The following is a 66,135-nucleotide window of genomic DNA, read 5'->3' on the forward strand; positions in this document are numbered from 1 at the left end:
TGTTCAGTATCTTCATTAATGATCTGGAGGATGGCGTGGACTGCACCCTCAGCAAGTTTGCAGATGACACTAAACAGGGAGGAGTGGTAGATACGCTGGAGGGTAGGGATAGGATACAGAGGGACCTAGACAAATTAGAGGATTGGGCCAAAAGAAGTCTGAGGTTCAACAAGGACAAGTGCAGAGTCCTGCACTTAGGATGGAAGAATCCCATGCACTGCTACAGACTAAGGACCGAGTAGCTAGGAAGCAGTTCTGCAGAAAAGGACCTAGGGGTTACAGTGGACAAGAAGCTAGATATGAGTCAACAGTGTGCCTTTGTTGCCAAGAAGGCTAATGGCATTTTGGGCTGTATAAGTAGGGGCATTGCCAGCAGATTGAGGGATGTGATCATTTCCTTCTATTCAATATTGGTGAGGCCTCATCTGGAGTACTGTGTCCAGTTTTGGGCCCCACACTACAAGAACGATGTGGAAAAATTGGAAAGAGTCCAGCAGAGGGCAACAAATGATTAGGGGGCTGAAGCACATGACTTATGAGGAGAGGCTGAGGGAACTGGGATTGTTTAGTCTGTGGAAGAGAAGAATGAGGGGGGATTTGATAGTTGCTTTCAACTACCTGAAAGGAGGTTCCAAAGAGGATGGATCTAGACTGTTCTCAGTGGTACCAGATGACAGAACAAGGAGTAATGGTCTCAAGTTGCAGTGGGGGACGTTTAGGTTGGATATTAGGAAAAACTTTCACTAGGAGGGTGGTGAAGCACTGGAATGGGTTACCTAGGGAGGTGGTGGAATCTCCTTCCTTAGAGATTTTTAAGATCAGGCTTGACAAAGCCCTGGCTGGGATGATTTAGTTGGGGATTGGTCCTGCTTTGAGCAGAGGGTTGGACTAGATGACCTCCTGAGGTCTATGAATCTATGAAGGGGAACATTGAGGCAGGATACTACAAAGCCATGCTTGGCCAGCAGGGGGTGCCAAAAGGCATGCATGCCCTTTGACAGGGCATAAGCACCATGTTTAGATAGTAACTCACAGAAAGTTGGCATGGCTTCTCTCCACCAGGGCTCACTGTATACTGCTCAAATCTAGGAGTACATTGTGAGCAGACTGGGATTTAGCCATACAATTGTCATGAATAGGGTTTGTGCAGCTATGCCCACAAATGTCAGTAAAAATGTAGCTTGTTGGCATGTATGGCCTATATTTGAAAAATGCAACTATAATTCTCCAGGTGCACTGGAGCTCTGGGGGCAGACCCTGCCACTGGAGGGTTAGCTTTGCATTGCAGTACATTTTAGGCTGTTTTATAAGAATCTTATTTTTTAGGCCCTCAGAACTCAGACAGTGCTCAGGCTCTCCTAAAAGACCTGTTCTCCCATTAAGTCCATTCAATCCTACACTCTTTGCTCCAGGCAACTGTACCATGACTGAAATGGGAGAGAGCGCAATGAAAAGTACCAACGCACACAAACCATGGATAAATATTGTACAAATAGATATCGAACCAGTGATGGGAAAACCCCTAAAGACTTGGTGCTTATCCAAATGTATGGACTACTCATAAGACTCCCCTCCCTTACCTTTCCACCTGCCAACCATCCCTAACCTCCACCACATGTTGGTCCCCCCCAGCTTGTGTATTCTCAATGGGAGGCCCTACTGGCCTACTGCTGACCTCTGGGATGGCTGGGGGCAACTGGTAGACTCACTGTCCTTTCCCTCTGAGGCTGGAGCAAGTCTATTTTCCCTGTCCTGCGTGACTGAGAAGGAGAGTAGCACGGCACGGCTCGGGCCCGGCACAGCCCCCGCGGTGCGGCTCCAGCCCCCTGGCCCAGCCCCTGCAGCGCGGCTCGGCTTGGCTCTGGCCACCGAGCGGCTTTGGGCCGGACCCAAGCCTGGCGACCCCAGCCGGAGCGCGGCTTGATTCCTTGGGGCGGGGCTTGCAGCAAGCCCCACCCCCAGGAATCAGGCCCCGCTCTTGCTAAAGCCGGCCCTGCCAGCACCTGTCCAGCAGCAGCAGCAGAAATGCAGGTGTTTAGTGGCCAAAGTTGAGAGCAGGGAATTTAAAAAACAAACAAACCCAAGATACCCTGGACACACAGGGGACCTGGAGAGGGTGCTAAAAACTCTGGAGAGTCACCTTCAAAACAGTTGTCACAGGTTATTCAGTTCCTAATTAATACACTAATATTCAGTGTTAAAGAGCAAGCAGGTTTATAGCATGCATCTTACTAGGCTGCCTATGAGGTAAATAGCCAAGGCAACTGCCCCAGCTCTTGGGTAAAACCTATGACCGATTCATTGGGAGTTAGTTTCATTTTGGTTGCCCCAAAGCCCTGGTCAGAGAAATGCAACAAGATCATTCCAGGATATTCTACTGCCCAATAACCAACATTAATAGGATCATTTGTACTTGCTTGCGAGGCTCTCTGTAAAGTGCTTTGAGATCTACAGATGTAAGGGGATATGCCAAGTATGATTCATTTCCATGAACATCCTCCCAAAGTCTGCCAGAACGCCAATGCTCCCTTCAGCACCATCAGGGCATTTTCTGATTAGCTCGTTCCCTTTGAGTACCAGAAAATGTTGTAAAGACACTAAAGATTTTGGGTCTGACACTCCAGTGCATCTTGTTGTCATTTACACCTATGCTGAGTTCGAAGTGTGTATAAAATGCTGCCATTGCTGCTAGCATTTATCCATCACTTTGCTCAGGTAGAAATGACCTCACAAGGTGAGCTATTTGGAGCAGAGACAGACTTCCTGTCTATGCCTTGTCCAGCAACAGTCATGTTGTTAGTGCTTCACAATAAACAGAATACTGAGCCATGTCAAGACGTGAAGACTCAGGGCCAGCTGGTGTAAATCAACCTAACTCCATGACTTGAAGGGAGTGAAACCAAATTACACCAGCTGGGATCTGGCCGAATGGCCTTATGTTGTGAAACTTTCTTGTATGGCCTGACAACCCTGGAAAATCAGAACTTGTTACACTCCTGCTTCTTGAGATCAGGGAGGAGAAGCCTTAAGGATGGCTATAAAGAGTGGAGGACAGAGGTCTGAACACAACCCTGCCTACACAAATACAATCAGAAAGCTAACAAAACCAGCTCAGAGAGAGGTTTGACTGGAGCCAAGTGTGGGTGTGAGTAACTTGGATAGCTCTCACTTCCCTGTGCTGGCAGCAGCTAATGTCACCTCTTTTGTCAGATGCAACTCAGTATTTCTCCCTGGGAAAATTTGCCTGCAAAGCGGTTGTCAAATTTGGGCCCAAGAACACAAACTAAAGGAGAGAGCACATGACCAGGAGAGGGCCACAACAGGGCAAAAGATCCAAGTACTTACAAAGAAATTCCACATTAAATAAGAGAGGCAGCCCACGAAGAAGATGGAATGAGCTGTCTATCACTGAGCATGATCTAAAACAACTCTAAGTTATTTACACCAATGCCACTGAACTCAGAATTGGATCCACTCTCTGTGGCTGAGAGGGGCTTGGAGCAGAGTTGAACTGGCAGAAAAAAAAGTCTGACATACAGTAGGAATCATTCAAGCTGGGAGGTGTAGTTTAAAACAGTGAATCAGTGAGCGTACATAATATACATTCAGGATGTGATGTGTAGTCAAGGCAGCAGGGCAACCTGTCAATGCTTGTGAATTAGGAGTAGCAGGATGTAATCACAAACTGCCTCCCTTCCATTTTTGCAATCACAGGACACTCTACTTAGTTGGAGCAAGGAGAAGACAAAATATATCAATGTCTCAAAAGCAGCCGTCAGATGGAGAAACTCTAGAAGAAGTAAGTCCTTTTACCTATTTATGGAGTGAGATGTCAAGCAACAAATATCAAAAGCAGCAAACAACTTTCATAAACTTGAAAAGATTTGGAAAAATAGCATGACTGACATTGATAGAAAACCACAAATTTTTAACACCAACATTATGTCTGTCCTTTACAGAGCAGAGTCATGTACATTTACAACAGAAATTGATAAGATCAACTCATTCCAAAGTAAATGCCCGTGGAAGATTTTCAGAGTCCATTGGAGAGAGTTGCTTACAACATCAGAGCAAACCAATCTATGCCCTGGTCTACACTATGACATTAGGTCAAATTTAGCCACATTAGGTCGACTTTATAAGCAATGGGGCTACACAACCAACCCTGTTCTGTCAACCTAGAGGGCTCTTAAAATCAACTGCTGTACTCCTCCCTGATGAGGGGAGTAGCGCTAAAATCTACCTTCTTGGGTCGAATTTGGGGTAGTGCAGACTCAGCAATGTGTAATTTGATGGTATTGGCCTCCGGGAGCTATCCCAGAGTGCTCCAATGTGACCACTCTGGACAGCACTTTCAACTCCAATGCACTAGCCAGCTACACAGGAAAAGCCCCAGGAACTTTTGAATTTTATTTCCTGTTTGGTCAGTGTGGTGAGCTCAGCAGCACAGGTGACCATGCAGTCCCCCCAGAATCACAATTGAGCTCCAGCATGGAGCGAACGGGAGACACTGGATCTGATTGCTGTATGGGGAGAAGAATCTGTGCAGGCAGAATTCTGATCAAAAAGAAGAAATGCTAATATATATGCCAGAATCGCACAGGGCATGGTGGAGAGAGGCTACACCAGGGACACACAGTAGTGCCGCGTGAAAGTTAAGGAGCTCAGGCAAGCCTACCACAAGACAAAGGAGGCAAACTGTCACTCCAGGTCAAAGCCTCAGACATGCCGCTTCTATGATCAGCTACATGCCAGTCTAGGGGGTGACCCTACCAGTACCCCACCACTGTCCGTGGACACCTGCAAGGGGGGAGTCTCACACAACACGGAGGAGGATTTTATGGATGAGGAAGAGGAGGAGAATGCATAGCAGGCAAGCAGAGAATCCGTTCTCTCCGGCACCCAGGACCTTTTCATCACCCTGGAGCCAATACCCTTCCACGGTGGGTTCCCAGACCCTGAAGGCTGAGAAGGCACCTCTGGTGGGTGCACGTTTGTAACTACACTACAGGGGTTAAAAGCAATTGTGTTTAATGTTTGATTTGCCCTGAAGAATTGGGATGCATTCGTGGCCAATACAGCTACTGGAAAAGTCTGTTAATGTGTCTGGGGATGGAGCGGGAATCCTCCAGGGACATCTCCATGAAGCTCTCCTGGAGGTACTCTGAAAGCCTATGCAGAAGGTTTCTGGGCAGGGCTGCCTTATTTCATCCTCCACGGTAGGACACTTTACCACACCAAGCCAGTAGCAAGTAGTCTGGAATCATTGCAGCACAAAGTATGGCAGCGAATGGTCCTGGGTTTTGGTTGCATTCATGCAACATTCGGTCTCTATCTTTCTGTGTTCTCCTTAGGAGAGTGATATCATTCATGGTCACCTGGTTGAAAGAGGGGAATTTTAGTAAGGGAACAATAAAAGGACCCTGTTCATGCTGGGCTGTTTGCGCTTGGCTAAAAGGGATCATCCCTGAGAATAGCCACACGGTGGGAGGAGAGGTGTGCTGCACATCCAACCCAAAACCGCAGCCCCCTCCTTTTAAATGGCAAACCCAACCGGCATTGCTTGCTATGGGAAAGGAGGGCGCTGCAGTTTGAAACCCCACATGTTATGAAGGCATTAGAAGCCAACCCCGCATACCCTTTGGCTTACCATGGCTACCTGGAAACCAAATTCTGTTGCCCAGCTATTTAATGATGTGTCACCATACTGGCAGGCACTCAATATAAAAGGCAAAATGCAACCTTGTACCTAAAGCACATATGCTGTCTGCTGTGAATTGCTTGATTCACTGTGAAAGTCTCCCTTTTGTTCTTAGAAATATATTTTCTTAAATTTTACTCTCCCTTTTTATCCCCCCTGCAGGTGCAAATGTTTCTATGCTCCCTGTATTATCTCCATCTCTGAGGTTATCACAGATTAGAAGGTGGGGAAAAAAAAAACATACTCGCAATGACATGTTTTCAGAGCTCATGCAGTCCTCCTGCATGGATAGGGCACAGCTGAATGCATGGAGGCATTCAGTGGCAGAGGCCAGGAAAGCATTCAGTGAGTGTGTTCAGAACATGCAAGAGGAGATGCTGAGGCTAATGGGGAAGCAAACTGACATGATCAGGCATCTGGTAGAGCTGCAGGAAAGGCAACAAGAGCCCAGATCGCCGCTGCATCCATTGTATAACTGCCTGCCCTCCTCACCAAGTTCCATATCCTCCTCATTCAGACACCCAAGAATGAGGGGGGAGGGGGGGGGAGGCACAAGGCACCCAGCCACTCCACTCCAGAGGATGGCCCAAGCAACAGAAGGCTTTCATTCAAACAGCTTTGATTTGTAGTGTGGCTACAATAAGCAATGTGGCCTTGTCCTTCCTGCCTCCCTGACCCAACCCGGGCTACCTTGTCAGTGATCTCACTTTTTAAAAAATAAAGAATGCATTGATTCAAAACAATAGGGACTTTATTTCCTTTGCCAGCTGTGGTCGAGGGGGATTGGTTTACAGGAAAGTAAATTCAACAAAGGGGGTGGTTCTGCATCAAGGAGTGTAACAGGATTGGGACTCACCACCGTGGCACCTCCTACTGGTGGTTCTGGGAATTAGCTCAGTCCAGTGGCATGCCCCCTCCTGGTGGTGTCCCATCTGTCATCTCACCCTCAGTTGGCATGTCTGAGCCCTCATCGCTCACCAACTTGCAGCGTCCTCTTCAGGACCACTGCCCTCCGGCAGTGCCCCTCAGTGCTTCCACACACCCTTCCATGGCAGGTCAATCAGCAGTCTCTGCGCTCCAGCCACCGTGGTCAACCGCATACCCCAAAGTCTAATCCCTCCCGTCAGGGATCTGGTGTGGCCTGTAATAACCGCTCCCTACAGCTAATGACTGGTTGTACTGCATGTGGGGTAGGGGGGGACCCAGGCCCGCCCTCTACTCTGGGTCCCAACCCAGGGACCCTCTGGCAACAGCCTCGCTGTCCTCCTTCTCTCCCCTCATCTGTCCGCTTCCCTGGGCAGTTTCCCCTACGGCCCCTTGCACCTGCTAGGTCCTGGCAGGCCTCAGGCTAGAGCTCCCTTCTGCTCCCTGAGCCTGGCCAGCACTGTGCTGTCCACGGTGCTAGTCTCCCAGCTTGGCAATAGACCTTCCCCTCTCAAAGGCCTGGGACAGATTGACTGCTCTTACCCTGTGCAGTCTTTTATAGGGCTGAGCCTGGCCCTGATTGGCTGTCTACAACCTGAGCCCTGATTGACTCCCAGTAAGCCCTTCTCTCATTGGCTGTGCATCTGCGCAGGCCCCTTGGCCTGCCACAGCCCATAATCTCAGGGAGTGGGGCAGCTGCCCCACTACAAGGAGAAACACACACAACTGTCACACTGTAGCCTGGTCAGTCATGAAACTGGTTTTCAAAGCCTCTCTGATGCGCAGTGCACCTAGCTGTGCTCTTCTAATCGCCCTGGGGTCTAGCTGTTCAAAATTGGCCGCCAGACAATTTGCCTCAACCTCTCACCCCGCCAAAAACATCTCCCCCTTACTCTCACAGATATTATGGAGCACACAGCAAGCAGCAATAAAAATGGGAATATTGGTTGCACTGAAGTCTAACTTAGTCAGCAAACAGTGCTAGCGAGCTTTTGAACATCCAAAGGCACATTCTACCACCATTCTGCACTTGCTCAGCCTACAGTTGAATTCCTCCTTACTACTGTCCAGGCTGCCTGTGTATGGCTTCATGAGCCATGGGAGCAAGGGGTAGGCTGTGTCTCCAAGGATAACTATTGGCATTTCAACATCCCCAACAGTAATTTTCTGGCCTGGGAAGTAAGTCCCTTCTTGCAGCTGTTCGAACAGCCCGGAGTTCCTAAAGATGTGAGCGTCATGCACCTTTCCCGGCCATCTCACGTTGATGTCAATGAAATGTCCCTTGTGATCCACCAGTGCTTGCAGCACCATTGAGAAGTACCCCTTGCGGTTTATGTACTGGTTAGCAAGGTGGTCCGGTGCCAAGATAGGGATATGTGTCCCATCTCTCGCCCCACCACAGTTAGGGAACCCCATTGCAGCAAACTCATCCACTATGACCTGCACATTTCCCAGATTCACTACCCTTGCTAGCAGAAGATTACTGATTGCCTTGGCTACTTGGATCACAGCAGCCCCCACAGTAGATTTGCACACTCCGAATTGATTCCCGACTGACCAGTAGCAGTCAGGGGTTGCAAGCTTCCACAGGGCTATCGCCACTCACTTCTCAACTGTCAGGGCAGGTCTCATCTTGGACCCTGATCGTTTTCGCAACATTGAACACCCGGGGCTGTAGGATGGGTCTCCGCAGGAGCCAGGTGCTCTCCTTCCTTCGGGAGGGGGGGTACTCTGTGATTTTCCTGCAGGAGACCCATACGGATCCTGCCGCTGAAGCTAGTTGGCGGCTGGAGTGGGGGGACAGGGTCTACTCATCTCAACTGTCAGGGCAGGTCTCATTCCTGCACTTCAGGGTGGGAGAAAGCAACTCACACAGTTCCATGAAAGTGACCTTATGCACGTGAAAGTTTCGCAGCCACTGGGAATCATCCCATACCTGCAACACTATGCAGTCCCACCAGTCTGTGCTTGTTTGCCAGGGCCAGAATTCACTGTATCAACCTGCCCCACTACCACCATGATATCACAATTGCCACATCCTGTGCTTTCAGGAACGTTTGTGTCCATGTCCTCCTCACAATTGTCCTTGTGCTGGCGTCTCCTAGCCAGGTTCTGCATATCGCTTCGGGTGCAGGCGGGGAGAGCCCCGGGGTGGTGGAAGGTGATCTCCCTTCCATTTATGAGGAGATCGTGGCCCTGGGTCTGACCCCGGTTACCCAGAGGGAGGACGACCCTCTGCCAGCGGGCCTTGATCTGAGCGACCTCGCCTCGGCCCCCCTTTCCCCATGTTCCATCCTCTTACCCACTGCTTCTGCTCCCGCCTCCGAGGAGCCCCTGGACTCTTCCACCAACCCGGCCGCAGATGGCACCCCGCTAGCAGTCACCGAGCCTCTTGAGGCGACGGCCAGTGCCATGCAACCGGGACCCGAGTCACCAGGGGACTCCCTCGTGGCTGAGGGGCAGCCGACCTCCTTCCCGGGTGGGGGCCCCATCGTTGATTCTCCACCTACGGATGCCGTGGCCTTACCATCTGCCTTGGAGCATGAGTCCGGCATCGCCGAGGGCCCACCTCCCTCCCGGCAAATCCCTGAGCCCATTTGTGGGGTGCCACCCCCACCACCCAGTGGCCTGGCTGCTGGGGCCCCCGATCCCACTATCGCCCCTTCCCCTGTCCCTATTCCTGACTCTGACCCCGCCCCTGACACCGACCCCGTCCCCTCCCCTTCCCATGATGCTATTGCCGCCCCTGGGGCTGTCTCCTTTCATATCCCAGAGGATGACCCCCAAGGAGCGGCCTTTGTTTTTCCCTGTCCCGACCCACCAGGGGCTGCTATTTTCCCTCTGCCGCCCCCCATTGAGCCAGGGTCTGAGGCGGGCCACATGGCGCCAGCCCATTGGACGCCACGTCAAGGGCCTGCCCCCTGCTTGCCCGTCTCGGTGGGCCACGGGGCTGTGACGGGGGCCCCGCTGGGGGATAGCCATAGATCGGTAACCCCACCCCCCCATACGCTGAGAGAGGAGCTATGGGAGTTCCTTGAGGACGTCCATGGCTCCTGCAACAAGGTACAGCTTGCACTCCAGCGATGGGGGGATTTCCATCAGATCCTCCGGGCCACGAGGGCCCTCATGGGGGAGGGTAAGAGGACCGGGAGGCAGGCCGCCGCGGTCTACCAACGGGTCCGCCTCTTCCGTGACTCCTTAATTGCCTACGGGGTAGGTCACAGATTGTTGCGCGGCCCGACGGAGGCCGTGGGCGTCTCTGCCGGCGAGGATCCCCCCAGCCCTCCTCATGGCACTGATCGTTTTCGCAACATTGAACACCCGGGGCTGTAGGATGGGTCTCCGCAGGAGCCAGGTGCTCTCCTTCCTTCGGGAGGGGGGGTACTCTGTGATTTTCCTGCAGGAGACCCATACGGATCCTGCCGCTGAAGCTAGTTGGCGGCTGGAGTGGGGGGACAGGGTCTACTTTAGCCACCTCACAGTTCGTACGGCTGGAGTGGCGACCCTGTTCTCCCCCAACCTACGGCCCGAGGTACTGGGGCTCGCCGAGGCTGTGCCGGGCCATCTGCTGCACCTCTGGGTCCGCATGGAGGGGCTTGTGATTAATCTTGTCAACGTTTACACCCCGACATCGGGCCCGGAAAGGTTGCGTTTTTATCAGCAGGCGTCCACCTTCCTTGGCACCTTGGATCCTCGCGAGTGCCTGGTCCTGGGTGGGAACTTTAACGCCACCCTTGAGGAATGGGACCGCTCGGGGACCAAGCAGCACCCGGCCGCCGTGAACGTCCTCCGGGAGATGGTCGAACATCACTCCCTGGTGGACGTCTGGCGCGACCACCACCCGGATGACGTTTCAACGTTCACTTTTGTCCGGGTGGAGGTCCATCGGTCGCGCCACTCCTGGTTGGCCCGCATCTATTTGTCACGCTTCCATCTTTCACGGGCCCACTCCTCCAGCATCCGGCCGGCCCCTTTTTCAGATCATCATTTAGCCAACGTGACGGCCTCTCTATGTGCGGAGAGGCCGGGGCCGGCCTATTGGCACTTTAACAATAGCTTGCTGGAGAATGTGGGCTTCGTGGCATCCTTCCGGGAGTTCTGGCTGGTCTGGCAAGGGCAGCGGCGGGCCTTTCCCTCGGCGCGGCGATGGTGGGACCTAGGAAAGGTGCGCGCCCGGCTCTTCTGTCGTGACTACACCCAGGGCGCCAGCCGACGGAGGGATGCGGCGATAGAGCAGTTGGAACGGGAGGTCTTAGAGCTAGAGAGGCGTCTGGCCGCCAGCCTTGAGGATCCATCCCTTTGCGGAGCATGCCGGGAGAAGTGGGAGGAGCTCCGGGACTTTGACGATCATCGGGCCCAGGGTGCTTTTGTTCAATCCCGCATCCGCCTCCTTCGGGAGATGGATCGCGGCTCCCGCTTCTTCTACGCCCTGGAGAAAAGGAGGGGGGCCAAGAGGCATGTCACCTGCCTCCTGGCGGAGGATGGCACCCCCCTCACGGATCCGGTGGAGATGTGCGAGAGGGCCAGGGCCTTCTACGCACATCTTTTCTCCCCGGATCAGACCGACCCTACCGCTTGCAGAGTGCTCTGGGACGGACTCCCGACGGTCAGCGCGGTCAACCGGGACCGGCTAGAGTCGCCTCTCTCTCTGGCCGAGTTCTCGGAAGCCCTCCGCCGCATGCCCACCAATAAATCTCCGGGCATGGACGGGCTGACCGTGGAGTTCTACCGCATGTTCTGGGACGTCCTCGGCCCGGACCTAGTCACCGTCTGGGCTGAGGCCTTGCGGAGCGGGGTCCTCCCTCTTTCGTGCAGGCGAGCCGTGCTCACCTTATTGCCGAAGAAGGGGGACCTCCGCGATTTACGGAATTGGCATCCAATCTCACTCCTCAGCACGGACTATAAAGTCGTAGCAAAGACCATCTCACTGCGGCTAGGGTCCGTGCTGGTGGACGTGATCCACCCAGACCAGACCTACACCGTCCCGGGCCGCACCTTCTTCGACAACTTGTATCTGGTCCGGGACCTATTGGAACTCGGGTGTAGGGATGGTCTGTCGTTCGCCCTCCTGTCCCTGGATCAGGAGAAGGCGTTCAACAGGGTGGACCATCGGTATCTCCTGGGCACGCTGCGAGCGTTTGGCTTCGGGCCCCAGTTTGTGGGTTTTCTCCAGGTGCTGTACGCCTCCGCAGAGTGTTTGGTCAGGCTCAACTGGACCCGGACCGAACTGGTCAGCTTCGGGCGAGGAGTACGTCAAGGGTGCCCCCTCTCGGGCCAGCTGTATGCTCTGGCGATCGAGCCCTTCCTCTGTCTCCTCCGTAGGAGGTTGACAGGGTTGGTGCTGCAGGAGGCGGAGCTGCGGCTGGTCCTGTTGGTGTACGCCGACGACGTGCTCCTCGTGGTCCAGGACCTGGGTGACTTGGTGCGGGTGGAGGCTTGCCAGACCATCTATTCGGCAGCCTCCTCTGCCCGGGTCAACTGGGTCAAGAGCTCTGGCCTGGTGGTAGGGGACGGGTGGCAGGCAAGCTCCCTCCCACCTGCGCTTCAGGCCGTCCGGTGGAGCGCGGGTCCGCTGCTCTATCTCGGCGTTTACCTTTCTGCCACACATCCGTCTCCACCGGAGAACTGGCTAGGTTTAGAGGGCAGGGTGTCGGAGCAGCTCCGGAAATGGACAGGACTGCTCCGGTGTCTCTCCCTTCGAGGGAGAGCACTGGTGCTCAATCAACTGGTCCTGTCCATGCTCTGGTACCGGCTCAACACCCTGGTCCCGGCCCCGGGTTTCCTGGCCAACCTCTGGACATCGATTCTGGAGTTCTTTTGGCCAGGACTGCACTGGGTCTCTGCGGGGGTTCTCCATCTACCCCTGGAGGAGGGAGGGCAGGGCCTGAAGTGTTTGCACGCTCAGGTCCACGTCTTCCGCCTCCAGGCCCTGCAGAGGCTCCTTTATGGTGCAGGTAGTCCGGTGTGGAGCGTATTGGCGCACGCCTTCTTGTGCCGCTTCCGAGGGCTCCGATATGACCGGCAGCTCTTTTGTCTCCATCCGAGAGGTCTTCCGCGAGACCTCTCCGGGCTGCTGGTCTTCTACCAGAACCTCCTCCAGACCTGGAAACTGTTCTCAGTGACCAGGTCTGTGGCGGCCACCGTGGGGGCAGATCTCCTCATGGAGCCCCTGCTACACAATCCCCAGCTCCGTGTGCAGGTGGCGGAGTCCCCCATGGTGCGCCAGAGGTTGGTCCTGGCAGAAGTCACCAAAGTCTGAGACCTCCTGGACTACGACCGAGGAGACTGGCTGGATCCCCTGATGCTCGCTCAGCGTATGGGGCTCTCCAGACCTCGTACTCCCCGGCATGTGCTTCAGGAGGTGAGGGCCGCTTTGCCGCCCGCTGCTCAGGACTATCTCGACTGGGTCCTGCGAGAGGGCACGCCCCGCCCACCCTCCACTCTGAGCCCTCCAGACCTTTTCATCGGCCCTCCCCCCGTCCCTTCGCCATGAGCCGGCTGCATGATCTGCAGCCGGTTCTGTTCCGGACCGCGCCAAGGAAACATCTATACACGCTCGTGCTCCATGTTCTTCATGTCCTCACCCTCGCGTCCCTCCCCGATACGGGGTGAGGAGTCCCGGTGGGCCAGCCTTTATTCTACTCTGATCCCGAAGCCCACCGGGGACATAAGTTGGCGGCTCCTTCACGGAGCAGTGAGCACGGGAGTCTACTTGGCGCAGTTTACCCCTATCCCAGACACCTGCCCCTTCTGCGGCGTGAGGGAAACCCTGGCGCATGTTTACCTGGAGTGCGCCAGGCTGCAGCCCCTATTCCGGCTCCTCAAAGATATTTTGTTACGATTTTGGTTGCACTTTTCCCCTCACCTTTTTATTTATGCACTCCCTATCCGTCACCCCACAAAGTCGCAGGACCTCCTGGTCAACCTCCTCCTGGCCCTAGCAAAACTGGCCATTTATAAAACCAGGGAGAGGAGGTTGGCTGATGGAGTCTCCTGTGACTGTGGGGCCTATTTCCGGTCCTCCGTTCATTCATGTATCCGGGCAGAGTTTCTCTGGACGGCGTCCACTGGCTCCCTTGACGCCTTCGAGGAGCAGTGGGCGCTGTCCGGGGTTCTCTGCTCAGTGTCCCCATCTGGTTCCCTTCTTTTGACCTTTTGACCTCACTCCTGTCCCTGTTCTTTTATTAGTTGTCCCCTGTAATTTTTTGGTCTCCAGGCCCTGTGGACCCCCCCTTAGGCTGGGGCGATCCTTAAGCAGTGGGCGGGCTTTGCCCGCCCACATCCTGGATCCCTATAGGACCAGACTCCTGTACTGCACTGGTCTGGGTTTGTCACATATCCCTCCCCACCGCTCAACGCCAAGGGGTTGGGCAGCTTGGGACGCCAGACAGTGTACACGTGACAAGCCATCGGCGTTGCCATGACGGCTCTCTGCTCTGTGTTGCACATGGAACTGGAAAGGTTGGAGGGATAAGAACCATCTGGTCATCCTTGTGTTCTTCTCCTTGTTCCGCTGCATACATTGAAGAAGGGCATGGTCGGTCACAAGGACAAATCTGCGCCCGAGCAGGTAGTAGCGCAATGTTTCCATGGCCATTTTACAGTGAGGCATTCTCTCTCCACCACTGCATATTTTTGTTCCCGTGGAAGGAGTTTCCGACTGAGGTATAGAATTGGGTGTTCCTCCTCCCCGACCATCTGTGATAGAATGGCCCCCAATCCTACTTCCGATGCATCCGTCTGTATAGCCCCTGATTTCACCAAGGAATTTAAATAAATTCCTTGGTGAAATCAGGGGCTATCAGTACAGGGTTATTGCAGAGGGCAGTCTGTAGGTCTGTGAATACTTCCTCTGCTGCATCAGACCATCTCACCAGATCAGGTCCACGGGCTTTCACTAGGTCTGTCAGGGGGCTTGCCCTTGTGGCAAAGTGGGGGATAAATCGTTGGTAATACCCCACCACACCTAGGAACGCCCAGACTTGTTTCTTGCGACTTGGTCGGGGCCAATTTTGGATGGCCTCTAACTTGTTCACTTGGGGTTTTACCAGACCTTTTCCCACAATGTAGCCAAGATATTTGGCCTCTGTAAACCCTTCAGCGCACTTGGCAGGGTTTGCTGTAAGGCCAGCTCGCCTGAAGGTATCGAGGACTGCCTCCACCTTCTCCAGGTGGGTTTCCCAGTCTGGGGTATGAATGACCACATTGTCCAAGTAGGCAGCAGCATAACTGTTATGTGGGCGTAATAGCTTGTCCATGAGGCGCTGGAAGGTAGCAGGGGCCCCATGTAGTCCAAAAGGGAGGACAGTATATTGAAAAAGACCCTCTGGTGTAGAGAACGCAGTCTTTTCCTTTGCATCTTCTGCAAGGGGAATCTGCCAGTACCCCTTTGTCAAGTCTAGGGTAGTCAAGTATATATTGGTGGCCCCAAGCCGTCTTCTCCAGGGGTCCCACTAGGTCCATGGCTATTCGCTCAAAGGGGACCTCTATGATGGGAAGGGGTACTAAAGGTGCCCTCAAGTGGGGACGGGGATTGTGCAGCTAACACTCCGGGCAGGAGGCACAGTACCTCCGCACTTCTTCATGTACTCCGGGCCAGAAGAACCATCGTAGGACTCGTGCCAGGGTCTTCTCTACCCCCAAATGCCCCCCAAAAAGATGACTATGAGCAAGACTTAATACAGCATTCTGGTGTTTTTGAGGTACTAGGATCTGCTGTACCTTCTGCCCCTGTACTGGTGCAACCCGGTATAAGGGATCCTTCTTCATTATGAAGAAGGGTCCTGGTCCCTGGGTTTTTTCTTCCACGGGGACCCCATCTATTTCACTCACCTCCTTCCTAATGTTGTCATACCTTGGGTCTTCTGCCTGGTCCCGTCCAAAATTTCTTCTCCCGGGACTAATCTGCCCAAGATCTAGGGGCCCAGTCTCTGTTGCCTCTACTGGTTCAGAAGCATTAGAGTGGTGGTCAGACTCGGGTGCTTCTCCCTCCTGCGTGGCCTCCTTTTCAGCTGTGCAGGTCCGCCTACCAACAAGAGCAACCCTCTGGCTTTGGGTCAGTATTCGGGTTCCCAAGGCCTTAGCTGCCCTTCTTTCCCTTTTTGTCTTTCTACCTTGGCTGGGAGTGGAGAACAAATCTGGGGATATTTCAGAGAAGATTGGGGGTTGACAGTCTGCTGTGGATGCCTCATCAATTTTAGGGTCCCCATCTTTCTCCAATCCCCCTACTGGGAGTAAGTTTCCAAACCCTGGGAAGTCCCTCCCTATGAGCACTGGGTATGGGAGTTTAGGGACTACACCTGCTGCTACCTCAGTAGTGTTCCCTTGGATCTCGACTTTTACTGGGATGGTGGGGTAGTAACTAACTGTCCCATGGACACATGTTATCCCCATACGTTTAGCGTGCAGCAGCTGACTATGCTTCACGAGCTTTCCTGAGATAAGCGTGATAGCACTCCCCGAATCAACCAGTGCTGTAATCCCTACCCCATTTAGTTTCACTGGTCTGGTATACATATGTGGGGACCCCCACAAAGTGGATTAGGGAGCATGGATCTGCCCAGTTCCCCAGGTTACACTGCATAGGCTCTTCAGCACTGGGACTCTGTGCAGCTATGTGTCCCCACTCCCTGCAGGCATAACATCTGTATGGAGCCCTAGGCATTCCCCAGTCTCTTGGTTTGGGCAGTCTAACATCACAATCCTCTTCTCCCTGAGTGCTCCGACTCTTTGTGGCCTCTAATGGGCCTTCAGCCTCTCTCTTTTTCCACCTGGGCCCTCCTGGTGGTCCAGTCACCCGAACTTTAGGGCTTGGTGCTGCTAGTTTAACCCGGAATGCCTCTTCCTTAACTGGTCAGGTCAGCTCTCTTGCTGTCCTTCGCCTCTCTACCAGGGCGACAACCTCGTCATAGGTGGAGGGTTCGTTCTGGCTTTCCCAGGCACGAAGGTCTGGTGATAGTCCCCTCATGTATCGGTCGATGACCAGAACTGCTAGTATTTCTTCCGGACTCCGGGACTCTGTTTGCAACCACTTTTGTGCGAGATGGATGAGGTCATATAATTGGGACCACGGGGTTTTGTCTTCCTGGTACCTCCAACCATGATACTGCTGGGCCCGCACTGCTGTCGTTACCCCAGATCTGGCCAGGATCTCTGCTTTCAGCTGGCGGTAGTCTGACGCAGCCTTTTCAGGCAGATCATGGTAGGCCTTCTGGACCTCCCCACACAGGAATGGGGCAAGGATGCCAGACCACTGATCTCAAGGCCAGGCCTCCCGTAGGGCTGTCCTCTCAAAGGCCAGAAGGTATGCCTCTATATTATCCTCCCATGTCACTTTCTGCAGCCAATGGCTGGCCCGTATGAGCCGCGTCCCATCATGGCCGCGATTCAGCTCTGTAAGGGACTTTACCTGGTTTATCAGTTCCCGCAACATAGCTCGGTCTTGAGCAGCCTGGTCCATCAACAGGCGATTAGTCTCTTGCTGCAGCCGCACTGCCTCCTGTTGGGCAGCTGCCTGGACACGGGTAGCCTCCTGCTGGGCAGCCGTAGCTTGTATCAGTGCCCGCACTACGTCATCCATTGTGGTGGAAAAAAAATAAACCCTCTCCCTTTTTGTTTTGTTTTGTTTTTTTTTGTTTAAATCACCCTCCTTCTTCTGCCACACTGTGCACCCCAAGATCCCACACCTGACACCAGTGTGGCAAAGTTCCTCCTCTATCTTGGTGGGTCCTGCGCTTATTGGTGGATTTTCTTGCCTCAGAGATTCACCATGTGGGTTGGGGAACAGCCCAGAGACCTTCCCCTCTGGGAGAACCCACAGTCCACGTCAGTTGGGAGGTTTGGGGGGAACCCAGGCCCACCCTCTACTCCAGGTTCCAGCCCAGGGCCCTGTGGACTGCAGCTGTCTATAGTGCCTCCTGTATCAGCTGCATGACAGCTACAACTCTCTGGGCTACTTCCCCATGGCCTCCTCCAAACACCTTCCTTATTATCACCACAGGACCTTTCTCCTGGTGTCTGATAACACTTGTGCTCCTCAGTCCTCCAGCAGCACACCCTCTCAGCTCCTTGTGCCTCTTGTTCCCGGCTCCTCACACTCCCACCACAAACTGAAGTGAGCTCCTTTTAAAAACCCAGGTGCCCTGATTAGCCTGCCTTAATTGATTCTAGCAGCTTCTTCTTAATTGGCTCCAGGTGTCCTAATTATCCTGCCTGCCTTAACTGGTTCTAGCAGGTTCCTGATTACTCTAGTGCAGGCCCTGCTCTGGTCACTCAGGGAACAGAAAAGTACTCATCCAGTGACCAGTATATTTGCCCTCTACCAGACTCCTGTACTCCACTGGTCTGGGTCTGTCACACTACCCACAGTGCACCACTCTGTGAGTTGGACGCACTCCACTGACCTACTGAGCTTAGTGGGGACGTAAACAATCGACTGTATACAATCACTTTCTAAAGATTGACTTCTATAAAATCGACCTAATTTCGTAGTGCAGACATACCCTAAAGCATCAACTGTAGTAAGAAGACAATTATGGACATATTTAGGACATGCTTTAAGATATCACCAGCATGACTTCCATGTCAAACAATAATATGGACACCACCTGGGAAGAGAAACAGAGGGCAACCTAGAGAAATATTATGCAGAACAACAGAGGAAAAAAACTAAATTCATCAGAATGACACTCAGAAGCCTGAACAGACCAGCACAAGATGAAATAAATGGCAGAAACTGGCAGCTGCCCTATGCACCTGAGAGTGTGGGAGGAGAAAGAGTAAAAAGAAAAGAAAAGAAAAAAAGAAAAGGCATGTGCCATCCCTGCATGCCCCCTTGCAGTCAGGTGTGGCACTATGGGTGTGCCCCACCTTAATTTCCCCAATTGGGGCACCAATTAATTCACTTAAAAGACAAAGGGAAACAGAATACAAACTAAGAATATGTCTGTTTTCTTTAATAAGGTCTCAGGGAAGGAACAGTTTAACCACAGTTCATAAAGCCCTCATCTTAGGACCCTGGTTCAGCACTCCCAAACTTAAATTAGTCCACAAAACAAAATCTCTGACCCTGATCAGTCAAGTCTCCAGGAGCCTGAGACAGCAACCACTACAGCCTGCATGGCTTCTAGTCCCTTCTTCTCACTTAGCTTCCTATTCCTGTTTAAATAGCCCAGCCCCAGGGTGGGCAAGGGCCTCCAGGATTATACCCAGGCTGTCTTGGTTGTAGGCTCCAGCCCCGTCCTTTAATGGCGTACTATACTACACTCTTTCACAGACACACTTAATCCTGAGCTCTGGTATGGACTGCTGTTGGAGACAGGATGCTGGGCAAGATAGACCATGATCTGACCCAGTATGGCAGCTCTTAGGCTTGGTCTACACTAAACCCCCAAATCGAACTAAGGTACGCAACTTCAGCTACGTGAATAACGTAGCTGAAGTCGACATACCTTAGTTCGAACTTACCGCCCGGCAGGCAGGCTCCCCCGTCGACTCCGCGTACTCCTCGCGGCGAGCAGGATTACCGGAGTCGACGGGGAGCACTTCTGAGTTCGATTTATCGCGTCCAGACTAGACGCGATAAATCGAACCCAGAAGTTCGATTGCCTGCCGCCGAACCAGCGCGGTAAGTATAGACGAGCCCTTATATTCTTAACTTTCTCAAGCAGCCAAATAAAGCTTGATGATACTTAATGGTTAGGGCTGCTGTTTGACTGGGCTGGTAATTTTGGTTAATGCCGATGCCGATGCTTGCAGGTGATGAAGTGGTAAGTGGCTGTGCTGTTCAGCGGCAAATGATGCTTTGTGTCCCTTCTGAAAGATCTCTGCAGTGCAGGTGCTGGTTCAGTAAAGCAAAACTTCGATAATGTCCTTGCTTAAAATTAACCCCTTCAGGCAGACAGCAGCCCAAGAGTTCTCAGAGACTTGGCAACACCTCTGTCCCTCCAGTCCAATTGCATTTCAGATCAATTTGTGGAAAAATCCCTTCTATCAGTGGCATGCCTCTGTCACCCTTGATGGGAGGGATGTGAGAATTTGAGAGCCACTTCAAGTAGTTTCTGTTCAGAATTAGGGAAATGCACTTGATTGGGATGATAAACTGTACACAGAAGCCTCCAGACAAATAGGGATCTACTCTGTTACCAATAAAGCAAATAAAAACACAATGGGCCAGATTCACCTCATGGATTTGAAAGCAGTCTTGTGCTTCCAAGAGGTTATTAAATAACAAATGTACCAGTAAATCAAAGATTTAAGTAGAACTTGATGCCTTCGGACACCACTAGTTCAAATCTGTCCTACGGTGGCAGTGACCAAATATCCTTTATTGTCTGGAGGATCTTCAGTGTGTCTCTGAAATAAATTGGTGGTTCTCAGCTCTGATCCTCCTGAGCAAGTGTTGATATTACAAAAAGGATGATCAAAACTTCCCCCGCCCCCCTTGCTGTCAGTTCTAGCAGAGTGGCTATGGATTTTATGGGCCAACTAGAGCTGGTTCCTCCAGGTCAGCACTGAATCACAGTGGTAGGGCAAACTGACAAAGCTGCTGCTCATACCATACTCATCCTGGTGGATAGAGAGCTTCAGTCTTCCGGGCTGTCAATATGCTATAATGTATTGAAAAGTCCTGGAAAAGTGTAAAGCCTTCAATAGTGGAGCTTTCTGTAATTAACACCATGGAGAGTGAAGCAGAGTGACTGCTGCTTCCAAATGGGTATATATTCGGGGCTACATTCCATTCTTATAAACTAGGGCTGTCGATGAACTGCAGTTAACTCACAAAATTAACTAAAAAAAATTAATTGCGTTTAAAAAATGTAGTCGTGATTAATTGCAATTTTAATCGCATTGTTAAACAATAGAATACCAATTGAAATGTATTAAATATTTTAGATGTTTTTTACATTTTCATATATATTATATTCTGTGTTGTAATTGAAATCAAAGTGTATATTATTTTTGATTGCATATATTTGCATTGTAAAAATGATAAAAGAAATAGTATTTTTCAATTCACCTCATACAAGTACTGTAGTACAATCTCTTTGTCGTGAAAGTGCAACTTACAAATGTAGATTTTTTTTGTTACATAACTGCATTCAAAAACAAAACAATGTGAAACTTCAGAGCAAACAAGTCCACTCAGTTCTACCTCTTGTTTGGCCAATTGCTAAGACAAACAATTTTGTTTACATTTACAGGAGATAATGCTGCTCTCTTCTTATTTACAATATCACCAGAAAATGAGAACAGGCATTTGCATGGGCATTTTTGTAGCCAGCATTGCAAGGTATTTACGTGCCAGATATGCTAAACATTCGTATACCCCTTTATACTTCAGCCACTATTCCAGAGGACATGCTTCCATGCTGACGCTCTTTTAAAAAAAAATGCGTTAATTAAATTTGTGACTGAACTCCTTGGGGGGGCAGGGAATTGCATGTCCCCTGCTGTTTTACCTGCATTCTGCCATATATTTCCTGTTATAGCAGTCTCAGCTGATGACCCAGCACATGTTGTTCATTTTAAAAACACTTTCACTGCAGATTTCACAAAATGCAAAGAAGGTATCAATGTGAGATTTCTAAAGATAGCTACAGCACTCAACCAAAGGTTTAAGAATCTGAAGTGCCTTCCAAAATCTGAGAGGGACGAGGTGTGGAGCATGCTTTCAGAAGTCTTAAAAGAGCAACACTCCGATGTGGAAACTACAGGACCCGAACCACCAAAAAAGAAAATCAACCTTCTGCTGGTGGCATCTGACTCCGATAATGAAAATGAACATGCATCTGTCCACACTGTTTTGGATCTTTATCGAGCAGAACTTGTCATCAGCATGGACGCATGTCCCCTGGAATGGTGGTTGAAGCATGAAGGGACATATGAATCTTTAGCGCATCTGGCAGGTAAATATCTTGTGACACCGGCTACAACAGTGCCATGAGAACGCTTGTTCTCACTTTCAGGTGACATCGTAAACAAGAAGTGGGCAGCATTATCTCCTGCAAATGTAAAAACAAACTTGTTTGTCTGAGCGATTGGCTGAACAAGAAGTAGGACTGAGTGGACTTTGTTTTATTTGTGAATGCAGTTTTTTTGTACATAATTGTACATTGGTAAGTTCAACTTTCATGATAAAGAGATTGCACTACAGTACTTGTATTAGGTGAATTGAAAAAACGATTTCTTTGTTTTTTTTACAGTGCATATACTTATAATCAAAAATAAATATAAAGTAAGCACTGTAAACTTTGTATTCTGTGTTGTAATTGAAATCAATATATTTGAAAATGTAGAAAACATATGTATTCTATTATTGTTTAACAATGCGATTAATCGCGATTAATTTTTTAAATCGCTTGACAGCCCTATCATAAACGCAATTCCTATTATGTAACAGAGGTAGCATCATTTTGTCAAATGACCACAAAGCTAGCCTTTTTCCAAGAAGGGCCGGTGCTGTAACTTCTGGCAGCAGCAGCCTGTATATACTCAGCCAGAAATAATGATCTCAGCTTTCTCATACACGAGCACAATCTCCTTGCGCATTGATTCTCAGAGCTGGAGCCAGTGCATGGTGTGATTTATTGAAGTCCTCTGGCAAACAGAAATTCAGGAGGCCCTTATGCCTTGCCAGAAGTTAAGATGCGCTAAACTGCAATTTTCCTTTGTTTTCCAGACAGAATATTAACACTATAGCAGTGGGTACTGTTACCCGGATTTCAGCAAAGGGACCAATTTAAAGGCAGTGGTTGAAATGCCTTGACACACCCCAGTTTCTCCTATGATGTGACGCAGCCTAATAGAGACATACACTGAAGGCTGCAAATTGTCATTGATCCAACAGAAAATGCTTCTCGTGGCAGATCATTGGCAGTGTGTCATCTCCATCATGAGGGATCTATCTCCCCTTTACAACCTGTCATGAAATTAGCTGCATGAGCACTGGTCACAGTGGAGACAGTCAATCTCCTTCCTCCACTTTCATGCAGCTCCAAGACATTGTATTGTTAAACTGATTACAAGATCAGGCAGGCCCCTTGCAAAGCCCCAGAACACAGGAAGCACAGATGGTTTAACACCACCATTCCATCTTCCTCTCCATTCCTGGCCTAAGTGGAGGAATAGAATAACTGAGGGTTTATAACGTGGCATCAGCCATAAAGACACCATATATTTTCCACATGTTTGTTCTATAAATAATGACATTTGTTGCACATATAGTATACATGAAAATATATATTTAAATACTGCAGATTGGCCAGGTTTCCTATTTGGAACAGAAGCTATGAAGAGGCCTTCTAAATCTGGGACATAGAATGTATACTGTATCTTACCCTGTGGAATATTTTAAGTCCCTTTCTCATCAAAATACTCCCAATTTAAATGCATTAACACCAACTGCATGACTCTCCTCAATATTTTTTATATCTTTATGCATGTTTCAAATCTGTTTATTGAAATTACTTACATTCCTATTTTTAAACGTAATAGTACTTTACAAATATGCACACTGTTATAATGACTCAACCTATCTGTAAATTAAAACTAAACCTCAGTATGATGGCGCTTTACAAGATTTGGAAACCAAACTGACCGAGTAAGTTTGTCCCATTTTTCCCAGCCATTATACGTTTTGGTTTCAGGGCCCGATCTCCCCAAAAAGGTGTCAATGCAAGCATTTTAGTTAGAGTAGGAGTAACATTTTAATTATTCATGAAGTGTAGACTACAGCATCACATTAACAGCAGCAACCCAGTGACAAATCATTCAAACCAAATATATATGTCTGGTCTTGGTCCTGCCCTCTGGACCAAGTGATGCACTACCATCTAAGACCTAATCCAAAGCTCAGTGAAGTCAATAGGAGTGTTTCCATTGACTTCAATGGGTTTTGGATCAGATCCATGGCTTCTATTCCAAAACACATACTCCCGGGCATCTTCTTTCTGAGATATAGAATGATGAGTACTATCTAACTGGGAAGATCAAGCTTAACCTGGGAACCCCACACAACAAACAGTAGAGTTCCATGAGAGGCTAAAGATGGGATCATCTCCATCCATGATCTCTGCAGGATTTTATCTAAGAGGCAGAAAAGGTGTCTCGCAGTCCTGTTCCATTGGCCATTACACCTAGTGTTCTGGGTCACACTCACTCACAAAGATGAGTTCAGAGAAAATTCAGGAGTTCGGAGAATTTGTGTGGTAAGGCTGGGATCCCAAGCTCAGAGATAGAATTGCACAAAGATAGAAATACTATACTATACTTGCTCAGAGACACCTCTGATTCCTATTCACCTCCAATAGACATATGGGGTGGTTCATCACACTGCCTAACTGCACAACTAGGAGCTGCAGTGGAAGGATCTATCCTTCCCGAACCATTCCCAAGGGGAATAGGCCAACGTTTGGCTATCAATCAGGTAGCCATATAGATCACTGTTTGAAAACATTCCCCATTTTCTCTTAGGCAAAATTGATGAAGTCAAACTCTCTTTTCATCCTCAAGGTGACTTCCAGGGTCTCCTTTTCTGAAATGAAAGAAGCTTTGCCATTCTTGCTGTCCACAGGGTGGGGGAGATGCAGTAGCAGCTTCCTAGAAAACAGGAAATGGGATTTTTCAGCCTCAGCCCTAAGTAGACATTAGAGAAGGGAATGCAAATTACTAGCGCCATGCTAGTGTTTGCTATTCAGAAACCAGAATGTGATGGGCCATATTAATTTAGTGTGAGGTGGCAGGACAGTGTGAGGTGGTGGGACTCACTGAACTACTGGAGATCTTCCCCACTGGGCCCTTGAATAATTCCAAATCTGGTTCTCTCTCAACACGCTCTTGGCTTTGTGCTCTGACAAAGATTTCCAGTGATGGATTGTTGGGCCTCTCACAGCTCTTGCTGATGCATAGTGGTTCATTTTAGATGCAGAGTGAGAATGAGACACATCCACAATGCTGTCACAGTGGTAAAAATCTGAGTAATGCATACAGTCTGAACATGTGTTTGAAGAAAATGTAGCACAGGGAGCAGTAACCTAACTTCCCCAATGAAGGAAAAATAATAGGAGCATCCTAATTAAAGGCTTTGGCCACCCCAATGACACAAGAGACCTTGAACCCAGAGGATCTGGCTAGCCAAGGATTACTCCAAGCGTGGGGGAATCCTTGGCTGACATAGAGTCAGCATAGTTTCATGGCTGCTCTAAACTAGTCTCTCAGTCATGTTGGTTCTACATCATGCCCATCCTGGTCCTCTGCTGTAGTAGGGGTCACTGGGAGAGGGGTGTAGTCTGAATTCCCTGTGCCCTGGCTGCTGGAATGGGCCACTGGGAGCAAGGCTTAGTTCAGAGCAGCCTAAAGCAGCTTTACAGTGGAGTGACACAGAACCAGAACCAGGACCAGAGAGCTGCGCACAGTTCCTTTGTGCTCCCGCTCCTCAGCTGTGCCCAGCATTTGCAGTTAGGGAAGTGGATTGGATTGAAGAACTTGTGGATCTAAAGGCGGAGGAGGCCTGGAATTACTTCAAGTCAAAGTTTCAGAAACTAACAGAAGCCTACATCCCAAGAAAGGGAAAAAATTCATAGGCAGACCAATTGTAGACCAAGCTGGATGAGCAAGCATCTCAGAGAGGTGATTAAGAAAAAGTATAAAGCCTACAAGGAGTGGAAGATGGGAATGATCAGCAAGGAAAGCTACCTTATTGAGGTCAGAACATGTAGAGATAAAGTGAGAAAGCCCAAAAGCCATGTAGAGTTGGAGTTTGAAAAGGGAATTAAAACCAATAGTAAAAGGTTCTATAGCCATATAAATAAGAAGAAAACGAAGAAAGAAGAAGTGGGACCGCTAAACACTGAGGATGGAGTGGAGGTTAAGGATAATCTAGGCATGGCCCAATATCTAAACAAATACTTTGCCTCAGTCTTTAAGGAGGCTAATGAGGAGCTTAGGGATAATGGTAGGATGACAAATGGGAATGAGGATATGGAGGTAGATATTACCACATCCGAGGTATAAGCCAAACTTGAACAGCTTAATGGGACTAAATCGGGGGGCCCAGATAATCTTCATCCAAGAATCTTAAAGGGTTTGGCACATGAAATTGCAAGCCCATTAGCAAGAATTTTTAATGAATCTGTAAACTCAGGGGTTGTACCGTATGATTGGAGAATTGCTAACATAGTTCCTATTTTTAAGAAAGGAAAAAAAAGTGATCCGGGTAACTACAGGCCTGTTAGTTTGACATCTGTAGTATGCAAGGTCTTGAAAAAATTTCTGAAGGAGAAAGTAGTTAAGGACATTGAGGTCAGTGGTAATTGGGACAAAATATAACATGGTTTTACAAAAGGTAGATTGTGCCAAACCAACCTGATCTCCTTCTTTGAAAAGGTAACAGATTTCTTAGACAAAGAAAATGCAGTGGATCTAATTTACCTTGATTTCAGTAAGGCATTTGATACGGTTCCACATGGGGAATTATTAGCTAAATTGGAAAAGATGGGGATCAATATGAAAATTGAAAGATGGATAAGGAACTGGTTAAAGGGGAGACTACAATGGGTCATGCTGAAAGGTGAACTGTCAGGGAGGTTACTAGTGGAGTTCCTCAGGGATTGGTTTGGGACCAATCTTATTTAATCTTTTTATTACTGACCTTGGCACAAAAAGTGGGAATGTGCTAATAAAGTTTGAGGATGACACAAAGTTGGGAGGTATTGCCAATACAGAGAAGGACCGGGATATCATACAGGAAGATCTGGATGACCTTGTAAACTGGAGTAATAGTAATAAAATGAAATTTAATAGTGAAAAGTGCAAGGTCATGCATTTAGGGATTAATAACAAGAACTATTGTTATAAACTGGGGAGGCATCAGTTGGAAGTAACAGAGGAGGAGAAGGACCTCGGAGTATTGGTTGATCACAGGATGACTATGAGCTGCCAATGTGATATGGCCGTGAAAAAAGCTAATGCGGTCTTGGGATGCATCAGGTGAGATATTTCCAGTAGAGATAAGGAGGTGTTATTACCATTATACAAGGCACTGGTGAGACCTCATCTGGAATACTGTGTGCAGTTCTGGTCTCCCATGTTTAAGAAGGATAAATTCAAACTGGAACAGGTACAGAGAAGGGCTACTAGGATGGTAAACATGTCTTATGAAACCTGGCTTGTTTAGCCTAACCAAAAGGAGGCTGAGGGGAGATATGACTGGTGGTGGGAGACCCAGGTGTTTCACAACCCTGAAGCCTCTCTGAGCTGGGGGCAGTAAGCGAGCCCCAGGAAGAGGGGTGGGGCATAGAACCCTGTTACAGGCCTGTAGTGAGGTGGTTGCCCTGCTCCAACCTTGAAGGGGTTAAAACAGCTTTGGGAAAGGGCTGCCCTGGGAGCCAATCATGGGTGGGCTTGAGGCAGCCAATCAGGGTCTGGCTGGGCCAGTATAAGAAGGGCTCCTGGGGAGAAGGCAGACAGTCTTTCTCTAGCATTGGAGAGAGATGGACCTAGCTACCTGAAGGAGCAAAGGGTACCATTGACAGAGCAGTGCTGGGGAAGGGGTAGGCTGAGCTGAGGCCTGGCGACCTCCCAGGCTGTGGCCTGACAGGAAGGCCTTGAGAGGTACTGGGCTTCAGGGAAAGGTAGTAGGTCCAAACCTCTCTTGCCAATGATAAGTGGCCATTACACTGCAGTCTGCCCCAGTGAATAGGGGCTAGATGATGACTGGGAGTAGCCACTGAGGTGAGGTAGGTGTAGAGGGTTGGGGGTTCCCCTGGGAGGGGAGACCCAGAGTGTGGGGATACTGTGGAGCAGAAACCTTAGGTAAAGGGGCACTGGGGTCTGGGAGGGGCACAGGGGCCTTAAGGCAGGCAAGACACCGGCCTGCAAAGGGCGCTCTGGGCTGGACAAGAGCTAATTCCCAAGATGACCAACAAGAGGTGCTGCACCAGTGAGTCTTGCTTCGCTACAGGGCCCCAAACTCAGCCCACTATTAATCTAACAGATTAATAATGGCTGGGTTTCCAGCTATCTGTATTTTTTCTTTGCAATTAAATAATCACATCTGCATCATCACCTTTGCATGCTGCTGATCATTCCCCTGAAGCCTTTGTTAAATTCCATTAGAGAGAAAACTTGTAACAATTCTGCTTCACTTACTTTTTTGGGGTTCGAAGGTCAAGAATCTTGTCCTGGATGTCAAGTGTAATGTCTGAAGACTTTGTATCTGGCAGTTTGATTTTAATCTGAAAAGACAGATACAGATAAGACAGAAAGGTGGGAGAGGTAATGGCAGGGGGAATCCAGAGTTGCACTGGAGACTGGGATGAGCTTTGCAGTACTATGGTCTATAGAAGATCAGAGCCAGCATTTTGCAGAGGTGATTTCTATCAGAAGAAAGATGTAGTAGTAATTTCTTTCAATGGTTTCATGAAGTCTGCAGATACCCCTAACCTTTACAGAAATCCAGAGTTGAAAGCCTAAGTGAAAGATCTTTTGCAGTCACTTAAAGCCCCTACTCTGTTAAAGGCCCAGAGCACCTTGCACCAACTAGAATAAAATACACATGAATGCTGCAGATGAGGGAGGTCACTGATCGTATAATAAGGGGAGAGGCTCAGATACATGTGACTTTGAGGACTGTCACAATGTTGTAACGTTCCACTACTTCACACAGTGCTATGACCTCCAGGATTCATGGGAGCAGCCACACTCCAATCCTCCTGCTGGCAGCCTGCTAACAGAAGCTGACCTGGGCCGGATGAAGTCCAGCCCTAGTATGAGACTCTACCCCTGTGCACCGACTGGTGGAGTCCCAGAGCAGCTGATTGGCCCAGTGGCCCTATTTAAGCCAGCAGCAGGAACGGGAAGTTGTCTGAACAACTGAGTTCTATCCTGCTCCTCTGGCACCTTAACCTGGCTTGACTCTTGGCATCTGACTTGTGGTTGCTGATCTCCAGTTTGTATCCTACTTCTGACCTCCAGGTAACCTGATGCAGCTGATTCCTGTCTCGTGACTATGGCTCTGACTAATTGGTCTGCCACCCACAATCTGGCTTTGACAGTCTATTCATTAACTGCACTATCACTTCAGTGAGTTTATGCAAGTGTAAAAAAACCCCCAACCACACGGGGTCATAGGTAAGAGGGTGCAACATCCAGTTGGACCTGCATCCACTTACACCAGGTCTGAACCTGGCCCATAGAACTGAGCAGGTTGTGTATTTTCTGAATATACCCGGCTCTCAAGGAGCTGCATGATTACTCAGGCTAGTACAGGTCAGTGGCAATGGCAGATTCACTGAAATCTACTTAGCAGATCCTGCCTAGTTCCAAAGACAGTAATAGAGCTGCTGTGTAGGTATGTGCTACATTGAAGGAGACAGTGAGGAAAGGGGAAGAAGCGACTGGAGAGGTGGGTCATGCTCACCAGCATGTCCTCGCAACAGGCTGTGGAAGGGTTCTTTCTGCTCATCCCCAGGAAGATGTCCTCTGCTCCTACCTGCTGCTTGAATAAAATCTCATACCTAGCAGAGACAAAACTGGTCATCAAACCCTGTATGAATTTCCATGTTAAGGGGGGACAAGAGAAGAAGAGTATAATATTGTTTCCTTTTGGAATATAGGTCCTTTTATCTCTGCTGGCACTCTTAGGATTCCCCATTTTCCTCCATTTTAGATGCCCTTCAAAGGGACACCTGGCTTTGGACTCCATTTGTAACCATCACTGTCTCTCATCGTCGGCTGGAGGGCTCATGATGAACAATGAGTCACCCTTCACTTGTCACCAGATGCTGGGCATGCTGCCTCCACAGCACAATCAGCCTTTGCAGGACCAGGGAATAAGACACTGGGGCTGGAAATTGAACCATGTGAATGTGATATTTATTTCCTAGACCTCCTAGATAGACCTCTGGGGGAAAAATTTGAAAAGGATGCAGTCAAGTAATTATTTTACAAACAACTTCCTGTCCATCATTTCGGCTCTTGGAGCCCAAAAATAACATAGCTTTCTCTGCTAATTTTAATGATATTCCATTTTACAAACATTGATTTTTTTTCTCTCCAAATCAGTCTGTCTAATTCAGAATGCAGCAAAATCTGGAATTCTATGTTCTTTCTGTTGGTCTTTAATGAATGAGGAAACGCAACTGAAGATTGTATTGAGAACATGTAACACTATTAGTAAATTGAGCAAAATAAATAGAGCAATTTCTCCAGACTGTTGAAAGGCTGTATGGAAAAAAGCTCTTTTTTTCCATCTCCAGCGGTCATGCATGCATGTAACACAATTCTAGTCTCTCAGTCAACGTAAAATCTATCTCTAATAATAGCTCTAGATTTACCTTTCAAGGCTTTTTCCATGCATTAATTTGACGAACTATTACAAAGATTTATACTCATTTTATCTGTGCTACACAGTACATAATTGCTCAGGGCTAGAGAAAAGCTGCACCTCCTTCAGCAGAGACTGAATGGGTCCAGAGAGTTTGGTTCATATCAGCATTGGACAGATTCACCTTACCTTGATAGGACAATAAAAGTCATAGTTTTAAATAAAAATCTGCACACAAGTGTATGTGGGTGCATAAGTGGAGATTAAACAGATTAAATGTTCATTTTTAAGGTCTAATTTTAAAGGGGAAAACTCAGCCTAGTTTCTAGATCAGGCAACTGAGTGGCTACTTGTATTTATGCACAGAGAAAAGTGGAAATTCTGGGCCAGATCTTCAATCAGGTATACATTGTGTAGCTCTGTTGACTTCAATTAAACTACTCCAATTTACACCAACTGAGGATCTGGCCCTCGGGGTGCAATATTTTGTGATGATAAATGTAAAGGCTACCTTTTGGATTATCTGACCCTTTGGAGCTAGAGAATTTTCCAGATCATGGAAGAACACTTCACAACCTAATCTACATGACAGCATCCACTTAAGAATGCTTTATTTGAGGTGGGGAAGGAAGAAGTCTATTACTATTTTTAGGCTGTCCTCTTACAATCTATCTCTGACTGAATGCAATCCATTAGAAAAGTAACATTGCCTGTAAAATACTCCCCTGACAGCAGGTATTTGCCTCTAAAGCACTTAATTCCCTGAAATATAAATATAAATCCAACCCCCTCCCGCACATAGTACAGCATTATCAAAAGAATGGAACTCTCACTTACTGTCACAAAAGCAGCAGGTAAATTCAGTAATGTTGTATACAAACTTGGCATGTATGAAGGCTAATAAATTCTGGTGCTGGCCTCCTTTCCCTCCTAATCCTACTTTACACAAGCAGCTGACACTGGGAATAATCGTATAACAGGAATAACAGGCTCAAAATTTCAGTAATGAGATTAGAAGGTCTCCTCCACAGAAGAGATTAAAGTCACTTTTTAATTGTTGCTGCTTTGGAGGCAAAGCTCATCAGGATATGTCTACACTGCAACATAAGCTCAGGCTTGAGCCTGGGCCCAAACCTAACCCTCCTTGCATCTACACTGCAATTGTGCTAATCCAGGGCTCGGCCCCAGGACCCTGCAGGGCTGAAGGGTCCAAGCTTGAGTTAAACCAGGACCCAAGCCCTATTACCTGCAGTGTAGACCCAGCCCCACTTGACTTGGGTCCTGGGAGTCAGTATCCCACAATTCCATGGGACAATTTCATTAGGCCTTCGTATTCCAACAGTCTACAATCCACTCTATCGAAAATGGAAGCCACCTACACTTTGCAAACAGCAGCAGGTCAGGTTAGCATTAACCCATTCTGTTCTGATCACCGATCTGCAAGTATACTATCAGAGAGCCTCCTGGGTTTGCAATGGAGAGCAAACCGATCAAGGCTTTTGCAAAGGAAGACGCTTCCTCTAATGTGCAGGGTGGGCAGTAAAGTTTTCCCACACTGCACCACAGTTCTAGAGCTGGGGGCGTTAAGGACCCTGGTATATGGTTACTTTGACTTGGGTCTGTGCACTGCAATGTGGATGCCAGAGCCCAAGGTTCAAGCACTGCTTAGAAAAGACTTAACATAGGGTTAAAATACAATGTAGATGCTCAAAGCCCAAGGTTCCCTAACACAGGTCAGATGACTCATGTCCCACTAACCCTGGGCTTACTTTGCAGTGAAATGTACCTCTAGTGTACATCCCTTCTGCCCTTCCATGACACAAGTTTTGTTGTAACACAATATATATGCTACGTAGAACATGCTTGTATTTCAGCTACACAAAACACATGCACACAGTTTTAGCTCTGTTACACTTACTCTGGCTGTTCCCTTGGATCCCAGATATCATCAAACTCTGATCCTTCTGGCACCTCCTCTGTATTCCAGATATCTTTACGATTTCCAGACTTCACATCAGGGGTGACTAGGAGAGCGGGTGAAAGAGAGAATTTGATACTGTCAGCTTCTAGTATAGGTCTGTCTTTCTAGGGTTGCTGTGTTTAACCATGGTGTGGTTGTTTGATACAAGGTATTTCAAGTATCAGAGGGGTAGCCGTGTTAGTCTGAATCTGTAAAAAGCAACAGAGGGTCCTGTGGCACCTTTAAGACTAACAGAAGTATTGGGAACATAAGTTTTCGTGGGTAAGAACCTCACTTCTTCACTTGCTTGCATCTGGTTCTCAGACTAACACGGCTACCCCTCTGATACTTGACACCATGCAAGGCACTGCATTTAGCCGTATGGAATGGAAAGGTATTTCAAGGTATTCCTAGTCTCCCTAGGATCTACTTGGCCACAATCTAAGTGGAGATTTAGAAAAGGAGATTTTTTTATTTCCATAAACTTTACTCTCCTTTGCCCATCCTGTGTGAACAAGTCAGGGAACATTCTGCTACACGTCACAAAACATCAGACATTCCTCAAATTGGGATGGGTGAAATCTAAAGGGATTACGGGATACTGAGACTTCTCCAAATAGGATTTTAAGTGAGCAGAAATGATTTATAAAGTGATCCCCTTTCTCCTCTCATTTATAAACAGCACAATATATCACGGTCCTTTTCATAAATCATTGGGGATATGAAAAACAAAGATGATGATGTACACTGGGGAAAAGCATATAGGGAATATGGCAGGGATGGTATCTACCCCTGTTATTGGTGGGATGTGTCTTCCCTTCATCCAGTATACAGGTTGGGGTTCTTTTGGTTCCCTGATTGTTTCTGGATTCCTAAGCAGAAACAGCGTTGAAAAGTATCTTTGTTATATTTGCAACTGTTTCTTTTGGACACAGCTCTCACTGCAGTTCTCCATGTCATTGTGACCTCTGGAATGAGTCACGGCTATTGGGCCACTCTTGAAGACTATGCAAATACTACAGCTGGTGGATAATGCAGCTGCCCAACTGTCTGATAGTGTTAGCAGCAGGAAGGATACTACACCCATTCTGCAAAGACTGCACTGGCTTTCTTTCTTTTTTTTTTTTTGGGGATGCAATTCAAGGTGTTGACACAAATGCATAATGCCCTACAGGGCTTAGGTTCCAGCTGTCTCTCTCTTTACGTGTGACCACTGGAGTTGTCAGCACTTTTGCTGCAATTTCCAATTTCCCAACTGAGGACTGGAGGCAGCATGTTCTATGAGGGATGGAATTTCCTTTCCCCTTGCTCTGGCACAGTTTGAGTTTGGTGATCTTCAGGGCACATAGTAAGGCTTAGTTCTTCTCTCAAGCTTTTTTCTAAATGGGTTTGTGTGACTTTGGGGGGGGGTTGAGGAAGGTGTCTATGGTTTCATGGTGAGGTAGTAGCTTCTCCTCCTTATTGGGTGGATAAACTGAGTTCCATACAGTTTATTATGTGAAGATGAGCTCTAAAAACCAAGCTCTTGTCTGCTTTGTGTGAGCATTAAAGATTCCACAGCACTTTTTGTAAGAATAGACATTTGCCAATATTTCCCCTTGCCCCATAACAGGGCAGTGTGCTGTCTTCTGTGGCTGACACGCTCCATCTCAGAGATGCTACATTTCAGTGGCACTGTATGTATAGAGTTTATAAAGTGTTTCAACCCTTCAGGTTAAAAAATGCCATATAATGTACATGTAAAATATTATTGTTCCCCTCTCAACAAAGAGGAAAGCAACCACCTTCAGTCATAGCTGAGACGAGCTGCGTCAGAGGCAGCTGCTATTACAGCTATTTTATTATGGTAGTGTAATGGTGGATCCATGTCTTTGCTGACACCATTCGATTACAACTCAACTTACCTGTGGGCTCTGCTTTCTTTGCTGGTCCGATATTTCCGGGACCCACAGTGCTAACAGAAGAAGAATGTGACTAAAAAAAGCCAAATAAAACTGACATGAATGTTCCCATTGCCCACATCAGTAATAATTGTTAATAAACAATTAATAGCAATAATACTTTGCAATAATAGTTGGTATTTACAGAGCACTGTTCATCAGAGAATATCTACAATAGCTACCTATATTAGAATGCTTTACAAGCATTAATTACATTTTCACAACTTCCCTGTGAGTATTATTATCATCCCCATTTTAGAGATGGAGAAAATGAGGCACAGAAAAGTTAAATTATTTGTCCAAGTCAATGGCAATAACGAAAAGTCTAGAGTCACAGTCTTGTGCTCTAACCACTATGTAACACTTCCCTCCTCATTCTCACCCGTGAGACCATTGAGGTGCTGCATTTAAACAAGAACCCCATAACTACAGCTTTATAGCCACAAGTACTAGCATCCGAGGGATCTTTCCTATAGGGCACTTGGGAAAACTGCCCCACTTTGCCTGCCATGACAATGCTGTATACCAATTCTGTGTACTACATGCAGTCCCAACATAGCATTTAGAATCTTTTTAACGCCAATGGTCATGCAAGGCAATAGCATTTATTTTAAATGATGAATCACTATAATGCTAATAGGCAGTCAGTGTGCAGCATTGCTATGTATATAAAAATGTCTTGGTTTGATAAAAACATCTCACATGCTGAGGACATTAAAATAAATCAAAACAAAGATTCCAAATTACCAAGAAGATTGACAAATGGGTGACTCTCTCTCTCTCACTCATGCCCGTCACCCCAATCGGGGTATGGGCCGCCAACCACAGATCTCCAGAGTCCTCTATCCTGGGCCATTTGCTCTAGCTGGTTCCAGGTATAGCCCATTTTTATGCTATCAGCCTGAAGGTCGCGTCGCCAGGTGTTTCTTGGACGGCCTCTTTTCCGCTTGCCTTGGGGGTTCCACCGCAATGCCTGTCTAGTGATGTTGGTTGGCTGCTTCCGTAGTGTGTGTCCTATCCAGCCCCACCTTCTCCTTCTAATTTCTTCCTCTGCTGGAAGTTGACGGGTCCTCTCCAAGAGGTAGATGTTGCTGATGGTGTCTGGCCAGTGGATCTGGAGAATCCTTCTAAGGCAACTATTTATGAAGGTCTGGATCTTCCTGGTGGTTGTTTTAGTTGTCCTCCAGGTTTCAGCTCCATACAATAAGACTGATTTCATGTTGGAATTGAACAGTCTAATCTTTATTGCCAAAGACAGCTCTCTGGAGCTCCAGATGTTCTTGAGCTGTAAGAAAGCTGCTCTTGCCTTACCGATCCTTGCTTTGATGTCTGTGTCCGTGCCACCCTGTTGGTTGATGGTGCTGCCTAGGTAGGTGAAGGACTGCACTTCTTCCAGAGGGCTTCCATTCAGTGTGACTGGGTCATTACTGATGGAGTTAATCTTGAGGGTCTTGGTCTTGTCCTTGTGGATGTTGAGGCCAACCTGTGATGACGTGGCTGCCACTATGTTGGTCTTCTCTTGCATCTGCTGTTTGCTATGCGAAAGGAGTGCAAGGTCGTCGGCAAAGTCCAGGTCATCAAGCTGGGTCCACAATGTCCACTAGATTCCGTTCCTGCGCTCATAAGTGGATGTCTTCATAATCCAATCAATGACAAGGAGAAAGAGAAATGGTGACAACAAACATCCTTGTCTGACTCCGGTTCACACCTGGAAGCTGTTTGTAAGTTGCCCTCCATGGATCACTCTACAGTGTATGCCGTCATATAAGTTCTTAATCAAGTTAACCACCTTTGCTGGGATGCCATAGTGCCAAAGGAGCTTCCAGAGAGTCTCTCGATCCACACTATCGAATGCTTTCTCATAGTCAACAAAGTTGATGTACAACGAGGAGTTCCATTCCATAGACTGCTCGACTATGATGCGGAGCGTTGCTATCTGGTCCGTGCATGATCTATTTTGCCGGAAACCTGCCTGCTCATCTTGTAGCTGTGGATCGACGGCATCCTTCATTCTCTCTAAGAGAACTCAGTTGAAGACCTTCCCTGGCACCAACAGAAGTGTGATTCCTCTGTAGTTAGCACAATTGCTGAGGTCTCCTTCAATAAGGTATCCCTCTTTCCAGTCTGCCGGAATCACTTCTTCTTCCCATATCTTCTCAAAAAGGGGGTACAGCATTTCCACTGAAGCATCCAGATCTACTTTCAGGGCCTCTGTTGGAATATCGTCAGGTCCAGCCGCCTTCCTGTTCTTCATCATAGTGATGGCTTTTCTGATCTCATCTCTGGTAGGTCTATCACAATTGATTGGAAGGTCTTCATTGGCTGGGTCAATGTCTGGTGGATTTAGTGGTGCTGGTCTATTTAAGAGTTCCTCAAAGTGCTCTGCCCATCTATTCATCTGTTGTTCTATTTCAGTTATAGACTTTCCCTGCTTGTCTTTGACGGGGCATTCTGGCTTGCTGAACTTTCCAGACAGTCGCTTGGTGATGTCATACAGCTGTTTCATATTACCATTGTATGCTGCCTGTTCCGCTTCTGCTGCCAGGCCATCTACATAATCTCTCTTATCCTTCCTAATATTCCTCTTCACTACTTTATGGGCTTCAGCATACTTTTCTTGTGCTTTAGCCTTTGCTGCTCTAGTCCTGCTGTTATTAACTACTGCCTTCTTCTTCTTTCTATCTTCTATCTTAGTCAAGGTCTCTGCTGTGATCCACTCTTTCTGCTGGTATTTCTTGATTCCAAGCACTTCCTGGCATGCTGACCTAAGTGTCTCTCTCACTTTCTGCCATCTGTTGGGTACACTGTCTCCCTCTTCCTCAGACCGATCCTGTAGTACTGAAAACTTATTCTTCAGCATCAGTCCAAAATCTTCCTTGATCTTATGATCCTTCAAAAGGCTGACATTGTACTTTGCTCTTCTGATGCGTCTATCCAGTTCTTCTTCAGCTTCAGCTTCAATCTGGCCACCACTAAGTGATGGTTGGATGCTACATCTGCTCCTCTTCTAACTCTAACATCCTGCAAAGATCTTCTGAACTTCTTACTAATACAGACATGATCGATCTGGTTTTCTATCGTGCCTGCTGGCGATACCCAGGTACTCTTGTGGATCCGCTTGTGAGGAAAGATGCTACCTCCTATGACCAGGTTGTTAAATCCACAAATCTCTCTCCATTCTCACTCATCTCTCCCAGTGCGTGGGTCCCCATGACTTGTTCATATCCTGTGTTGTCAGGTACAATTTTGGCATTAAAGTCTCCCATAAAGATGGTAATGTCTTTGTCTGGGAGAGTCTCTAATATTTTCTGAAGTCTGTTGTAAAAATAGTCTTTGTCCCCTTCTTCACTGTCATTGGTTGGAGCATAGCACTGTACAACATTCATCTTAATCCTCTTCATTTTAGTTCTGAAGGATGCTGTGATGATCCTGGAACCATGTGCCTCCCAACCAATCAGTGCTCTCTGTGCCTGCTTGGACAACATGAAGCCTACTCCCTGTGTGTGGGGTGCGTCGCTCTCTTCATGTCCGGAATACAGCAACAGCTTTCCTGTCAACAATCATCTCTGTCCAGCTTGCGTCCATCTTGTCTCACTAATGCCTAGTAGGGTCAGGTTGTTGCTCCTCATCTCTGCTGCGACCTGTGCCGTCTTTCTTGACTCGTACATGGTCCTCATGTTCCATGTACCGATGGTAATCCTCCTGGTTGCAAGAAGGGTAATCGGCTTAGTGGCTTCCTCACGACTTTCACCACCCAGCGTCATGCGTCTTCGAGTTGAAGGCCCTTCTTTTTCCAGGCTAAAAGTCTCTGTTATCTCTATTGTTGGCGTTTCTGTAGCAAATTAATTTTTTTTACGGGGTGGAGTTGCTAGCCCCACGCCCAACCCTCCTCCTTTTTCCTGACTTGGAACAGGCAGAAAATGGGTGAGGGTAATAGCTGTTATTGAAGTTGGTCCAATAAAAGATATTACCTCGCCCATCTTGTCTCTCTAATATCCTGGGACCAACATGGCTACAGCTACATGGCATACAAAAAGACTGACACAGACTTTATGGGTATCACTGAGGGCAATTTTCCATTGCTGGCACAGAGGTGTTATTCATTTTATTAATAAGACATAAACAAATGATTGAGATCTCTTTTCTGACAAAATGTTAAGGCATAATAACAACTTTCAAAGGCAGATATAGAAGAACTGAGGGATGGTTAGGGAGAGTGGAGGATTCATATCCTTCCGCTACTGAAGGTGGATCTTGAGGGACTTGCATCCAACCCCAAATGCAGGCTACTACACAAGAAAGTTCTAAGGCCAGCCAATTGGCTCCTATAGTGGATGCCATGCCATGAAGGAGGACTGAGACATTTGTCATTTTTATTTATGCCACAACAGATACTATCAGACTTTTCAAAGAGTTGTGAAGACTCCTTGGAGCACTGTAGGTTGCTTAGCCTGCTGTGGCCAAAACAGGGCCAGACACGTAACTCTGCTGATACACACACTCAGAAAATACCAACAACAATGACAATAGCATAGTATGGGCACAGAGTACACTTTCCAGACGCCATGACTATCATCTAGTCCCACAATGATTTGAGATAAAAGAATGCAAAGATGTTTCTCTCCTTAATCATTGTTTCCAAATATTTCATCTTGCAATGATTACTCACCTCTCCCAATTCTATCCCCTCCAACAATATCTATTGCACTTGAATGATCAGTTATCTCTAAAATGTTTCAGAGACACACAGAATTAGTACATTCAGTCTCCTCAATTATCACAGGCTTTACTGTCAAGTTGCACTGCATCTTTGTATCCCTTCCTATGAAGCCATTTGTCTCTAGGAGTAAATGCCTTCATCTATAGCAGACTGTGGGGAAAGGAAGGGCTAAGTCTGCATTTGAGGCTATTTCAGATACATGTTTTCATTTCCTTTTGACTAGAGCATTCAATTTCTCTCCTGTTCCCAGGCCATGAGCTCTCCTATTATTTCTTCTTTTCTCTCTCTGTAGAATGCCACCCTGTAATAATTTTCCTCCTGTTTCAATCAGTCTAGCACCTGAAAAAATTTCTGAGGTTTGATTCTCTTTTTACTTGCACTGGTGAAAATTAAAATCATTCCATAGAGGTCAATGGAGTTACACCAACGTAAAACCAGCAAGAGAGAGGAGAATCAGGCCCTTGAACTTTTTACTTCCATGGGAGTTGCAGCATTTTCTACCGGACCTGCATTTGACCCCATTGGACTACAGAATTCTTTATTTCTTGTCAGGTACTCACCCCGAAGTCACTGTCATCACTGTCTTCTTCCTGAGGGTCAGCAAGCAGTTTAGCAAGAGCTTGCAGAGAAGAGAATGAGGAAACGCTGTCTAGATCCATATCTACTGCTCACCTGTGTACAGAAACAAACATAACAGCTGAAGAAAAAACAATTGCTTTTTCCTTGTTTTTTTAAATAACAATACAAAAGCACTTTGTTTGTTTTCTAGATGTGATCATTTCTGGTCAGAAATTCACACGCTGATCCCACTATTTATGAAGCAAGATACTTAGAAAACTTTCTAAGGTACTTATCTAGCCCCTATTGCCTCATTATTTATTATGATTGTGGCCCCAAGGAGCCCCACTCATGGGCCAGGACCACATTGTGCTACATGCTATACAAACAGAGAACAAAGAGACCGTCTCTACCCCAAAGAGCTTACAATCTAATTATAAGACAAGACACAGCAGATGGATACAGACAGACCAACGGGGGTAAAAGGAAAAAATCTGTACACCTCATATTCTTTAATGTAGTTATCCTAACAAAACCCTTGTGAGATAAGGAAGTGCTATCATCCCCATTTTACAGATGGGGCATTGAAACACAGAAAGACTAAGCAACTTGTCCAAGGTCACGCAGGAAGGCTGTGGTGAAACAAGGACTTGAACCTGGGTGTTCCCAGTTATAGGCTCATGCCCTAACCCCTTTCTTTCTATTGATCACAGAAGCATCTAAACACCTTACAGAATTGGGGTTAAATTTCAGCTAGCCCTATATAACAGAAGATGTCAACCTCTGTTACAGAGATGTTATGGATGTGAGAAAATTGCTAAGTTATATGGTCTTATAACTTATTGTGAATGTTGGTGAGTTTGTTTGTTCTGTTTGATGTAATCTGGTGAAGGCTTTTTGTGATAAGGAGATGATTTTGACTTCTCAGTTGTTTTTACTTATATATAATTTTTGAGATATAATCACTTGATAGTATTAATAAAGTTATATGGTTCCTAAAACCAATAAAAATAACATAAAATAATAAAGATGATCTTATGGAAGATGAAATACTTAGCATTTTCCAAACTCTCTGATTCTCTAAGCCTCCAACTCTAAACCTTATGAGTAGAGAGCCCTGCATGGATACAAAATTTATGTCCACATCTGATCCGCGATCTGAAAACATAGTCTGTGAATAGCCAAGGTTTGCAGGGCTCTACTTATGAGGTGAACGATGACTGTTTGTCCTCTTCTTCCAGAATCCCCTTGGGATCTCAGAAGGTCTTTCAAAATCTCCCATAAGTTTTTGCTTTAGTTAGCTGTGCCAGGAACCGTGGGATTGGTACTCAAAGGGCAATTCAACTACAACAATGTAGTACAGCACTAGTTGGGACACAGGGGAAAATGACACACAAAACAATACAACTATTGTTGATGCACAATACCAATGGTTCTTATGCTGGTGTTATCCCACTGCATCAACTACCTATGGTTCCATTCCCCTGTGTAGACGCAGCCGGTGAGACTCTTTCTACAGGCATCATACAGAATCATTTTGTGGTTCTTCCATCAATTGTCCTTTTCCTAGGATATAAGGCTATATCTATACTGACTGTTTTTCATAAAATGTCTAATTGTTGCTGTCATTGGCACAGCTCTCGTGCGAACCAGCCACTTTATTTTAACTATTGTGTCATCCAATCCTGTACAGAGAAGGTACAGATAACTTATGACAAGATTTTCAAAAGTGGTTAGTTGATCTGAGTGCTTTAATATTTGGGTGCCCAATTTGAGACATCTTAAAAGGGCCTGTTTTTCAGAGGGTGGATGCTCAGCACTTTATTAAAATCAGACCTCTTTAAGATATCTCAAACTGAGCACCAGAAAATTGAGGCATGCAAAATTGGCAGCTACCTTTGAAATTCTTAGCCATAGAATAAAAACGCCGGTGGCTGCCTATCTAAACTATGTTTGCACTGTTGCTACCAGTGCTGGAGCTGAAATAGTGGTAATGCTTCATGGGAAATTTGAAGCAAAATGTGAGTGTAGACAAGGCCTCTGAGTAACTTTTCTATCCCCTTGAGAGATGCTTCTTTTTATTTCAAAGGTGTCTGGCAGATTTCTCAATGTGGATGGTGGATGGTGGGGTTGGTTGGGAAAGAAACCACTTTCTTTGGCTGATTCTGGGACTATTCCATTTCTCATAGGCCTGGGCATTTGGTGTATCTCCTGTTTTTCTTAGGGACATTGTCCCCTTTTTGCTCTTGCTAGGTCCCATTTCCAATACATTTCTTTCTTTACCCTTGCTCCAGGGCGAAGGCTGAGGCACAGGCATCTGGCCACTATCCTCATCTTGCTCTTTCTACTCCCCAACCTTCAAACCATGTACTGCCAACTGTCTAAGCTATATATTTCCAGCTTTGCTACAGCACCTGGTATCAGAGCCTTCTGCCACAGACCAAAGGTTATGGACCTCACCCCTGCTCACAGCTTCGACTCCAGAGCACATAGCGGGACTCTTGGGGGGGGGCACGTTATGACCCAAATGCAGAGGATATTAGGGGAAATCCCACCCCTGGGGGAAGGGGATCCGCACATGATGCAGCAGGCAACCAGGAGCCTGAGTAATAGGGGTGGAATTGGCGATATTGCAAACATATGCTTTCAGGGTCTTCCCCAGCGACTGAGCCCAGGTGCCCTGGCAGCCACGGTCAGCGGAGGCGGTGACGGGGGCCAGGTGGTTCGATGCGGCCGATGCCCCTTGTACTACTCGGCACGTCGAGGGTTTCGCCCGACCCGATCCCGGTCTCTGTCCCACCTGACGACACCTTCGCAACGGGCTTGCCCCGGGCCTTCCTCCTCCTCTCCCCAGCTCCCGCCTCAAGCCCTCCCGTGGGTCTTGGCCCCTCCACCGTCACCCCCCGCGCTCCTGTCCCTCCCGCGAGTCCCCGTCCCCTTCCCGGGGGGACCCCCTGGCTCCCCGCGTTCCCCGTCCCAATCCCCCGAGGGTCCCCCCCACCCCCCCCCGGGGTGCAGGTCACCTGCCCTTCGCTCCCCAGGCCCGATACCTGGCGGTCTCCAACGGCTGCTGCGGTCCCCGGGGAGCCGAGCTCCAGCGCAGCGTCTGCCGTTACCATGGCAGCGGCGAGTCTTTCCCCCCTCCCGACGCGGCCCGTGATCTCGACCTCTCAGCCAACCCCGTGAGAGCACATCGGAATGGCAGCAAGTTCAGCCAGTAACATGGTAGAATCCCATAACTCTGCGGGTGATTGGCGAAAGCTGGGCCCACCACCTTCGCGTTCTGTAAGCGTCACACGCACGCACGCACAGTAGTCTCTCACAGTCAGGGCCGGCGCGCGGGATCTGTAAGGCAAAGAACGGTGGTGCGGGGCTGGGCCTTGAGTGACCAGGTGAGGAGGCGCCTGCTCCCCCCGGGCCCTGCGCGGCCCCGCCCGCCGAGCCGCTCTGCCCTGAGGGGTGGGGGCAGCGATGGCGGCGCGCGCAGGAGCACGGGCTCGGCGGTCCCTGAGGGGCGGCCCGGGCCTGGCCCTGCTCGCTAGGCTCGGGCGGGGGCGGTGACCTGACGGTCCTCGCTGACCTCCCAGCGGCACGGGGGTGAAACCTGCCCCTCCCCGGGCAGCGCGTCCCGATTCCCTCCCGCCCCCTCCCCGCATAGTGACATTTCACTAGATGAGCCCAGTGGGGTCAGGGCCTTGGGATCTAGAACATTTTCCTCTGTCCCGTCCCCGGGTGCTACGGGCCCAGCACGGAGCTTCTCGGTGCGAAGGGGTGTCTATTGTGGGGGGGTGGATGCTCTCCGTGGTGCCTGCTGCAGTAAGATCCACCCCTACGCAGGCGGTACCTGCCGTGATCTTTCCCCTAATCAATTGCTGTTGGCATCTCATGGCACAGCCTTGCAGCTCAGTTAGGGATACCTGTACCCTGCTATAGCGCATTTCCCAAGGGGTGTGGTCATGTGCCTTCTGTGTGCCTCAGGTTCGGATAAAAAGAACAGGAGTACTTGTGGCACCTTAGAGACTAACACATTTATTAGAGCATAAGCTTTCGTGGGCTACAACCCACTTCAGCCTCTGCCTTTCTCTGTAGATCATAGAACTTAAGGTCAGTTTCATTAGTGCTCATCCTTGTAGCACTAGTGACTGGCAAATTCTTATAGTTAACATATTTGTTATGTAGCCTTTGGTGACTCTGGTGAATTAGTGTTTCGCTGGTAGAAATGTTCATGGGGGAAAATGAAAGCATTCATTTGAAGGGAGAGCTCAGTAGCACATTGAAAGGGAATCACACTAACTGTATTTCATCGCCTACTCACAACGTGTGGATGCACAGAACAGCCAAATTCCCTAGCCAGTCAGAAATTAGGGTGGCACAAAGTGCAATAGGCTGTTGAGTGGTTTTTTATTTATTCTTTTTTTTTCTCAGCGTCAGAAATCATCATGAGTCAGTTTAACTTTGGATCTGCTTCTGCTGGGGGAGGGTTCAACTTTGGCACTCCAAAGACAGCAGCCACCACAGCACCGACAGGCTATTCCTTCACACCTGGCAGTGGAACAGGATTCAGTTTTGGGACACCAACTCAGACCCCAGCAAGCACCCAGTCTACAGGTCTGTTCTCCCTGGCCACCCCTGCTACATCTGCACAGGCTTCTGGATTCAGTTTCGGATCACCAGCCACATCAACTGCAGCCCCAGCAGGAAATGTATTCTCGTTGGGGTAAGAACTAACTAGAGGAAGTATCTGTTCTTATCGTTCTTGTGAGTTGCCATCATTGAGTTGTCTTTTTCTATAAATTTTTTAAAAATACATTGGGAGTGGAGAGAATCCAAGTGGAAAGCTAGCTGAAATATTGAGTCTTGTGGGGGATTCAAAAGAAGGAAGATGGGGAAGATGTTTGACATATAAAGGAAAGTGGCTGTCCCAGGCATACCAAGTGGTATGGAAAAGGTAGACTTTACTGAGAGGAGGTAATTAAGGAAGCCTCAAGGTAAGTGGAGTTAAGTCATGATGGGTTGTAATACAGTGTATAGGAACTGAGCTATCTCTTTGAGATTAAATCCATTGCTCTACAAAGAAATCTGGTAAATAGCTGACCTTCCTGAAACTCTGCTTATCTAAAATGTTAAAGATAAGCTATAAAAAACTGCCCTTCAGCAGCTTGCTGGACTATATTATAAACATGGCAGTTCATCTTGCTATTCTTTTTCTGTCTAGGGCAAGTGTACCAAAGTTAAACTTGGGCAGCAGTGGCACCCCTCAGACTACAGGAATCACTGGGGGGTTTGGACTTGCTAATAGTACCGCCCTTACCAGCTCTATACCAAGCAGTGTGTCTTCAAGTCAAGTAGCAGCTCCTTCTGGCTTTGTTTTTGGCCCCACTACCACCACCACTGCTCAGGCTGGGACAACTGGAGGGTTCAACTTTGCCAGCAGCGGAACAGCTCAGACTGGAACCCCGAACTTTAATATCAGCTCTGTGGGAAATACAACTCAGCAAGTAGCACCTACAGGGTTAACCTTTGGAGCAGCCCCAGCTGCTGCCACCATTGCACCAACTACTGCACAACCAGCCACTGCCTTCAGTCTTGGGGGACAGTCCACAGGTGAGTATCAATCTTGAATCGGAAGCCCAAGTATTAGCAGTACAGTAACTCCTCACTTAAAGTTGTAGTTATGTTCCTGAAAAATGCGACTTTAAGCAAAACGATGTTAAGCAAAACCAATTTCCCCATAAGATTTAATGTAAATGAGGTTAGGTTAGGTTCCAGGGAAATTTTTTTCACCAGACAAAAGACTATATATACACGCACACACATACAAACAGTATAAGTTTTAAACAAACAATACTGATACACAGTGATGATGATTGTGAAGCTTGGTTGAGGTGGAGGAGTCAGAGGGTGGGATATTTCCCTTACTGCTAAATGTTGAACTAGCAATTGGCTGAGCCCTCAAGGTTTAACTCTCTCACTCTACAGGGCAGCAGGAATGGAGGGAGATATGTGCATTTCCTCTTTAAGTACACTGCCTTGTTAATTAGATCAGCTTGCTGAGACTGCAGCTGCTGCAAGCTCCCTCCCTCCTGAGCTCTGGTGTGTCCCCCCTGCTCTATGGAAGGTGGGGTAAGCGGGGAGCAGGAGGGAGGGTGACACCCTGACATTAGCCCCCTCTTCCTTCCCTCCCCCCACACAGCAAGCAGGAGCATATCCAAGGCAGAGGGCAGGAGCAGCACATGGCAGTGGGGGGAGGGACAGCTGAACTGCAGGCAGCTGCTGCACCAGGGAACTTAGGGGGGCTGCCGGTCGACCCTGGTTCCAAGCCCCCACCAGCCAGTTGCAATGGCCTGCTCTTCCTGCAAGCAGTAGACAAAGCAGGCGGCTGCCAAACAACGTTGGAAGGGAGCATTGCACAACTTTAAATGAGCATGTTCCCTAATTGATCAGGAATGAAACAACATTAACTGGGATGACTTTAAGTGAGGAGTTACTGTACTATATTCATATTAAAGCTCCTCCAGTCAGCTGACTTCTGAAGCTATGTAAATGAAATGGTATTTACCTATTAAAAGTTCTAATAATGCAGGTGAATTGATGGTTTGTTTGAGAAATGGACACTGAAGTCTGCTGTTTCAGTCTGGTGTGAAATAGAATTGGTGCTGTAAGTCACCATTTTTCAATATATGCCTGCCCAAAGTCGCCAGTTATCGATAAGTTTTTCATGTTGTCTTTAATATGGCATCTCTATGGATGGTCTCAATAATGTGACAGAATTACAGAGTATACTTCGTATCCTAAATGTTGATAGTCAGGTTTATCTCTTTCTTGATGCCCACCAGATAATCTGAAATTTAGAAAATACACACAGTAGAACCTTAGCAGAAGTGTTTTTGTTTGCTACTTCAGATTGCTATAATGGGAAGTGACAGAGTGTGAACATGCACTGAGTCAACAAATTAGTTTGTGGTCTAGTTAGTCCAGCTTGGTTAATAGGCCACTGTCTCTTTTGTAGGCCATTTTGCAGAGGAAATTTATTTTTTCACAGCACTCCAATCTAAGGCCATAATGCTGGGTTGAGTGGTCTGCAGGCTTATCTCATTAAATCTAGGGCTATTGACTTACTCGTGTCTTGTGTATGAGCATCTAGACACACACAGATGATGAGATGAAATAAGAGTTTAGAAAGAAACAGAACTGCAGAGATGACAGTGGGATCATCTGACCTTGGAATGTCTTTGCAATCACAGTTCCACAAACCTTTTGTGGAAAGGGTTTGGTACCATAGTACTGTGACTGTTACAGATGACTATCTCTTGTTAGAACTGTGTTTTCCGTAAGTGCTGGGTTTCAACCTCAAAGGACTGAAATAATTCTGCCACATTCTGAGTGTCGGCAGCAAGTTGAAAATTGGTTGCATTTGTAAAATCAGTTCTCTTTAGAAATAAGATGTGGGTAAAAAGACCTTGCATTTATAGTCAGTTGCTCAATGGACTCTGTTCCAGGGGTTTGAAGCCACTACTGTATACTTCCCAGGCCATTAAGAATAGTTCCAGTACCGCGGACAGGGACAAAGTAGAAATAGCAAAAAGTCAAGTTTGACACATCAGCACGAAGTTACATGATGGTCTTTTAAACATTAAAAAGTGGGGGGAAGTCTATAGCCTGAGTGGGTGATGGTCAGCTGCAGTTAGTCTGCATTAGAGCAAATCTTACAAGTTGTTATGGACAGAATATATTAGATCTAGTGAATCTCATTGACAGTGCTGGATCTAGGTCTGTCAGAGGGACATCGATATTAATCTGATAATAGATATTCTTAGCTCTACTCATTTGGATATTGTGGGTTTTTTCAGTCTCTCTCTCTCTCTCTGCAGTTGCAGCTATTTCAGAGTCTCTGCTTTAGAACTGTTTGCTCTTGTTTCATGTCTTTTTGTATTTCTTAATCCAGGTTTAAATTTTGGAATACTGGCCTCGACAGCAGCCACCTCTGCACCCACAGGAACATTGACAGCTACTACCATCCAGGGACCTAGTTTATCATTTGGAACCAAACTCGGAGGTAGGTGGTGACTGGGGCATGGTGACTGAAAGATGAGTCAGGGTGAAGGGGATCTGACTACCCTGCTTGAAGTAGTTCTGTTTATTGGAGAGTGGAGAACAGATCAAAATAGGAGTGGACGCGTTATACTTTGTCTTGCAGTGAATTTGCTCCTTGGTCAGATTCTGTAAGTTCTCTAGTATCAGAGGGGTAGCCGTGTTAGTCTGAATCTGTAAAAAGCAACAGAGGGTCCTGTGGCACCTTTGAGACTAACAGAAGTATTGGGAGCATAAGCTTTCGTGGGTAAGAACCTCACTTCTTCAGATGCAAGTAACTTACTTGCATCTGAAGAAGTGAGGTTCTTACCCACGAAAGCTTATGCTCCCAATACTTCTGTTAGTCTCAAAGGTGCCACAGGACCCTCTGTTGCTTTGTAAGTTCTCTAAGCACCTTCTTATTTTACTGTACAGCTCAATTTTACTTTGTACAGAATTTTGCATATGAAAACTGTATTTCACAATTCTTTATGGGGTAAAATAAAACAGAGGAGTTTAAGGGTGATGGGGCGGGGGAAGAGATACTTTAAAATTAAAGCTGAAAACAGAAGCTGCAGAGGAGAAGACTCTTGCATCAATAGAAGGAAGATTAGTGTAGATCAGGGGTTCTCAAACTTCATTGTACCATGACCCCCTTCTGACAACAAAAATTACTACATGACCCCAGGCGTGGGTGGAGGGGGAGATGAAGCCTGAGCCCCGGCGCCCTGGGTGTGGGGGCCAAAGCACAAGGGTTTCAGTCCAGGGTGGGGGGCTTGTAACCTGAGCCCTGCCACTCAGGACTGAGGCCTGGTGGGGCTTGGGCTTGGGCTTCAGCACTGGGCCCCAGAAAGTCTAACGCCAGCCCTGGCGACCCCATTAAAATGGAGTCACGACCCACAGTTTGAGAACCGCTGGTGTAGATGAATGGAGAAAAGGTGTGTCAAAGAGAAGGTCCCATTCTCTGCTTTGTTTATTCTGAGTGTGTGTCTTGAAGCTTCAGAGAAGGATATGTTTGTATGGGTTTTGGCTTTTTCTGTTCTAGGCTTGACTGCAACATCCACAGCTCCTACCATCACAGCTTCCCTTCTTGGTTCATCTGGGCCTACTTTGTTTGCATCCATAGCAAGTTCTTCAGCACCAAACTCCTCTGCTGCCACAGGCCTCTCACGTAAGTCACAGAACATGTATCAGACAGTTTTCCTCACAGTCTGTCCTCGTATTGGCAAGTAGATGGTCAAGGAGTAGGTTGGCAGGTTCTGTCTGTGGTGATGGTGCTTTTTCACTAAAGGAATCACGTTAAGGTACAACTACAGTTATTTTGGTCTTTGATAGTGTCAGCTTGTCTTTGTCCGCTTCAGGGCAAAAATCTTGTCAGTGATGTATCCTGTTCGTTGCATAGAAACTTTTGTCCAGAACATAATGCATGTGAGAAGAGTGGCAATTTTAACTAACTCTGATTTTTTTTTTTGTGTCCACTGTCCTGATATGTTCATCACAGCTGAACATGCCAGTGACTCTGATTACATGTGTTAAAGTCAGGCCTGATCTACGCTACAGAGTTAGGTTGACATAAGGCCGCTTACATCGACCTAACTCTGTGAGTATCTACATTAGTGGTGTTCCTGCTGATGTAAGTCACTCACTACACTGACTTAATAACTCCACCTCTCCGAGAGTTGTATCGCTTAGGTTTGTATAGTTAGGTTGATGCAGTGTCAGTATAGACACTGCATTGATTGTTATGGCTGTCAGTCCCTGACTGCTGACAACCCAGAGCTGTCAGTGCTCCACACTGTCAGTTAAATTGGTGGAAGCGCTCCTGGTGAGGACGTGCACTGCCGACAGCAGGAGGGGGGTTTGGACATGGAAAAATGTAATTTAATGACTACAGTGACTGTACAGCAATGTAACTTAAGTTGACTTAATTTTGTAGTGTAGATTTGCCCTCCCTGTGCTATTATCTCTGAGATAGTGTTGATGATGGTCAGGTCTTCACATTCCATTTTCAAGTGAGGTGCTGGTTTGGGGAAGGGTGTATGTGAATATTTGGTGGTTTTAATATGCTGCGTATCTAGGTAATTCCTTTGTGGTAGAAGATGTGCCAGCTACTTCATACCAGGAAATACTAACTTTCTTCTGCCCACTGTAGGGTAGTTAATCTGACCCTATGTCTAACAGCTCTCTCACTTTCCAACCCTATAAATGTGTTAACAGTCATAGTCAACAATGGGGAAATAAACCTGACTACAAGAATTTTGCCACAAGGAGTGATTTCTACTGTTAATATAGCTATTTGTGTAGAAAAACACCACTTTGTACCTAGCCAGAGAGATGTTTTAAAAGTCCTTTGGGGAAGTGAAAGTGTGGGTTTATTGCACTACAGTCCTTTTGGCTACTGGAGAATATCTTTTTTGATTGCCCATCTGTAACTTTTAGTAGCTTATGTATTTGCTGTATGAATAATAGAATAATTTACCAGATTTTCTCCAAGTACTTGATGTAAAACATAGAATCCTAGAAATGTAGACTGGAAGTGACCTCAATAGGTTATCTAGTCCAGTCCCTTGCACTGTGGCAGGGCTAAGTATTAGACCATCCCTGACAAGTGTTTGTCCAACCTGTTCTTAAAAACCTCTAATGACAGAGATTCCACAGCTTCTCTGGGTAATTTTGTTCCAGTGCTTAACTACCCTTAAAATTAGGAAGTTTTCCATAATATCTAACCAAAATCTCCCCTGCTGCAATTTAAGCCCATTACTTCTTGTCCTTTCCTCAGTGGTTAAGGAGAACAATTTATCACCCTCCTCTTTATAACAATCTTTTATGCACTTGAATACTGTTATCATGTCTCCTCTGTTCTTTTCCAGACTAAACAAACCCTTTTTTCCCCCTCAATCTTTCCTCTTAGTTCTTATTTTCAAGACCTTTAATCACTTTTCTTGCTCTCCTTTGCACTTTCTCCAGTTTATCCACACCTTTCCTGAAGTGTGATACCGAGAACTGGACACAGTACTCCAGCTGAGGTCTTACTAGTGCTGAGTAGAGTAGAAGAATTATTACTTATGTCTTGCTTACAACACTCCTGATAATACATCCCAGAATGATGTTTGATTTTTTTGCAACAGTATTACATATAGTTAAGATCTTGAAGCTTCAGGATAAGGTGGTTCTTGGTCTAATCAGCTGTGATTCAAGCTCTCCAGAATGCCCACTTTCTTTGCCCCTACCCTTGCAAAGAGCCTGGAGGAGGGCTTTTGACTTGCTCATGACAATCAGGTGTCCTCTTCTTTTTTAGATAAAGGCCTGTACCTTGGCTGCACTGTTTATGGAGGGTTTTTTTTTTATAGATGACACTTTCTTTACTCTGTGGACCAGAGTAATTTTGTTTTGAATATTATTCAGCTGTTTCAGGTGTTAGGACATAAAAGCAGAAAGTTCGGTCCATCATTAAATATGTACGCTACATAACTTCAGGATCACCTTCATTTTCTGTATAAGAGAGAAACAGTGCAGTTTACCAGAGAGAGCATGCAAAACTGAGCCACCTGAAGTAAGAAATAGCAGGTCACTTGCATTAGAAGAAACCAGACAGTATTTTGAGATCTTTAGGCTGTGTTCATGGGAATACAGCCTAGCCAGATCACTCCAATCAAATTACATTACATTTTGCAAAAACTCAGTGAGAATGGAGTCAATCATGCACCTCGTGGGGACCAAACTTGTCCCTGGTGTAACTCCATTGAAGTTAGTGGAGTTCTACCAGAAATGAATTTGGCTTACTGCCTTCATTCTGCTTATGTTTTGGCATCCCTTTTCCAAAGTGTATCTCTGTGGGGCTTAGTAAATTTGGCAAGATAGTCTTCTGAGTTTAGCCATATCCAGGATGCTGTATTTGATTCAGTGGATTGTTTCCATAATGAGTTACTCACAATCCTCACTCTCATTTAGCCTCTGAGTACTTATAGTTCCAGGACTGCATTCCCAAGCTACCTTGAGACTGGTGTTTGGGTCCTATTGCCTGGTCTAGCCATTTGTATCAGTTGAATGTTGCATGTTTCAAATTATCCAAATATAATAGTTAGTAGCTTTGCAGCTGAATTGAGAAGAACTCTTAAAACAGCTGTGAAGCCTTCTGTATGTATCCATTGTTTTAACCTGCCATTCTTCACCTAGGTGCCTGGATGTTCCCTCAGCCTACTTAGTTATTGGTTCATTGCTAGTACAGATAAAACAGGGACCAGAGCACAGTAACTTTCTAAAGGGGATCCCAGTCCAGTGGGACGCACAGGAAACTGTGTTATTCTCTTCTGTTTACAGTTGGTGGCACCTCAACTGCAGCAACCAGTCTGGGTACTCTTGGATTTGGATTAAAGGTCCCTGGAACAACGACTGCTGCAACCATCACTACCACAAGTAAGGACTAGATTCTGAAAAGAATGAGAATGATCATGCTGATAACACTATTGTATAGTCCCATGATTCTCAGTCTCTTTCTACCCAGGATCTGAAAACCATCCACTGTTTTGTGTTGTGATACATCTGGTCCCACAATTCTTTTTGTGGCCATTGTGGACTTGTGTTCGCAGCAAGAAACCACAGGTCGTCTTGGCTGGGGGCTGTAAGAGTTTGGCAGTCTGGTTTACAGGGTTGGTGAGGGGCTGCTGTTTACTGGGGTAGCATCTCCCTCTCCAGCCACCAGCCTTCCTACACAGCAGGCATAGCATTGCTTCAAGAGGCTGTGGATCTAGCTGCACATTGTGTAGGGATAGAGGGGAGGGAGAAATAGGGAGGACTGAGGAGCTGCAGTAAGATTAGTTGGGGTGGCTAGAATGGGGTGGAAATAGGATAGAAAAGGAGCATCTAGCTTCTTCCCTGCCCTGGATCCTAGAGAATGCAGAATTTGGAAGCCTTTTGCCCACTTCCATCAACCAGTGGGTTGTTCACACTTCTGAGTTGCACCCGACTGGTTGAGAAGTCCTTGTCTAGATTTAATAATAGCATAGTACCAAGATCCAGGACCCAGCATCCTGTTCCTGACTCTGCCAGACAGTTGCTTTGTGATCCTTGCCTGTCTGTCTTACTACTATTTTGCAAAAAGGAAAGCTATTGCCCAACAAGCACTGAGGCTTGTTTCCTTAAGGTTCATAAAGAACTTTGAGATCCTGGGACAGAAGGTGCTGTATAACTGTCAAGTTTTATTAACAGATGTTCATCAGCATCATTAAAACATTTTTTAGTTCACCAGCTCTGCTTATAAGAAGTCCAGTTCCAAAGAAGAGTGGTGATGCAGCTCACAAATTGCATGCATTGGCAGAGCTATGTGTAGATTCAGTATTATAGTAGTTGGGGTCCTGCAGATCTGGGTTGAGAGAGATGTGTGCAGAGTTTGCATTGTATCTTTCTCAATATTACTTGGTTAAATATGTGCTTTCAGTCCCTCCTTTTAATAGCCACTTGGGTTGGAAGGGAACCTGGGGATCTTCAGTCCATCCCTGTCCATTGTAGCAAAATTGATTTATTTATTTATTCTTCTCTCTATATATCTATATAATTTGAAAACTAAGAGAAATAAGCCACTACTTGCTGCTTATACAGAATAGAGCTTTCTAAAGATCTCATAGCACCTTACAAAGGTGGATAAGTAGTGTTATCTACATCTTACAAATGGAGAAACTCAAGTGACATGGCTAATCTAGATCACATAGTCAAGGTAATTTGTGAATAGAACTCATGCCTCCTAATTTCCAATCTTGCATCCAATCTGCTAGATCACAGTTGATCTCTCCTCCTCTGTATACATTCCTCTCCTTTTATGTATGGTGTGACACTAAATCTTTCCTTGCAGGCACTTCTTCTGCCCCTAGCACAGGTTTTGCCTTGAATCTTAAACCACTGACCACCACTGGTACCATTGGTGCTGTGACTTCTACTGCTACTATAGCCACCACAACAACCAGGTGAGTCCTTTCAACCAATTGAATTACTGCTAAGTGTCCTAGTTCAGTGGCTGGGTACTGAGAGTGTGTGTTCAAATTCATGATGTAGTCAGTTTGTCTGATTCCTCCACTCAAAATCCAATAAAGAGACTGTGGTGGGATTGGAATGCAGAAGTACAGTGAGTATCATAGATATACTGTATCCTGGAAGGATGTACTGTTGAAGTCTGTTTGTAATTCAGTGGTCGTGCGGTTAACACTAGCTGTGCTGTCAGCTTTATATCTTGTCATTTTTGAGCTTGTATTTATTCTAGCTTAATGCTCTCTCAACTTCCCCAACCCCAGTGCTCCCCCAGTGATGACTTATGCTCAGCTGGAGAGTCTGATTAATAAATGGAGCCTAGAACTGGAGGACCAGGAGAAACATTTTCTTCATCAGGCTACACAGGTCAATGCCTGGGATCGGACACTGATTGAGAATGGAGAGAAGGTGAGATGGCATGCCTTATCAACCTGTTTTTCACATAGGGCCAGATTTTTAAAGATATTTGAGTGCCCAAAGATACAAATAGGCACCCAGTGGGATTTTCAAAAGTACCTAGATGCTGAACTTCCATTGGTGGGTCTTTTGGGGGGAGGAGGAAATCCCACTAGGCACCTATCTGCTTCTTAGACAACTTTACAAATCTGGCCCAGCATGATTAAGAGTTGCCCAGATAAGATGAGAAATCTTAGGCCAGCCTGTTGCCTAGGAGTTAGCTTTTGTGGCCATAACTCCAGTGCTAAATCTAAAATGTTCTCTATAATAAACATTTATACCACTATTTCGTCTTTCTGGTACACAATTTTCATGGTGTTTTTTCTCAATCCACCCCTTTCCCTCTACCCCTACATCCTGACAGATGATTTCTGAATTCTATTGCTACAGTCTGTTAAATGCTATGTGTTCCTGTCTGGTTTTAGATTACTTCATTACACAGAGAAGTGGAGAAAGTGAAGCTGGATCAGAAGAGGTAAGAGAGACTGTGTGCTTTAGTGATGTGCTTTGTTTTCCTGGGATAGTGATCTTTCCATCTCCTTGCAGCCTTCCGATGATGAAGAGTTTATACACCACATATAACTCTGCCCTAAGTTGCTTTCAGTAGCACACTTGTTCATTTGCTTTTCTGCAGGTTGGATCAGGAACTCGATTTCATCCTGTCACAACAGAAGGAGCTGGAAGATTTGCTGATCCCTCTGGAGGAGTCTGTAAAGGAACAGAGTGGGACTATCTACTTGCAGCACGCAGATGAGGAGCGGGAGCGAACGTAAGGAAGTGATCCTAGTTAAGCACATGATAGGGCAGAGCTAATGTAGTAACATTTGAGGACAGGAAGAACTAAACTTGGACTACAGGGCATTCTAGGGGGTTGCTATAGGATGAGGAAACTGGTAAAAACTTTTTCTGGAACATAGTCTTCCCAGTGGCTTGCATTTCCCATATTGGAAGTGTAGATAGAGGAATGAGGAAGTAGAGCTGTCAGTATATTTTATTAGATAACATAAATGGAGTTCTTTTGGGGGCTGTGGACTTAACTAGCTATTTGAGGTCAGTCTATTAATTTTTGGAATGATCTCTCTAATACTACTGAAAGTGAAGTCCCATGGGTGCTGATTAGAGCCAGGGAAGCAGTGTGTGTGATTATTCAAGTCATGGAAGCATTTTAGGGCAAGGACTGGTGAATTCTAGTAAGGCAACCAGAGAGGGTGTCTGACTTGCCCAAGAGATGTCTTGCAGGATCAGGACCAGTTGGTTTGTTTTATTCCTCTGGCAGGGCGTGAGGAGAATATTCTATTGAATCTTAAATGTCAAAGAGCATTGACGACATCTCTGTTCCCAGTGTCTTCATGTCTCTCTCCTATGAAAGAATATTGGTGTTGCCTAGTTGGCGGGGCAAAATGTTCCTCCAGTGTACTTGGTATATCTGTTTGATTTGAAACACTCTGACCACATCTCCTCCTCTGTGCTTTACAGCTATAAATTGGCTGAAAACATAGATGCCCAGTTGAAGCGTATGGCACAGGATCTCAAAGACATCATTGAGCACCTGAACACATCTGGGGGCCCTGCCGATACCAGCGACCCAGTGAGTATGAGCCAAGTTCTCTTGTGAAGGTGGTAAAAATCTCTTATGGGCCATTTAACTTGTGTAGTTATGAATACTCTTCATGTCGTTTGTATTTTCAGGATTTGAAGAAGATTTTACAGCTTTTACTCCCTAGTTTTTTTCTGTTGATCAAACTCCTGTTCCAGCACAAGCCAACGTGGCTCCCTTATGCTTACTCTAGGGTCTCCTAAAATCTTGCATCTGTTTCTCTCCAGCTCCAGCAGATCTGTAAAATTTTGAATGCACACATGGATTCATTGCAGTGGATTGACCAGAACTCGGGTAAGAACCTTAATGAAGCCTTTTTTTTTTTTTTAAGTAAAAAAATGGACTGGCCAAAATGTCAGGTCTGAACTGCACTTAGGAAGGAAGATTGGATATCTTGAAGGAGGAGGGGAAGTGTAATCTCTTTCTGGCCTCTCTATTCAGTGCTTAGTGGAGGGACTGTAGGTTGAGAGATCAGCTAGACAGTGACAGGTACTGGTAGTGGACTGTGCAAAACAATCACTTGTTATGAAGTTAAAGTACTAAGTGTAATTCTGGTGTGTGTGTGTGTGTGTGTTTCTTGACCATAGATCACTTCAGAAAGCTACATGAGGAGTTTTCCCCAAGTACCAGCCTAATATCATTTGGATTCCCCTCTCTCTTCATTCTCCATTAAAGCCCTATAGACTCAGTAGTTTCTGGATGAAGTTCCTGGCCATTTGCTAAATATGTTAGGAAAATCAGTGTTCTAAAACGATCAATAGAAAATGGCTTCCCTATTGATAGTCTGAGCATGGGCTTTTACAATGTTATCAGCCTTTTCTTTATGGAAAATATCTTTTGAGGGTCACAAATGCCAGTTTTTAAAATGCTCTGGTCACCTCCATTGGCCTTCCTACCTCAGTATCTATCCTGTGGCCCCTCTCTCTCCCAAGTTTCAGCTCAGGAAGATTGCTCCTTACACTGTTAGCTGAGGTCAAACGTTCGTTCCCTGCAGGTACAGTAACTCCATTTTCTGAGGGACACTGCAGAAGTTGCAGAGTAACTTTGAAAAGATAATACTGAACAGATGTTATGCTGGGTATTAGAAAGGAAGATTGCTCTTCAGGGACTGGGTTTTTTCACTAAAATATTGGGATGCTTCCAGGGTTTAATTGCTTTTTCTGAAGTTATTACACATAGTTTTCATGACCAGGAACCATCTGTCTCCCAGTAAAGGATCCTGAGTATTCTAGCTAGTTTGCAGCTCTCCTTAACTGAACCTAATTAGCCACAAGGGGACACTGTTGGGTGATGTGGTGCTGCTCTTTCCAGGACTCAGGTACACTAGCTCTGCTGCACTCTCAACTCCTGCAAAGCTGTGAATGTCCCCAAACCCATGGTTTATATTCATCCCTTTTGAAAGAAGGCAAACTCCCTTGATTTAAATAGGTTTGTCTGATTATACCAGAGCTGTATTTGGCTTCCAGATTCCTAAAAGGTGTTAACTTCTCAGTACTCAGTGCTTGTCGTCATGATGAGATTTGACAGCTTCTGGGATGTCGCCTGTAGCAGCAGATCTGTGGGTCCAGTTGCAGTCCTCAATGTCAGTCTGGTGTAAAACAGTTGCCTGTTTCTTTTGAAGATGATTATTAAAGGGGTTGCAATTTGTTCCATCAGCGTGAGAATTTTTCTTGTATTACAAATAGGACCCTACCAAATTCACGGTCCATTTTGGTCAATTTCATGGTCATAGGATTTTTAAAATAGTAAATTTCATTATTTCAGCTATTTAAATCTGAAATTTCATGGTGTTGTAATTGACCCGAAAAGGAGTGGGTGGGGTGGGGGGTTGTGGTACTGCTACCCTTACTTCTGCACTGCTGCAGCCGGTGGCTCCCTTCAGAGCTGGGCAGCTGGAGAGCGGCGGCTGCTGGCCGGGATCCCAGCTTTGAAGGCAGAGCCACCGTCAGCAGCAGCGCAGAAATAGAGGCATGGTATGCTATTGTGCTAACCTTACTTCTGTGCTGCTGTTGGCGGGGCACAGCCTTCAGAGCTGGGTGCTGGCCAACAGCTGCCACTCTCCAGCCACCCAGCTCTGAAGGCAGCGCAGAAATAAGGGGGCAATACCGTGATTCCCCTAAAATAACCTTGTGACTCACCTGCAACTCCCTTTTGGGTCAGGACCCCCAATTTGAGAAACTGGTATACCCCGTGAAATCTGTGTAGTCTAGAGTAAAAGCACATAAAAGACCAGATTTCACGGTCCATGACGCGTTTTTCATGGCTGAATTTGGTAGGGTCCTAATTATAAATCATGGCTATTCAGCCAATTAATTAGATCACTAGATTAATTGAATAGTCCAATGTCTATTTTTAGGGGATATGCAAGTTTCAAAGAGGAACCTGTCAACTTTAGTATGATAGAGCAAGTCTCTCAAGCAAGGGTAGGAGCAGTTGATGTTACAAAATGTACTTTTTTCCCTGAATGATTTGTGTGCTTCCTTTGTTCCTTTGGGATGTTTAGCAAATGCAAGAGTTCCTGTTCTTATTTACACTTATCCATCATGTGCCCCCCGTCTGCAACAGCCAGAATGGCTTGTCCCATTGGCAGAACTGGGAGAAGTGACGCTTCCAAGATTATATTTTTCTTGATTTTAAAAATTTAAAACATAGAAACTGTTCACAAGTTTCTAAATCCCGTTCCCTTAAAACACCTTCAGGGCTACCTCATAAAAGCAAAGTAGCTTTTCTAGATAATAATTGTAACATCTGTTATCTTGTTGAGGGGTTTCTTAAGACTTGTGTAACTTTAACATTTGCATCCAGAGAGCTGTATTAGCCCAGTGTGGGGGTTTTAAAATGTGGAACAGACACCTAGTAGATTCCAAACTCTCACATTGCTGAGATCTGTAAACATACCTTTGGCTAATTTGCTTCCCATTTCCAATGAGTCCACTCCTTCTTGGCACACCATGGTACCCTAAGATGACAAGATCTTAGCTGAGGGAACACAGGTATAGTCTAAATGATCTTAAATCTCTCCTCTTGCCAAAAGAACTCTAAGGAATTTTACTTTCTTCTATTTCTCTTATTAAAAGTTTGAGGGTTACAATAGCTGACTGGACTCTGGTGAGAGCTCTGCTTTGTAATGGGAGTATTAAATTTTGAGATGCATATACTGTATGTGTAGCTGATAGTGGGGCTAAAACTCGCAGTACAAAAAGAGTGCCCTGCATAATTTGGAGCTTTGAAAGGATATTTAAATTTGCAGAGTTATTTGTTCTTGAAAATATGGGCCACTGCATGTGTGTTAATGCTTCTACTGCACGTTAACTGCAAAGGGGAAGCGTGTTCATCCAGGAGACAGAGCTTTCCTGGAGTCTGGCTTAAGATTGGAATGAACTCCTGCAGACTCTAAGTACCAACACAAAATGTGCTGCTTTCTGTTCCAAGTGCAAAGTGCGTTTCAACCTGCCTTCATTAACAAAAACACATACATTTTAATGAACGTAAAATATGCTATATATAATAAACCCATATATAATTTTCCTTTTTAAGAGGAAAGAAGAAAGAAAACATCCCAAATGCTAATTAGGTCACTTAATGTACTACTGGAAGAGTCTGGTATCACATGTTAGATGTATTACAAGAACTTAAATGGACTAGAATGTCTCCATACTACAGACCCATAGTGCAGCTTTATGATCAAGATTGGTGAAATTATTCTGCAGGAGTCATTTACAGGCTTTCAGAAAGAGTAGGCTTTTTCAGTTCAGTGCCTACAGCATACAGAACTATTGCAGTAATTTACTTATTTTATAGACAATAATTGAGAACAGATTATAGGTCATGAAGGGGGCAGAGTGGATAGTGTGTGCGTGTGCCCGTGCATGATTTGTGTATTTCCAAATATGGAGCCTGTTCCAGCTACTCATGTTCAGCAAGTGTTTAGTTTCTAACTTTGTAAAACTTTTGTTGAAAATGTAAATAAAATAACATAAATTAACGTAAACCAAATTGAAGTTGGGTCAGCAAGGAAGATTGGAGTGATGGCCAAAATGTCCTCTTGGGCTTGTCCACTTGTTTCTGGGTGTTGTGAGAGTTTCTGCCATCATAGCCATCCGATGAGCCTTTTGCAGTTCAGCAGTGTCTCATGCTGGGTTTTTCTCTCCCCTTCTGTTCCCAAACCTATCTTAACCATTGATCTTTACTCTTTCTGAGACACTCTTCTCTCTTCCAGACTTGTACTGCCTAGGGCTGTCTCTTATGATGTTCATGTGATCCTTATGTGTGTATTACGTTTTTTTCCCCTCTCCCCATAGCCCTGCTGCAGAGGAAGGTAGAGGAGGTGACGAAGGTTTGTGAGAGCCGCCGAAAGGAACAGGAACGCAGTTTTCGGATCACATTCGATTGAGTGATCCAAGAAATCTCTACTGCTGTAATATTCACTTGATAGCCATTTATGTAAAAACTTAGGAAAAATAGAGTAAAAATTGTGATATCACGTTTGTGTTTTTGTTTCAATAAAATGCTTTTTCATGCCAAACCTCCTATTGTCTGCAATATCCACCTTACTGGAATTCACATTGACTCATACCATAGAGATTGCTTGGAGCTTCTTAGTTCTGCAGAATCTGTGTCCTTGTTTTGTGGTTTTTGTACATATGTTTCAGGTATTTTACTCAGTTCTTGTTATCTTTAGAGTGTTTTAAACTACAGTGAAGTCACATGACTAACCTCTCCAGCTCAATTTTGCTTTAAAATTGGACTTATGATGAACTATATTAAGATCTAAATTTAGTATGGGCTATTTAAATAATTCAAGCAGTACGTTCGCTGCTGAAGTTTTAAAGGAAGTCAGATCATTGAACTGGTGGAAGTCACTGGCAAAGCACCAGGAACCAGTTTGTTGAAGTGCTAAACCAGCTTTTGAAAACAATAGCCTCTTCTGCAGACGCAAAGAATATTTTCTTCATTTCAGTTTATTCAACTAGTTCAGTTCAATGACTAGTTCATTAAATGTTAAGATGAGTGGGAGTTGAAAAACAAAACAGGGAAGCTTGTTTTCTCTTCCAATCTGACAAGTATGAGTGGATGGTGACTAGAAACAACTAGTTCCATTCATTAAGTACAGATAATACTTCCTTTGTTTTAATAAATAAGTTTTAAATTCATCCAGCACATTTAAGCTTGCTTGTCTTTTTTTATTTGGTTAAATAATTTTTTAAAATGCTGGGGGGGGGGGGGCATTTATAATTGAATTCCACATTCCATCCAAATAGAGCTTGACAAAAATCACAAGTGAAAAATTAATCTACTAAAGAAATACACTAGTCGTCATTTTCTAACTGTAAATATTAATCTTAATTTAAGATATAAAATTACTTAAATGTGTATAAATAGACCATATCCTTGCTGAGCAAAAAGTATCAAATTTAGTGTATAGGCTGTATTTTATTGCAAATCCTGTTTTAATGGTTAGCCAACTAATAAGAATAAACCTTTCTTTAGTTCACCAGCTCTTTAGTAAACTAACTAAAGTACAAATGCAAGACTGAAATCAGTCCATCCTAAATTGGGCCTGTTTCACGTCTGAAAACTTGGTCTGCATGCTGCTGTCTGCAATAAGTTGGGTGCTCCCTTCCTGCTTGTACTCCACAAATCTTTTCTGAGATGTCATAATTTCGGCCAATCTCTTTTCTGATTCAAAGATGGTGTATCAGGTTACGGGGGAAATGTAGGGGTGTTGCTTCCTGATGCTAGAGAAACAAAGTGGGTGAGGTAATATCTTTTATTGGACCAGCTGATGTTAGTGAAAGAGACAAGCTTTCAAGCTATACAGAGCTCTTCAGGTCTTGGTGTAGCTCAAAAGCTCACCCACCTCTCTCCAGAGGAAAATTGGCACTTCAGGAAAAACTTAACCCCAGATTCACAAAGATATTTGACTTCAGTGGAAGTTAGGATCTGGGCTTTATCTTCTAGCACTTGTAGTGTTCAATGAGCTCTTCTATACCATATATGGATTGTGAGGGTAAGTGGCAGTAGACCTCTATCTTTTATATGGTTTTAAACTGATTTTGATATTTGTAGGAATGTTGTGAAACTGGATTGATCTTAATTTGTACAGTAATTTGCTGATGGAGAAGGAGCAGCTTCTCTACCCAACTCTCTTTAACTCCAGTTCACTAAGTATACATGGATATCTCCAGACCAATGCTAATATAACGACGCTAATGCATGCTGCTATTCTTCCTCACTTGGTTTGCCCCATCGCTCCAGTTGCCACCTGCAATATAGTAAGGGCCTAAGTCTCCTGACATTTACTGACTTTAACAGAGTTACTCTTGCCACTCACTAAGGTGAGGTCAGAATCAGGCCTTCCTTATTACATATTTGTATAGGAACTGAACAGCCCCGGCCCCGAGGGGCTTACTGCCCTATTTGGATGAAGATTTAGTGTAATAAGGGGGCAGGGACTTGTCTGTTTGTACAGCACTTGGCCCAAGGGGGCCCTGATTGTGGTTGGTGCCTAGGACCCACCATAATGTGATGATTACTAGCAGGCCAGTCTGCATAGCAGGGCCATAGCTACGCTGGGGCTAGGGTGATCAGGTGTCTGGTTTTGGACTGGAACACTCGGTCGAAAAGAAATCCTGATGGCTCCGGTCAGCACCCCTGAATGTCCGGTTTGCGCTGCTGCAGTAGGGCTGGCAAACTCCCTCTTAGCGCCGCGGCCCGTGTGGCTCCCGGGTCCAAAAGTAGCCGGCATGTCCGGCTCCTAGTCTTGAGGGAGGGAGGGAGTGTGTGTGTGTCTCTGCTCACAGGCACAGCTCCCTTTGGCTGGGTCAGGGCACAGGAGGAACTAGCGCCACTGCCAAGCGCTCAGCAGGTGCCTGTTGAGGTATTGTGTGGCGTGCGCTTCTCCCACTGCTGCCTGGCCCTCTTCTTGTGTGGCTCACTCAAGCTGCGGCACGTGCCCTGCTGCGAACCGCAGTCTGTCACCCCATCACCAGGACCCAGGAGTTGGAGGTATGTGTATCCCCGTCTCCCAGTGCTGGGAGTGGGGCTGTATCCCCATCCCCCGTCAGTGCATTTCTCCCCTGTCCCATTCCATCCTGCCCCCCACACCTACCCATCCCAGCCCTGTACCCCTTACAGTGCTCTCCCACCCATCCTCTCAATCTCCCAGAGCTACCACCCCCATGTCCCTCACCCCCTGCACCCCTTTCACCATAATACCCTTCTGCACTCCCATTATGGCCCTATACACCCCACATCCTCATGCACCTGTAGCCTTCTACCTCCCCCTCCATCCACTCAGGAGCGGCACCAGGGTTTTTGGTGCCCTAGGCGGGGGTCCTTCTGCGCTCCCGGTCATCGTCGGCAATTCTGCGGCGGGAGGGTCCTTCCGCGCTCCCGGTCTTCAGGGCACTTCGGCGGTGGGTCCTGGAGTGAGTGAAGGACCCGCCGCAGAATTGCCACCGAAGACCTGGAGCGTGGAAGGACCCCCCTGCCGCCGAATTGCTGCTGAGGGCGGCAAAACGCCGCCCCCCCCAAATCCTGGCGCCCTAGTCGCCTAAATCGAAGTGCCGGCCCTGCATCCACCCCACATCCCCTCCTCTCTCCTTCACTGCCCCCTCTCACCCCCACCCTGCTCTTATCCTTGGCCTCTTTCCCTCCCCATCCTCTCTTCTCCCCCCCCCCCCCCGCCCCGCATCTTTTCCAGGCAGCCTCTGGAAAAGTGTATGGAAAAGTGTCTGTGTAGGCAAGTGTGTGTGTGCATACATGCATGGCAAGTGTGTCTTTGTGTAGAGAGGTGCATGTATTGCTGCATGTGTATATACCTGTGTGAATAAAATTTGTAGCCTAACTCTCTCTGACTTTTATTCCTTTTGCTGGCTTGGCACAAGAAAATAGATGGCATAAAATGTGTATTCATTTCATAACAAGTTTTTAAAAGAGAAGGGAACTGTAAAAGAAACATATTATTTCTTAAACAGTGAATGTTGACTAGTAATTGCAGAAGAGCCAATGTATCATACATTTCTCCCCACCCTTGTCTAGCTACATTATAAACACTTGCAGACTGTCTCTTTTTATGTGTATGTCTAGCACCTACCACCCTGGAGCCCTGATCTTATTTGGGGTTTCTAGGCACTAAACAATTGTAATAATAAATAATGTGGAAGTAGATGTGTTAGTGCATGCTGGAGATGTACACATGAATACATGTGTATCTACATGTAAGTATGAGAATCTGTAGAAACTGCTTTATTTTTATAGATATCTTGGTAGGTGTGCATTTCTGTGGTTGTGCTCTATGGATTTGTATTTAGGCTGTGGGAGTGAGCCTTTAATGGACCCATTGCAGCTGTGATAATGGGTGGTCCTAATTCCACACATACAGTTACAGTAACTTTAGTGAACCAAAACCATAGAGCTGGTTATGAAAAATGGGAAGAGGGAAGGGTAAAAAAATCATGAAAACCTTAGTGAAATTTCCTTTTTTTTTTTTAATTACCCTTATTGACTATGTTGCTGCCAGCTCTACCATTTTGTAATAAATAAAACGTGAATTTAGCATGATCTAGGTGCCAAAAAAAACCTAAGCCTGTTTGGAACTTGCAGTGAAACTGAGCACGTGAGTGAGGGTGGGGGAGAGCAAGTGAGGGAGGGACAGGGGAGGGAGGGAGGGGCTTAGGAAGGGGCAAAATAGTTGGCCGGGTAAGGGCATTGGGGTTTTCTGGCATTAGAAAGTTGGTAGCCCTAGCTGGGGCAAGAGGTTGTAGCTCATGTGCCCCAGTCTGTCTGACCTAGCTCGCTGTGACGAAACCTGTTCGGGCACCTGGGAAGGGGGCGTGGTTAATAGAGGCCCCATACGGCAGCCGCGTTCTGGCTGGCCCTTATGGGACTCCCCTGCCGGCTAGCAATGGTGGCATAGCTGAGCCTGGCTGCACTACAACAACCAGCAGCCCCTGGAGCCCGCCCCTCTACTCGGGCCCCGCCGCACGGTGCTCCTGGGAGTTGCAGTCTAGGCCTTGAGCTGACTGGGGCAGGGGGAGTGAGAGGTGCTGGGGGCCGGAGCCATGCGGAGGTGAGAGGGGAGGGTTCCTGGTGATACGGGCGGGGAATCTCGGATCTCGCAGCTGGGCGCTCGTGACTCCCTCGGGGGCAGCTAGGGACTGGGCTGCTGATGGGTTCGGGCAGTTGGAGGGCGGGGCGGGGAGGCAGAATAGGGGTGGCGCTGTGGAAGGAAATGGGAGAGGGGTGCTCTGGGGTAGGGGGTGGGGGTGGGCGGGGGGGGGGGGGGAGGAAGGAAGGGGAAGTGGGGGGAAGGAGGAGGGTTGGGGAGGAAGGCTGGGGTGTGCTGGGGCCTGCAGAGTTGTGGGTGCTCTGGAAGGGAGGGGATGGGGAAAGGATGATGGCTGAGTGTTGGGGATGCTCAGGTGGGGAGAAGATGAGAACTGGGGGGCTGAGGGTGCTCTGAAGGTGGAAGTATGGAGGTGTTCTGGGGGCAGCAGGGAGGGGAGATGGGAGGGAGCAGGGCAGAAGGATAGGGGGTGCTGGGGGCTGCAGAGTTGGGGTGCTCTAGGGAGGAAGGAAGAGGATGGGGAAAGATGACTGGGGGTTGGGGATGCTCAGGTGGGGGGAAGATGAGGAGTTTGGGGGCAGGAAGGAAGGATGGGGAGTTGAAGTGCTCTGGGGGAGGAAGAGTGGGGGTTGAAGGTGCTCTGGGGAGATGATTTCCTTGTATGCAAGTTCCTGTGAGATTCCTCTAATGCAGACAGCCTGTACGTGAATTCCTGCATTGCCAGCTCTTGTGATTTTATTGTGAGTCCTACAATACTTAGTGTTTTTCTTAAAGCCCCAGTTCCTGGAATCAAGAGAGGGCAACAGTATCTCAGCTTCCATTTTTAAAAAAAGGTACTAGCTCTCGTGATGGCAGAGAAAAGCTTGAAAACACCAAGCGAGTTTGCCTTAAAGGATCTTAAACCTCAACACAAATAAAAAGCCCACTATTTATTATTTTAAAATAAATTTAATTATTTCAGTGGGTGGCCCAAGTCATGATTTTTGAGGCTTTTGGGTTGGCCACCTTGCAATCTTTCATGAGCCTGTCACCCCCTGGAGTGAGTGAGGCCAGCCTGTCTGCTCTGCAGTGAGATATTTGAACAGTATCCATTTGCTACCAAAGTTCAGTATCACTGATGCAATACCCGAAACACTTCTGTGTTAATTTCTACTCCAGTTAAACATAGGAGATTATGGTGAGATGGGGGGAGTTTTTGGCAAGGGCAAAACCAAGTAGAGATTTTAAAAAAGAAAGTTCCTATTTAACACAGAGAGGGGTCATACTAAGTTGGCACATCATACCAATAATAGATAGTAAAACAAAATATCATAATGCAACTATATAAAACCATGGTATGCCCACGCCTTGAATACTGCATGTAGTTCTGGTCACCTCATCTCAAAAAAGATATATTAGAATTGGGAAAAGTACTGAGAGAAGGGCAACAAAAATGACTAGGGGTATGGAACAGCTTCTGTATGAGGAGAAATTAAAAATGCTGGGCCTCTTCAGCTTAGAAAAGAGACAACTAAGGGTAGATATTAGGGTTACTATACGTCCGGATTTTCCCAGACATGTCCAGCTTTTTGGTACTCAAATCCCCGTCCGGGGGGAATTGCCAAAAAGCCGAACATGTCCGGGAAAATACTAGTCCCCTGCTTACCTTAGAGCGGCTCCAGCAGGCTGTGAGCTGCAGGCAGATTCCCCTGCAGCGGCGGCTGCTGCTGCTCCCCCCACACACCTCAGCTCTGCGCAGCTGAAGAGCGGAGCTGCCCGAGCGCTACCGGCTTCACGGTTTGCCAGGCTGCCTCCA

At 46.7% G+C, this 66,135-nt stretch overlaps 2 protein-coding genes across 3 annotated transcripts; one reads left to right on the top strand and one right to left on the bottom strand.

The window, feature by feature from the left end:
* Window positions 1–23,306: 23,306 nt before the first annotated feature.
* Window positions 23,307–42,261, bottom strand: DNAAF6 (dynein axonemal assembly factor 6). The gene is made up of 7 exons (XM_034782598.1): window positions 42,177–42,261; window positions 39,129–39,240; window positions 33,813–33,882; window positions 31,867–31,972; window positions 29,043–29,139; window positions 27,773–27,858; window positions 23,307–24,223 (listed from the first exon to the last, which is right to left on the bottom strand). The coding sequence occupies exons 2-7, from the start codon at window positions 39,225–39,227 to the stop codon at window positions 24,094–24,096; spliced, it is 588 nt and encodes a 195-aa protein (XP_034638489.1). The 5' UTR covers window positions 39,228–39,240; window positions 42,177–42,261; the 3' UTR covers window positions 23,307–24,093.
* Window positions 42,262–42,420: 159 nt separating this feature from the next.
* On the top strand, window positions 42,421–60,064 carry NUP62CL (nucleoporin 62 C-terminal like). 2 transcript variants are annotated; one of them, XM_034781886.1, is made up of 13 exons: window positions 42,421–42,518; window positions 43,552–43,843; window positions 44,342–44,730; window positions 47,072–47,182; window positions 48,242–48,367; window positions 51,517–51,612; window positions 53,045–53,156; window positions 53,481–53,625; window positions 54,099–54,148; window positions 54,308–54,442; window positions 55,150–55,261; window positions 55,498–55,564; window positions 59,572–60,064. In XM_034781886.1, the coding sequence occupies exons 2-13, from the start codon at window positions 43,566–43,568 to the stop codon at window positions 59,661–59,663; spliced, it is 1,713 nt and encodes a 570-aa protein (XP_034637777.1). In that variant the 5' UTR covers window positions 42,421–42,518; window positions 43,552–43,565; the 3' UTR covers window positions 59,664–60,064. The 2 variants fall into 2 exon arrangements, with proteins under 2 accessions (XP_034637777.1, XP_034637778.1); XM_034781887.1 differs by lacking the exon at window positions 42,421–42,518 and adding an exon at window positions 42,749–42,887.
* Window positions 60,065–66,135: the final 6,071 nt, after the last annotated feature.

Source organism: Trachemys scripta, chromosome 9 (assembly GCF_013100865.1).
Source record: "Trachemys scripta elegans isolate TJP31775 chromosome 9, CAS_Tse_1.0, whole genome shotgun sequence".
Taxonomy (NCBI): Eukaryota; Metazoa; Chordata; order Testudines; family Emydidae; genus Trachemys; species Trachemys scripta.

What these genes read in the sequence shown, in the direction of transcription:
- DNAAF6 (XM_034782598.1), bottom strand. Translation starts at nt 39,227, where the DNA reads ATGGATCTAGACAGCGTTTCCTCATTCTCTTCTCTGCAAGCTCTTGCT. An exon ending in GTGATGACAGTGACTTCGGG is followed by an intron (nt 33,883 to 39,128) that starts GTGAGTACCTGA and finishes GGCTTTTTTTAG; the next exon opens with TCACATTCTTCTTCTGTTAG. An exon ending in GATCCAAGGGAACAGCCAGA is followed by an intron (nt 29,140 to 31,866) that starts GTAAGTGTAACA and finishes TGTCTCTGCTAG; the next exon opens with GTATGAGATTTTATTCAAGC.
- NUP62CL (XM_034781886.1), top strand. Translation starts at nt 43,566, where the DNA reads ATGAGTCAGTTTAACTTTGGATCTGCTTCTGCTGGGGGAGGGTTCAAC. An exon ending in GGAAATGTATTCTCGTTGGG is followed by an intron (nt 43,844 to 44,341) that starts GTAAGAACTAAC and finishes TTTTCTGTCTAG; the next exon opens with GGCAAGTGTACCAAAGTTAA. An exon ending in TGATTGAGAATGGAGAGAAG is followed by an intron (nt 53,626 to 54,098) that starts GTGAGATGGCAT and finishes GTCTGGTTTTAG; the next exon opens with ATTACTTCATTACACAGAGA.